Raw genomic sequence first — 69476 nt, 5'->3', positions numbered from 1 at the left:
AAGCACGCCACACACCACACCTCTGACCATCAGACCCAGACAGTGTCCTGTCCCATCCCCTCAGCTTCCCCTGCTTCATTTTCCTTCCTACACCATTTTACTACTAATACTGTATCATATATTCTTTAGTTTATCATCTTTCCTTCCTCCTAGATTGGAGGCTCCCCGAAGGCAGGGGTTTTGTGTATCTTGTGTTTGCCTCTTCCAGGGGCCAGAGGGGCTCATGCCCTGGGACCATCATTAACAAGGTTCTTGGATGGAGGGGCCTGGAGCGCCACAGCACGTGTGCGCAGCTGGTTTCCTTCTAGTTCAGCCTTACCCTCAGCAAACCCAGCGAACTCAGGGAGGGTTCTCTATTAGACCTCCCACCCTGGGGGCAGAGGGGGCCTGGGCTCTGATTTTTGTCACCAAGCAAGGTCACCCAAAAAAAAAGGCTGATGAGGTCGATTTTACCCTTAGGGCAAGAGCATCTTTCTTACTCTGCTGATCTGTTTGGTTCCTATTTTCTTTCATTTTCTCTGCTTTCTGCCTGGTAATTCGTATTCTTAACTTGTGTGTATGTGTGTGTGTGTGCATGTGCATGTGTGTGCATGCACATGTACACATGTATGTATTACATTGTATACACATATGTGAATGTAAGTATGTAGATTGTATTGCAACCCTTTAGTTGTTTTCATCAGGACAATTTATCTGAATAATATGGTTCACCATTATTGGAAGTCAGAGGTTAGATAGGGGTCTTTTAAATTCTGTTCCTCAGAACACAAGTCCTATAAAACCCAGGGTAAAGGGAGGTTCCCATGCTTAAATACATCAGGAAACAATGCATTGTTTGAAATGTGGCATTATAATGAGCCTCATGACCATTCGTGTGTGATCACATAAAGGGTCTGAAAATGCCTTACTGCAGAGAAAAGTCTTAACTTTATAAAATTTCATTTCTCTAAACTAATTTGATTACACAGGTGCACCCTGAGTGTGTGTGTATCACTTTTTTAACAGTGTGATGTGCATTCACAGAAAAGCTGCCTGAAGCACTAGGATGATCAAGTAGTTTCCCAAAGAAGATATTTGTTTCCAGCAGTTCCATCCTTCACATCATTAAGGGATGTGGCATCAGAAATCACTGCATCTTTAAAGCTCTGAGCTACCTCCTCAACAGAGGGAAGAAAAAGGAGCCACATATTTCCAATGCTTTTGGCCTTCAAATTATCACATAGTTTCACACACTTGGGTTATTTCTGTAGACTTGGCCCAAGTATATTTCATATACTTGGACGACCTTATGACACAGCTATGAAAATACTTGTTGGTGTTTATCACAGATGCAGGGGGGAAAGCCCACCAAGTATCTACTAAGTGCTGGGCATTGATGAGGTGTCTTCCCATTATTTAATTCAACTGTAAATAATCAAATTTCCTTACAAAAGGCGAGTGAAGAGTATCCTCCCTATTCCACAAATCTGAATACAATTCCTTTATACAATAACGAATGTCAGATAAAGCTTACACTGCAATTCCCCCAGGGTGGTGAAGTGGAAAGGGCTTGAGCTTTGGAGCCAAGCGCTTCTAGAGAACAGCTTTATCTTGATCGCCCACGAGTGCAATGAACCTCCACAAGGTAGTGAACTTCTTTGAGTCCTAATTTCTTCACTTGTGAGACAGAAAGAATATTACCAGCCTTGTCGTGTTATTTATCGTAAGGGTTAAATCATACCTGTGGATTATCTGAGCCCCCACCCCCCACCCCCGCCATCTCTTCCCTCTTAGATGCTTATTTTGTGTCTAGCATCTAATTCATGACGCCTCTTTTCTTGCCCTTTCCTCTCCCATCTCCCACGTGGCAGAGACTTTTTTAAGAAGCAAAGGCACTTACGGCCAAGTAAAAAGAGAAATGGAAGGGGGAGGGGCAAGATAGGGATAGGGAATTAAGAGATACAAACTACAGTGTATAAAATAAATAAACTACAAGGGTAGATTGTACAACACAGGGAAATATAGACATATTTTGCAATAACTTTAAATGAAGTATTAGCTATACAAATATTGAATCACTATGTTGAACATCTGAAGCTAATATAATGTTGTAAATCAACTATGCTTCAATTAAAAAGAGACAGGAAAGAAGAAAACTCTCCAGAGAAAGGGATAAAATCTGGATGAACTCACTATAACAACAACAAAATGGTAATTATGTGAAGTAAAGGATGCGTCAACTGTTGTGGTAAACATTTCACAATATATATGTGTTATCAAATCATCATATTGTACACCTTAAGCTTGCACAGTGTTTCATGTCAATTAGATCTTAGTAAAGCTGGAGGAGGGAGGAGGGAGGGGGGACCAAAGAAAGAACCAGACCGCTCCCGATTGGTAGGTGGTAATTTTAATAAGCAAGGGAACTTACATTCGAGGCTTGTCTTGGGCGGCCAAAAGACAAATAGATTTCCACACCGTCCCTCCATTTCCACATCCACTGGCCGGAATCTTAAAACTGTATATACAGTCCTTAAATGGGTTCAGTCACATATACTGCCCAGATGGTCTTAACAGCACGTTTCTCTCTCAAGGTGCATCTTTGAAAAGCTCCTACTATGGGAACCACGGGCAGAATGCACATTCCAAGGACAGGGGACCAGGTGAGGTGCCTGTGATTGCCCACGTCCAGCTCTCAGGTCAACTCACAAGCGTGTCCTCTCCATGGCCTCCTCCAACACTAACAGAAACTGAACCTAAGCTTACCTAAGGAGACTGTTTAACTTCTTTTTTTTTTAATTGAAGTATAATTAACATTTGATACTATATTAGTTTCAGTTATATAACATAATGGTTATATATTTGTAGATATTGCAAAATGCTCACTACAAGTCTAGATAACGTTTGTTACCATACATACTTGCAAAGTTTTTTTATTCTCAGAGGAATTATTTATTAACATTGAAAAATATTCACAATGGAAATGAAAAATTAGAATGAAAAGTTGCTTACATACCAGAATCATAAATTTGTGTATATGTAAAAATAACGACAGGAAAATAAGTAAAATCTAATTTTATCTTTATGGGTGGGTTATGAATGTGTTTTCTTTTATTTCTTTATCTTTTATAATTATTTTTTTTAATTCAGATGAGAGCCGTTAAGATCTACTCGCTTAGCAACTTGCAGATATGCAGTATAGTATTATTAACCACAGTCACCTTGCTGAATATTGCACCCCCAAGACTTATTTGTTTTCTCACTGGAGGTTTACACCTTTTGGCTCCCTTCAGCCCTTTTGCCCACCTCCAACCCCAGGCCGCTGGCAACCACCATGTTAAATGCAAAGAGTAGCAGACCTCTTACCCGTAATCGCCTCACATCTCCACGTCTTCTCCGTTGTTTTCATAATATTATTACGCTAATCATGTAGAAGCTTTTCACTCCCAAATACCCCTTATTTTGCACATCCCTGTATCTCAGTCTTACACGCTGTATCTGTCAATATAGATCTCTGTATCTCTGCGTCCACCTTTCCCATCTCCGCCTCTGTTCACCTGCATCCCTTGGACTCTACCTCCGGACGGTCACACCTTAGTTTCACAGAGAGTAGCCTAGCCTAGCATAGTCTCTGTTTGCCTCATATTAAAGTTGGTGGAGTGCTTGTCTGCTGGGCCTTCTAGATAAATTTCGTAAGACCATCTTTGAAGATAGGATGGTTTCCAAATCTCTCTGAATCCTCCTTATTACTTAGTACGATATTTTGCGCACAGAATGAGTTTCATAAGTGGTGTAGAATGAGACACACCTAACCCTCATTCTTCTTCCTTCTTTATCTTCAGAAGTCTCCACCTGTGGCCTCAGTTGAGTCCAAAAAGGAAAATAGGACAATAAGACTTCTGCAATCAATTCTCCTCCATGACAAGGAAATCATGCTAAGAGACTGACGCCTATTTTAAAAATACCAAAACATGTGAAATAATCACATTAGTCAGAATAGTAGTCATGGCAGATGTCGAAGAAGCCGCCATTTTTTGAGCTCCAGCCGCACGTGTGGTAGTATGCTCGGTGCTTTACAGGCAACACCTCATTTTATGCACACAGATGAGCAGAAGTATGATTGCTACTTTGTACACAGTGAAACTGTAGCTTAGAAAATGTAACTTACCTAAGACGGCACAGCTTGCCCATGGAGAAACAGGGACTCCAACTTAAGCTCTTTGGCTCTAAACCTGTCTTTCTAAACTCCTACTCTGAAATAGCTCCTGCTGTCTTGGAAAGCGCCCGCTCTTTCTCCAGTCCTCTGTTCCTCCAGTGTCAGCTCTGGCTTCTCTTGACTAGAGGTATGACTAGGCTCAGTGCCATCATCACTTTTATTATCATTGGCTTTTCAACAGCTCTTTCTTAAAAATCTCAGTGCAAATCAAGGTCTCCCCTCTTTGAACAGCTGTAGTTCTTTAATCTTCATCCGAAGTTAATCATGCCACAGGCTGCACCCCACGTGTACTACAGAGGCAGGAACTGCTTTCAGAGTGTTCTGAGTTTAGACAGACGTATAGAAAGACTGTGCAGTAAAAGGTATGAGGAACATGAACAATGTATTGAGATCATACGGCACACAACTCACAGTTAATTGCTTACAAAGTCATCCTCAAAGACTATCAGCTCCTGAAGGCAATCTGCATCGTCTTTGAGTCACTGATTCAGATCTTGTAAAATTCTGGGGCCAAGGTAGACAATGCATGATTATCGACTTCATGAATGAGTGAGTGCGTGGACGGGGCTCGGCTGGTGGCAGCAGGCCTGGGGAGAAGGCACCTGGCAGGGTCTGGCTTCCGGGATTCCTCTAGGTCCCGTGCAGGGAGGTCCTGGAGCCCCGGGGCTGAGAGTGCAAGGACAGTCCCCTCATCCCAGCTTGTGAAAGTGACTGCTCTGCATACATGGGCTGTGCCTCACCCCTGGGATGCACCGGGCCCAGGCTAAAAACGCCCCAGTGCTGGGCTCTTCAGTCCTCGCCCTGCCAGTGACAACTCCTGCCTCTCCACTGCCCAGCTGAGTGCTTGGGGAAGGAGGCTCTGGGGGCAGGACTGCTGAGGGGGAGGGCAGAGGGCAGGGAGAGAGGTAGGTGTCACTTCCCAGGGGTGGAGGATGTGATGGAGCCTGCAGTTAGCGGAAGTCTTTGTTCTCAGCATCATCGTTTTCTGGTTTATTCATTGGACGAATGTTTTAAATATGTCCTACTCCCATCTGACACCCTTGACATTAAGAATCAGAAAATGAGTGCATTACTTTGTGTTCTTTGGGGATGAGAAGGCTTCTGTCAGGCGGGTTTGGAGCCCACGTGGGGAGACGGTCATCATACCTCAAGGGAAGGAAAGTAGACTGAGGAGGGAGAATGTTGATTCAGATTTGTTTTCCTTCAGGTCCATTTCTGAATGCCGCTGTAGGACTTGGTTCATGAACCAGCTGTTTGTAGAGGACAGGTTCCTGGGAAACCCAGGGGAAAGAGAACAATGGCAAGGAATCTTTGCAGCTGTGCACTGACTTCTTCCTTGCTTTTCTCAGGCTGACTGAACTTCTCCTGGAGGTACTTCCAGCAGAACAAGTAGCAGTGCCAGTGCCTGCCAAGTGCCCCCTCAGCAGCCCACCCGCTGCCCCGCCCCGCCCCCTCCGGTCTCCCTCTGCTGCGGCCCCAGCTCTGGGGGGGGGCGGTGCTGCTGCTGCGTGAGCCACCAAAGGCCCCGGATTCTCCCAGCAGGGCTGGCACCAGAGCCCCAGCCACGGGGAGTGGGAGCCCTGGGGGAGCTCTGGGTGTTGCCACGACTCTGGGGGCTCCTGTTTGCCCACAGGAGCAGCAGTGGCAGTACACAAGTAACATAGACCTGCCCCTCTGAACCTTTCCTGCCCTCACACCCTTTCTTCCATTCTGGAGTCTGAGATGCTAAAATGTCGTCTCTGCCCAGGGCTCACCCTGTGCTCCCCACAAGCTCCCAGTCCCCCTAACCCTAGGCACACCTCCATGGAACCATCAGGCCCTAAGTCCCAGTACGGGAAAACGTGTTTTTTAGTTCCCGCATCCCGTTCCTTGCCCTCGATGTCTCACGCAAAGCATCACCTCCCTGCACCCTTGCCCTGCCCGTGCGGATCGATGTTTCTCCAGGTCATCGCTCAGTTCAGGTCCCAGACATCCTAAGGAGCATACACGCTTGTCCAGACAACCTCCCAAAGACAGAGGCCTGGAGCAAGTTCAGTAAGTTCCTCCTTTAATCTGGAGAAGGGACCTTCTTCCCTCCTGTCAGCCCCAGGCTTGGGGACTAGAAACGCCATGTGCATATAGGGGGCAGTGGTTCTTACGCTTACTGTGATTCATAGTAATTTAAAGGATGTTCATAATATGGACCACATGATATTTTTATAACATTCTTTGAAAACTAAGCAAGAAAAACACAACCAACAGAATGAAAACACCAAGATAAAAGGATTCAGAAGCTTTTAAGTGATGGCCATTCTGACTGGTGTGAGTACAATAGATACTAACACACTTCGATTTTAAAAGAGATTCAGACAGTGTGCAGAGAGAGCAGATATGAGAGCTGAGACTGGCGGGAAGCCCCAGTCTCTTACTCTTTTAATTATTTCCCGTGATCTGACTGATACGATCTCATCCTCCAGATAACTTTGGCTCATTGCAAACTGCTTCAGAAATGATGATTTTTCCATTAGGTGAGCATCACGGTGTAACAAAAACAGCTGTAATGTTAAGCAAACATAATAATATAATGACGATAGTAAATAGTATTACCACCTTTTTTGCGGACCTGCTCACGGCTTGACTCCACACACCTTCTACGCAGCCTTTCCAACAACGTACGAGGCAGGTACTGTTTACATTTCATATGTGATGAAACTAACCAAGGCTCAGAGAGAGTGACTCGCTCGGCCACGCTCTTGGCTGGAGGGAGAGGCCGGGATAAGCCCAAGCCTGTCTGCCTGCAAAGACCTTACCGTCTCCCTGGGTTGCTCAACCTCCTAACTGCGGGTTTTACTTCTTAAGATCAGATAAGATAAAGTGTTGGTTGTGTCTGATGGTGCCTAATACTAGTCTAAGTTCAATCATGCACTTCCTGGGTTAAGACCTACAGTCTCCACACCTCTGTCCCTGTTTCTGCTCAGTGGGCCCCACATCATACCTCTCAGAGCAGCCAGAGTCTGATCTCATCACATCCCTGCTTCAGAGAGTTGCCAGCCATCTGAGGAGTGGACCCAAGGGGCCCCTTCCTCCCGCTTCCCCGGCTGCTTTCAGTCCTATGAACATGCCACAATCCCTCCCGTCCCCCGTGCTGTCCCTTCACACAGGCTGTCCCTTCACTCTAGCATGTTCTTCACCCTCCTCTATTCCTATTTATCTGTTAGATCTCAGCCCATGTTCAGGAATTCAGGAAAGCCTTTTCTGGTCTCCCTGGCAGGGTTAGCTCTCCCCCATCCTGTGTGTTCCCAGCCCTCAGCCACTCTCCTGTCAAACACTACATCAGGAGTGTCATTGGCTATTTTTCTGTGTGACCCTTTGATTAATGCTCATCTTCTTCACTCAGCTAAAAGCTCTCTAAGAACCAAGGCTACATTTGATTGCTTTGTTATCTTACCACTGTATCCAGGATGTGGCTTAATGCTTCATACACAGTCACTACCCAGTAGCTGAATGAGTGCACGCAAGCGGCAAGAACCGATGAATCAGCATCATTAACGTTGTCATTGTTCCTTCAATCTGTATGAGCACTGAAATACCTTTCTTAATTGCTCCAGCCCCACGGGAAATACGTATACCAGAATACATGTAGAGTCTACCTGAAACTGAAATTTAACTGAATATCCTGTATTTTTAGTGGCTAAGTTGGACAGCTCTACTACAGGCACCTGACTTTTTGGGCTGTAAGACACCCATGTTCATGTCTGGCTCACAGTCTCATTCTCCCGCTGGCTTCTGTGTGAGGCTTACTCTCTGGAGCGAGAAGGTGAAGACTTTGGAAGGTGGTGCCTCGTGATCCTTCTTTCTCTTTTCTGCACTCCTACCCTGGGCTGACATCCATCAAAGCCCTCAGCACGCTGCATTACAGATGTCTGTTTACCTCTGCGCTTTCCTTGTTAGACTGTAAGCCCCTTGAGGACAGAGGCTGGGAGTAGCTGCTCAGAGTGTTTGTTGAGTGAATGGATGATGACTGTTCTCAGCCTAATTCTAGGAATCTGATAGGTGATCTGTAAATACTTGTTGAGTGAACTGGATTTAATAAGCTCCCCTTGATGAACTGAGATCTTACCCATTTAGCATAGAGTGTTTGACATAATGACTATTAGTAGGGAAGACATTAAAGAAGTAGTCATCACCAAGAAGAAAACACAGTTTCCTCAGATTAGAGGTCAGCTTCCAGGGAACGTGCCGGTCTGAGTAACTTGTGCTCCCAAGATGCTTCGGGAAGAGGCCTGACTCAGGCAGAGGCTGATCCCCAGAGATACTATAGGAGGTGTCACAGGTGCCAGGGAGGTTGCTCTCAAGGAGACTATGATTCTAAGCTTCATGAATGTGATCTAGGTTTCACCAAGACTTAGGGATGTACCTCTACTTATGTGTGTGCCCACATGTGTGTGTGTGTGTGTGTGTGTGTGTTCTCTCTCTATATATATACATATATATGCAAATATAAATGTATCATCTTTATTGAGATATAATTCATATACCATACAGTTCATCCATTTAGAGTGTACAATTCAGTGCTTTCAGTGTATTCACAGAACTATGTAATCATTATCACAATCCAATTTTAGAGTATTTTCATCACTCCAAAACAAAATCCTGCAGCGGTGAGCTGTCACATCCCATCCCCCTCAGTCCTCCTCTCTGTCTCTGCAGATTTGCCTGTTCTGGACATTTCATATAAATGGAATCAAACAGTATGTGGTTTTTTTGTGACTGGCTTCTTTCACTTAGCGTAATGTTTCCAAGGTTCATTTGTGTTGCAGCACATATCAGAACATCGTTCCTTCACACGGCCAACCAACTCTCCATTGCATCGGTACACCACGGGTGTTTATCCATTCATCAGCTGATGAACACGCCTGCATTGTGACCGCTATAAACAATGCTGCTATGAAACATTTATGTACACATTTTTGAGTAGATGTTTTTATATTTCTTGGTGGGATTTTCGTTCTACTAGGAGGGGGATTGTTGGATCACGTCATAACTTCATGTTTAACTTTTGAAGAACTGACAAACTGTATTTCACAGTGGCTGTATCACATATATTCCCCCCAGTAGTGTACTGAGTGTTCCACTTTCTACATATCCTCCTCAACACTTGTGATTGTGTATCTTTTTAAAATTATAACCACGTTAGTGTGTGCTTTTTAAAATTATAACCACGTTAGTGTGTGAAGTGGTATGTCATTATGATTTTGATTTGCATTTCCTTAATGACTAGTGAGGTAGAGCATCTTTTCATGTGCTTATTGGCCATTTGTATATTTTCTCTGGAGAAATATGTATTAAGATCCAGTGTCCATTTCTAAGTTGTGTTATCTTTGATATCTTTTTATTATTGAGTTGTAAGTGCTCTTTATATATTCTAGACACAAGTCCCTTTTCAGATATATAACTTACAAACATTTCTCCCATTCTGTGAGTCAGCTTTTCACTGTCTTAATTTTATCAATTGCAGCATAAACTTTTTTTTAGTTTTATGAGGCCCGGTTTTTCTATTTTTTAAACTTTGGCCCTTATGCATCTGGTGTTTTACCTAAGAATTCATTCCTAATCCAACACCATGAAGACTTACTTCTACATTATCGTCTAAGAGTTTTATAGTTTTAGCTTTTACATTTAGGTCTTGATTTATTATGAGTCAATTTTTGTATATGATATGAAAACTCATATACAGTAGTCTGTCAGTATCCAAGGAGGGTTGATTCCAAGGCCCTCTCTTACACTAAAATCCAGGATTCTCAAGCCCCCTATGGAGAATGTGCAGTATTTGTATATAATCTACACACAACCTTCTTTCCAGCCGGCTCGTGTCTGCTGACGTCTTGCCTGGTACCCCATCAGAGAACCAGCTCTTTTCATTGGCTTCTGGGACTTATCACTAGACTGATTTTTATAATGTCATTCAACAAACATTTACTAGGCACTTTCTAGGAATCTAGCTTCCTGCTAGGCACAGTCTTCTGTCACCAAGGTGCTCAACATCTGGTGATGAAACCAGACCCATCAGCAAAGAAGTACAGTATTTGTAGATCCTGTAAAAGAAGACTGGCTGCTGCTTCTAGAAATGGTTCATTTCACCTGGGGTGGTGGTGAGAACAGAGCCAAGTAAAATGATGGCGACACTGTTGTCTGAGCTAAATGTAGTGGAAATATCAGTAGATGTTTGGGATACAAGGGGAGTAGTGGTGGGGGAGAGAGTGTTCTGAGCAGAGGAAAGAATTCTGAGGAAAGACAGTGAAATGAAGCACCAGCCTTTATTGGGAGCAGTTCTGAGGATGCAGCTAAAGCCTTCTCAGTGACTAAAGACAGACTGGCATTTGCGTTCTCTAAATCAATGGATATCGGTAACCCAGCGATGCTATATGGGTAACATTCCATGAGGCTGTGGATCTGATTAAGCTGACTCCATTCACCAGGATGATGACTGTCTGAGAGTTTACTATGATTAAGAAAGTAGTTGGTTTAGATTTGCACTAGACTCAGAATGTTACTATGCGATGGTGAGAGTGTTGCAAGATAGTCAGAAAGCCTTTCAGAAGCCCCAAATTGTCTGTATGCTCAGAAGCACGACGTGCCTAGCCTGGTTTTTTATCATTGCCATTAACTGAGCAGCATTATCAAGTTTGCAGAGGTGAGCACGTTTGCAAAAAACGGAGTTAAAATAGATACATATCTCCACTGTGTGTCATACCCCCTTGTTGCTACGCCTGCTCCACCTACGTGCTTCCGGCTTCAGCCTCTCTCTCTGTCTCCCTCCTCTATCTGTTCACACCACCTTACGTACCCATTCAGTGCCCCATCACTACCCCCATGGTGCTTGCTTTCTCTTTCATCTTGTAGTGCCTCCGGTAAGGGGGGGGTGTAAACAGAACTGGGGAGCTCTTCTGCTCTGTTTAGTATTAACTTTTCTTTGTTCCCCCTGATGCTGTACTTATGCGTCCTTGTTCCTTCATCTGTTAAACAGCCACGTGGCAATAATCTGTCATACTGCCTTTTGCCTTCATCTTTACCCTGGTTGACACATAAGTACTATGTGGCTCAAATATGCATTTGACCTACTGAAGATGAGCTTAGGGAGGAAAATTCAATGCTACCCTGGTGCCAAGGTAAGACTCTGACTGCTTCAGTTCTTGAGGATAGCAGTCACCTGACAGTAAGAATTCCATGGGAAGATTGGACGATATCTTAGACAACAAAACATTATCTTCATTTCAGGGATGAGTTCCAGCACCTCGGCTATTAGAATGATGAGAGGGGAACAGAAATGGAAAGAAGGTTGTGAAATGGTACCAAGGAAAAAGTCTTCCTGACTCTGCTGAAAACATACATCTTCGTGCATGAAGGGCAAGTTTTATGTTCTCATTCTCAGGATCAAGGCGTCAGTAAGACTCCAGTACATTCTTTTAAGTTTCAGCAAGCCAGGGTCCCAAAGGATAGTGACTCCTGAAAGGGGTCTCAGTATGATAAAACATAGACTGCTTCTCTGTGCATCTGTAACTCATTAGCTCTGATTTCCCAAGGCCTCTGTCTCTCGGTAACTTAGCTGTGAATCCTGGTTCTGCCATTCCCAAGCTTATGACCTACAACAAATTACTACTTTTTTGAACTTACGTTTTCTCAGCTATAAAACAATGATAATAATGTGTACCCCACAGGGCTATTTTAAAGATTAAGACAGTCAATATGTGTCAAATTCTTAGCCAAGTGACAATTATATAGCAAATGCTCAGTAAATTATCTCCAGATTTATGTGTGCTTTTTCCAAGTCTCCTCTGTCTTTTTAATTAATGTATCCATATATACTGCTATCCCCGTGCCTACTGTCTCTTTCCCGTGTATTCCACTGTCAATTTGTACCATTTACATGTCTGTATTTTTTTTTAAATCTATAACTTCATCTCTATCTTTTGCCATGTATTTTACTCCATCTATTCTATTTTTGTATTTTTGTAGATACCTATATACTCAGCTCTCTTTTTATATCTTTATATCAATTTTGTAAATCACTACATTGTTGCACTTATTTGTAGATTCATGTTATCATTTTTGATAGATTTATATCATTATATTTCTAGCCATTTGTATTTCAGTTTACACGGCTATTTCTAAATAGCCTCATCTATCTATAGATATTGTTGAAATCACTAACACCTCACTGTCATCATCAACGTGCTTTCCAGGCTCTCTCCCCTGACCCTCCTCCCACTGCTCTTTGTAAAAAGCAAGCAGCAGGGAGTAACAAGGGCTGCGGTGCTCTTCGGCCTCTGGATTGAGCACCATCAGCTCCTTCCCCAGTGGTTTAAGATGTGTTGCCTGCCGTCCTTCCACTCACCTATCCATCCACTCAACAGGCTTCCACTAAGTCAGGAATATAGGGATACAAAGATGAATAAGATAGAGATTCTCAAGAAATGCGTGTTCTATCAGAAGGTGAGTGGGAGAGACACACTATTAGGATTCAGTAATTCACACTGTGAAGGGGCCAGTGGGTCTATGTTCTGTTTTGCTTTTTCACTAATTTCCTGACTACCTTTTAGGCCAAGACCAAGCCCAGGGCTATCTAAGTTCAGTGCATTTTGGCCAGATTGTGTGATCAGAGAAATAATTTCACTGTTGTAGTGAAAGAGGCTTCGTCTGGGACTAGAGCTACTTGGAGCCTTGTCCCTCCGAGGCAGCCGTTAGCTGTAGGTCCCAAACAGGTTCATCTCTCCCGAGTCCCTCCCTGTAGGATGGGGGCCAGATAAGTCCTGGGATCCTTGTTGCCCTGACCCCCTGAAAGTCTATAATTCCACTCAAGTTTGGAATAACGGTGTCTAGAGACCACTTTGGAACGAGTGATGGGATCCAGAACTCGGACTCTAAAATCAGGCTGGTCCAGGCAGAGACGTCCCCATGGGAGGGATTTCAGAATCCTGACTGGCATGTGCACTGTAGGTCACAAAGCATTTTCACATGGATTATCTGATTTTATCTTCGTGAGAATCTGGGGAAGTAAGTATTTTCTCTCCCATCTTCATATGAGGAAACTAAAGCCCAGGGAGGTAAATGGCTAATGAAGTGCTAAATCAGTTATCTCATTTAATTCACACAATAATCCGATGACTCTTCTATTTCTTCTTCTTCCTCCTCTTCTTTTTTCTCTACTTCTTTCTTCTTCCTCCCCTCTTACTCTTTGTCCTCTCTTTTTTTCTTCTTTCCATTTTATAGATAAAAAATCCGAGGTTTATGGAAGTTAAGGAGCTTTCACTCCATTAGCAAGCATGAGAGCTCAGATTCAATCCCAGAATCTGTCTAACTTTCAAGTTTCTACTCAGAATCTTGGTCAGAATCTTAAATGCTACAGGGGCTGAAGGTTTACATCAACAAGGGAAATGATCCAGGCAGAAGGAGTATTTTACTTTCCTTAAATTTCACTAAAGGAAAATAGGGGGACAAATAAACCAATAAAATGAAACTTACATTTGGCATTGCATTGTGGATAGAGGAAATAATGATGGAGAATTGTGGAAAAGAAAAATGTATGCCCTGTCTAAAAAGGGGGCAGCTGTTAATCATGTTGATGGAAGGTAGTGTCACCTATGCTAGAACTTTTGACTTCAGAAGAAAAGATTGATATCTAGAATCTTAAGTAAAATCTCTCTTTCTAAATTCCAAAGATTACTAACAAACCGATGTGAGCAAAACCTACGTAGGCCCAAGATAAAAAGATACTCCATTCTGACAGTGTCAGGTTCACAGGGTGCCAGGCTGTCATTTCTCGCCTGCACTGTGCTGTCTCCAAGGACCACTTCATAGCATCAGTGAGCACAGCTGTAAGTAAAGCCATCAGCTTGCTCAGCTCAGGCCTGGGATGCGGCAGACAGCCATCAGTCCAGGTGTGTTGGCTGCTTATGGTCAGCATTCACTCGGAGTGGATGTTAGATACTTTGAATATCATTCTTGCCTGGATGCTTTTGCATAAAGTAATTGCCTTAATCCTCACCACAAGTCAGGAAAATAGATTTGTCTCCATTTTGTAGATGAGTAAATGAGCATTCAGGCTGGTTATAAAGGTCACAGTTGTAAGCCGGAATATTAGGCTCAGCTCTAACCCAACATTCTCTTCACTTTGCAGAGTTGCCTCTATCTTTGAGGTGATTTTAATGCCTGTGACTTAATTTCAAGAGGGATTTTTTTCCCCTCTGGTATATCTTTCTGGTGAGACTCTGAGATTAGGAGAAAGGTAGGAGTCTGGAATCATCTTTCAAGAGAGAAGATACCTTTTCCAACCCTCATCATTCCCCACCAGGCCTTCTAGGGATGGAGAAAAAACTGACGGTGAAGGAGGAGGAAAAACATATCCTCCATATCTGAGTGGCTTCGGCACTAAGGCAAGACACTCCCACATTCTGTAGGTGACTGCAAGGACAGGCATACAGGGAGGGGACTGGCCGCTGGAATGCCAGTCCGGGCGATGAGTCAGGCAGATGCCAACCAGTTGTCTCATGGTCTAAGCCAGACCCAGACACCTTTATATAAAGACAGCCCTCTGTCCAAATGTCTCAGCCTGAATGACTGCTTGCCTGTGAGGAGGGTGAGTACAGGGGTTGGGTCTTGGGATTGGGGTCTGGATGATGGTCAAGGGGTGCACAGATTCACAAGTGCACAGTGAGGGGAGAAGCTAGGGCAGAGGAAGAATGGTACATTCCCCAGAGAACAGTCTGGTGGACTTTTAATGGGAGAAGAAAATCTGTGGAGTCTGGGTGAAGAGCTGGGGCCGTGAGGTCAGTGTATTTGCCTTGGATAACCCTGGGCTTTTCCTCAGGTGCCATCCTCCCTCATCAGGACCTCTCTCCCTGGAAAAGATGCACTGATAGTTTACATCTTGTGAGCAGACTTGCGTGTCTGAAGTTTACCTTCCTCAAGGGCATATACACTTAAATTCTTAGATATTCAGTACAAGTGGACAATGGAAGTTTTGCCCATCATTGCCAATATTCAGTATCTCGGGAGTTTATTGAAATGCATTCTGCTGGATGAGCTGACTGGCATATCAGCCCCGCTGCTGTGCTGGTCACTGGGCTGATGCACGTGAACAGGCAGCGACGGCGGGGGAGGGGGGCACAGGAGCGGGGGCTGCCCTGAGTTTCTCTCTAGCTGAATGTGGTGGTAGAGAGCGTGTCTGCAGCTTCCACATCGTGTTTGTAATGTTCCCGCAGTGTAGAGTTTCATGCGTGTCTGAATGTCAGGCTTGTGATTTAGGAAGCTCGCACTTTTTGGGTTACTGCACCCTGCCATGCAGAAAACATTTCTGAAGTTAGCAGGCTGTGCCGGTTCGGGTCATTAACATCAGCAACCTGTTTGGGCCAGTTGCCATGTTGGTCCTGAGCCTTTCCAGGGCTGGTGTATTTTGCATGTGTGTGTTTTGCATATGCCCAGGAGGGCTTATTTAAGCAAATTCACCTTAAAAAATTGAATAGAGAGAAACAAACATTTTATGCTGGGTTTGAGCTGTCCAGTAGCTGACTGGATCCTTTACTCTCCAGTGGACACTTTCTTTGAGGGCAAATGGTGCCTGAGTGTTGGTTCCCCACGTGCATTTTCACACGTGTGCACATATGCGTGTGCTGCCAATGCGTGTGCTTGAGGGTATCCAGGCTCCTGTGGGTGTGGAGTCCCCACTTTGGGCTACAGCCTCGGGAGCATGGTGTTGCTCTACTTCCTATAGCGCTCCCTCCCGCCTGGTCGGTCTGAGGACATGGTGGCATTTTCTTGTCATCAGCGCCCTCTTGTGCCGGACACTGGTATGCCCACCTACGATCCTGGCTGTGCCTTTGAAGCTTCCTCAGGTCAGGCGCTTTGGCAGATCCGAGGCAGGTCTTGCGGGCAATGGTAACTAACTTTGGGTCCAGCTAACTCAGTAAGGATTCTTGGGTTCAAAGTTGAGAGTGTGGGAAGAGAGGCCAGGGAAGAAGCAGGGTCCTGTCCCTTCCTCCCCCAAAACTCTCACCTGCCTCACCCTGGTCTTTCTACCCTCAGGTTCTGCCTACCTGCTTGCATCAGAACCATGTGTGACCAGCCACAGATTCAGTGTTGCCTGCCACACCCCCAGTGCTGTGTGAAGGGTTCTCTTATCTGCCCCTCCCAGCCCCTCTCTGCCAAGAGCCAGGTGGTGGTCCAAGCCCCTTGTGAGATGCAAATTGTGGAGTGCCCTGCACCATGCCCAGTTCAAGCTTCCCAGGTGAAGTGCCAGGCTCCACGCCCATCTAAGACCACCCAGGTGAAGTGCCAGGCTCCGTGCCAGCCTCAGATCTCCTGGACCCAAGACGCAGGCCGGTCTGAGGTATCCCACGTGCAATACGAAGCCCCATACCCTGTGCAGACCTGCTTTGTGGAATGTGCTCCAGCTTGCTACCCAGAAATTTGCTACGTGGAATGCCCAGTCCACACCTATGCACCCTGTCCAGCTCCTCAGCCGGTCAGGAATTATGTAGCAGGACCCCCAGTATGCCAGACGCAGGGGAGATTCTCCACCCAGGGCCAATATCAGGGCTCCTACAGGGGCTGCGCCCCCCAGCGTCAGTCCCAGGCTTCGTTTGGCACCTCTGCACCCCGATGCCAGACCCAGGGCTCTTATGGGGGCTTCACTGCGCAGCGTCGCTCTCAGAGCACCAGCAGATGCCTCCCTCCTCGCCAGCTGCAGCCTTCTAGCCGCAGCTGCTCCCCGCCGCGGCGCTCCGGGCCCTACTACAGCAGCTGCCTGCCACCAAGATGCTCCTCGGGCTCCTCCAATTACTGCACCCCGCCCCGCCGCTCTGAGCCCATCTACGGCAGCGGCTGTCCGCGGCGTCCCACATCAGGCTGCTCCCAGAGGCGTGGACCCAAGTGCCGAATAGAGATTTCCTCCCCATGCTGCCCCAAGCAGGTCCCCCCTCAGAAGTGTTCTGTTCAGATTCCTCCCATCAGACGCTGCCCCGGGAGTTGTGCCCCACGACCCTCCTGGGGTACCTCCTGCCCGGAGCTGAGGCCACGTGTAGAGCCACGTCCACGCTCAAGCTTCTGTCCTCCGCAGCGTGTGAACCAATGTCCAGAGCCATCACTGAAGCCATGTCCACGTCCTTCTCCATGCCCACGTCCCCTTCCGGCTCCACGCATGTACCCACGGCCAGAACGGTGTGCAAGTCCAGAGTTCCGGCCATGTCCTCCACCACGGCGACTTTCAGAACCCAGTCTGTGTCCAGAGCCATGTCCAGCCCCGCGTCCTCGCCCAGCAGAGTGTGAGCTTCCAGAGCCATGTCCACGTCCACAGCCCCGTGAGCGCCCAGAATCTTGTCTGCCTCCAGAACCAATTCCTCTTCCTCCACCCTGCCCAAGCCCAGAGCCATGTGTGGCGCCTCCACGTTGTCTCGGCCCATGCTTGGGCCCAAATCCAATGCCAAGCACAGGAGACCTAGGCTGTCGTGAGTCCAGTCCATGCCGCCTGGATACCGAGGCCCCCAGCTATGGCCCAGCTGGTTATAACCAGGGGCAGGAGAGTGATGCTAGCTGTAGACCTTGTGATGTGTTTCCAGAGCCGAGGGGTTTTGGTGGGTGCGGAGACCAAGGAGGCACCTGTGTTGGAGTGAAAAGTGGGGCCTGTGCTGGAGCAAAGAGTGCCTATTTTTAAAGAAAGTGTGGCTGAGACAGCCTTGCCTCCTGCCCTGAAAATGTTGCTCCTGCATTCCCAGCTGCCACAGTTTCCAACATGTTCTTGTTTGTGTGTCTCCAAAGATGTTCAGAGCCTCCCTGCTGCAGAGGTGATGTCCAAACTCCTTTGCGTGTCATCTCAGGGTCCACACCTGAGTCTCAGGCACCTCTCCAGCCTCACGTCTGACTCCTCCCTTGAACACATCCTCAGTTCTAGCTAGGCCTGTTTGGCCACCAGCGCACACGTCTTGGAAGTTCCCCAGGACACGCCTTCGGTGTCCCTGTCTCCAAGTCTCTTCTCAGTCTTTCTCCAAGACCTGGACCACTTCTCTGCTACTCCCAGCATCTGAAATCCAACCCATCTTTCAAGACCTCTTCCTTGGAGCCTTTTCTCCTTGTTCCTACCTACAGGAGCCCGTGCTGACTTCCTAGAACTCATCGCATCGTCCACACCGTCCATTTGGCAAGTGCCTTGTAGCATCTCTTGAACTGTTGTTTCACTTTTCGGGTGTGTCTGTCTTACTTGCCCAACTTGGTTGTAAACTCCCATTTGAGTTGAGTCAGAGTCGCCCCGAAGCCCCGTGCTTCACCTGGGGGCAGCCAGCTGCTCAGCAAGGCCTGTGGGCTGGCTCAGCACAGTCTGTCCTGATGGGCAACCCCAGACTGGGAGCAAGAGGAAGCCATGTAACAATAAAGATGGTGACACCCTCCTAGCCTAGGTCCTGCGTAATACCTGTGCTTTACTCCTTCTTGACTCTCTGGGATGAGTTTTTATTTTATATTTATCCATTATTTTTCTTCTTGGCTTTATTTTACCCATGGTCTGAGCTTTCCTGAGACTAGATTGGGTGGGCTGCCTTGAGGGTTTTCTGTCTCCCCTCAGTGTCCCTGGTTCTTGCTGGAAAAGGATGGATGAAAAGGCACGAGGAACAGCAGAACAGGGAGGAACTCTTGCTTCTCAAGTTAGGGGTAAACATCTCAGTCTGGTGTGGACAGATCACGCAGCTCCGGGGCCTCAGTCACAGCCGCGCAGCCTCTGTGGAGCCGGGGAGGACGGGGGCGGGAGGAGGCGGCCAGTGGAGGCTCTCTGGGGTACTTGGCACAGAATTTACTTTTTTTTTCTTTCAGAATAAATGATTTGTTTGTTTGCTTTACATAATAGAAAAAGAAACATCTGAGGCAGACTGCATTCCTTGATTGCTCCCAAATCCCAGTAGACATGGGCGGTCTTGGGTGCAGGGAGGTGGGGCTTGGAGGGGCAGGAAAGGGCGAGGTGCGGCTTCCTCCGACTCCCTGCAGATGAGATGCTGCTGCAAAGGACACAAGGCTGGAGAGTGAGTGCTCTTGGGGATGGGCCTTCCCCAGAGGGAGAGTGTGCCCTGAGGCCACCAGGGTCTGTATCAGATGAAAGAAACTGCTCTGAGGAGGACAGGGAGGGGGTGGGTGGGCTCTGGCCTGGGCGTGAGTGCCCGCCTCCTCACAGGCCACAACCCCAGGGGACCCCGCAGCTCCAGCTCCGTGGTTGGGAACCACAGATCCAGGTCTGAGGACGACAGTCCCTCACCCGGAGGATCTAGTCTTGCAGCGTCAATGGTGGTGACCTGAGAGACCACCTGGTAAGACCCTCGTGCGGCACAGAGGAAAACCAAGGCTCTTAGGGGAATTCCATTCATTCATTTTTTTGTTTTGGTTTTGTTTGTTTGTTTGTCTGATTAAAGGAGGTAATTAGGTTTCTCTTTCTCTGTCTCTGTCTCTCTCTGTATTTTTAATGGAGCGTCTGGGGATGGAGCCCAGAAGCTCATGCATGCTAAGCACATGCTCTACTATTCAGCTGTACCCTCCCCCTACCCCATGTATTCATTTTTTTACTGACAAATTATTCATTGCTCACCTGCAGGAAGGCACTGGTAAAGGGGGCAGACATAATGCTTGTTTGCTCTCAGAGCACGTCCAGCCTAGCACGCCGATTCTCAGTGTGGTACCCGGATCAGCAGCATCAGCGCCACCTGGGACATGGTTAGAAGTACAGATGCGTGGAGCCGGTCGGCGCTGTCTGGAGTCAGGAAACCCTACTCCTGGGCCCTCTGTGTGCCTGGAGCCAGTGACACCTTAACCCCCATGCTCCACTGAAGGACCACTCAGCATACTTGCATTTCTGCAGAATTAAAAAATAAAAGAACCTCTTGATGTGTGTTTACCCTAACAAAACTCCTCGCCCCAGGAGATAGCTTGGCTCACAATACCCTGGGGGACAGGCTTTACATCCTGCCCTTATCAAAGTCTTAAAACCTATTGTTCAAAGAAGTCCCGACAGATCTTACAACCAATCCCGTACCCATGCACAAACTGATCACACAGCCCCTGCTCCTTGGGGGTCACAGCCCCCTCCCCCCAGTAAGAGACCCTGCAGGTCGGCCCCCCCACCCTCTCCCCGCCCATCTCAGGCAGGCACTTCTTGACCTTGTGGCCCACTGTTGCCTACAGCGGTGTACCTATTAAACTTTCCTAAACAGTTTTTGGTCTCTGGTAATTCTTTTACCAGCCCACGTCACCAGCCCCCACGGGGTTGTGCCCACGGCAAGGTGTGTCACCAGACCTGCAGAAGCAGAGACCTGGGAGTGAGGCTCAGAGCTGTTTTAACAACCCTCCAGGCATCTCTGGTGCCCAGTCATGTTTGGTCTTTATCAGTTTAGCGAACTGCTCGTGTAGGGATGTTATGGAAATGACAGGCCAGCCAAGAAACAAGCACCTCTCGGAGGGTTGGAGTACTCAGATTTATTACCCCGGCGGGCTCAGAGGGGCTTCTGCTCCGAAGCTCTGAGCACCTCCGAGATGTGCGCATGGAGTTTTATAGGGTTAATTACAAGCCTGGGGCTATTAGCCAAAAAGGCTCGAACAGCAAAACCAAGGAATCAGTACACTGGAGCTTCTCTATTAGGAACAGATCACGTTACTGACACTTGTTGAGCTTGGATTTACGAGTTAGCTTGTTAGCCCAGTAAACTGACACTAAACTTCAGATTTACGAGTTAGCCCAGCAGAACATCGATCAGTAAACTGTCACTTGTTACACTTAGATTTACTAGTTATCTTGTTAGCCCAGCCTGGCTTTTCCTTCACAGGTAGACTATGAACATGTACATGAATGGGGGGTGTGTGTGTGTGTATATGTATCTGTTTCCTCTAATTTCCGCAACAGCTCATCACACAGGCGTTATCATCCTGCCATTTTGCAGAGGTGGAACCCTCAGCACACAGGGTTTATGTGGCTTGCTGGGGCCGTACAGTCAGACTTGATTGCAAGCCCAGACTCTTTCCTGTTACCCATGACAGTGTTCTCTTGGTCACAGCCTCTTCCAGACGTCTTTCATGTATCAACCCAGTCATTTTTCCAGCACAGTTTTGGAGTTATTTTATTTACTGTGTACGTTATTTTCACCAATTCCACATTGCATCATCTCTTAAAATCTAGAGTACCCTAGGACTGTACCTGCTCAGGACACATGCTCCAGGGCCTGACAAGGCCTGAATGGCTCCTACGGGGCATCTGTAGGTTTCCAGCACCCAGGCCCGTGGTGGGTTGGGGGGATAGAAGGATGGGGGGAGGCCTGGAAGCCCTAGATGGAGATTCTCACTGGCTCTTCCCCTTGTTCTCATAAACACACAAACACATGTACGCCCTTGTCTGGAGGTGAGCAGAGAGCAGTCCATCTAATACAGGAAAAAATGCCGGGCGAGAGGATGGCCATGTCCCAGGTCTCGGTGGAGCCCCTGGGACTCACCCCACCAAGTGAGGGTCCTTGGCTTCATGCAGGAAAGGATTCAAGAGCGAGCCACAGTTAAGTAAAAGTAGATTTATTCAGAGAGTTGCTGAGTGCAGGCCGTCTCAGAAGGCAAGAGGAAGGCCACGAGGTGCCGGGCTGTTAGTTTCTGTGGGCTTGGTACCTTCATATGCCAACGCGTTGGGGGGGGGGGGTTACTCCAACTACTTTGGGGAAGGGGCTGGGGCTCCCAGGAACTGGGCCATCACCCACTTTTTGACCTTTCACAGTCAGTCCTGACACTGTCCTGGCACCTGCCCGAGGGCGATTTGGCAGCTATTGTGTTACAATGAGCGCATAATGAAGCTCAGGGTCTACTGGGAGTCAGCTCTAACACCAGCTTGGTGCTAATGGCTGTGTCATTCTTTTAATGGTTGTGCCCTGCCCTCTTCCCTTCTGTTTCATAAGGATCATGCGTCCCTCCTTGGAATCCTGCTTATATCTCTCTGCAATTCTCCATTATTTTCCTCTTTCTAAACCTCTCTCCCTGGGATCAGCATCCTCACAGTAGAAGGAGAAAAATGCATTATATGTTCTCATAGGTTCTCATCAGACCAGACAAGTTATCCATAATTCCTCCTTGTCACAGGCACAAGGCCAAGGTGGGATAACCTGGGAGCCCACTTAATGACATAGAATCCCAGGATCCACCCCCGACCTACTTAATTTGAATTTTCAGAAATAAAATCTGGGACGTCCATTTGAAAATTATTCTGATCAGCTAGAGGTGGAAACCATCGCCACCGTGAGCACCGAAGTGTCAGCTTACTCTACACCCTGGATGTGGTCAGGTGGCAAAACGGTGCTGACCGTTAACTGTTTTTGGTGGAAGGTTTTATGCAATTACCCTCTATTTGGAGTCAAATTTCTACTCCTCAGTCTAGAAGCACCTCAAGACGAAGCATCTCTTCCTTCCTCTCAGTTAAATCCCCAACACCACTGCTACTAAAAATACCCAGAAGGGGGCTCTTTTAAGTGTCTGGGTGGAGGGAGTGCTGTCTGGTGTATGTAACAGATATTTTTACTGGGAGAGGGTAGGATGAGCTTTGGTGCATCCTTCCTTTACCTAGGCATTACCCAGACATTAAGAGGGAGAAATTACACACCCTACAGTTTGTCCAACATATCAGAATGTCCTGGATGAATAAGCAAATAGAACTGTCGTGCATAAGGGAGCAGCTTAGCTATTACGATGGAAGATGGGTGGATAGCAGAATCACAGGCAATGCACATGGAGGTACTTCACTGACAAATAGGAGAGTAGCCAGGTGGTGAGCAAGATTTGGTCCTTGGCCATAGCATACTTCTGACTTCTTGAGTGGCTGGACATCCCAGAGGATCCACTCGCCCGTGGCCTGAAACTGTTTAGGAAGAGAGGATGATACATGATGAAGCATGTGTGTCCCCACCACCAGGGACCATCTATCTCACTCATTCCTCCAAAGGAGGAAGCTTCCTGACCTGGGAGACTAAACTAGAAATACCTAGAAGTCTACGAATAACCCAAGCCATTCCAAACGCACCGGTCAAGTTCCTAACCACATCTTGTCATGGGAGCCCAGGGCTAGGTGAACACCGTTCCTCTGTTTCCAGGTGTTACATCTGTCAGGAAAGAAAAAAAAAAAACCTCATTGACTTGTATCAACACACCCATTCATTTGACATTCATGGAGACTCAGCTCTCCGCCAGGAGCTGTGCTTGGAACCAGGAAGACTGTGGTGAGCAGGGCAGACGCTGCCTGCCTCACCTGGAGTTTGAGAGGCAGGAGAGTTTGTAAGAGCTTCAACATGGGAGGCACAGGGTAGCAAGGAAGCCCACAGTGGGGGCACTTGAGCAGATCGAGTGGCTGCAGGAGGCAGCAACCATCAGAGACGTGAACGATGAGTGGGAAGAGGAGAGCGTCCCAGGCAGAGACAGCAGCAGGCGCACCGTCAGCACAGCCGACACAGGGACTGACAGCCCGGGTGGGGTGGGTGGTATTTCTTCCTTAACTAACCATCCTTCCTGGTTCCTATCTTTGTATGGCCCCCAGACTCCATCCTTACCCTGGCTCTAGTGAACTTCGTATCAATATCTGAGAAGAAACCGACTGAAATTCCAGGTGATGGGAGAAAATTGAAGAGCAGGCATCGATTCAACATGGGTTAGAATCATGGACTTAATCTGACAAGATGAAATGTAATTAAGATAAATGTGAAGTTCTGACTTTAAAGACTAATTGCACCTAAGATAGAAGATGAGTGGGTGTTTGTACATCTGCACATATGGAGAAAGATTGATTGATTAAAATCTTAATATAAACCATGAGTGAGACTGTGGCAAATGGCGATGAGCTCTTGTTCTTAATAGTCAGGCATGATAGGGCTGCTCTGCTTGGCCCAGACAGTGTGAGCTTGGGTGGCTTGTTCAGCTCAGATCAAGTGCTAATGAGACTAGAAGATGATGACCTACTATGTGCCAGCCATCAGCTGAGGCAGGAAACCTGCATCCTTCCTCATATTCACCAGTTTAAAAGATGCTATCATTTGCTTCCATTTATAGACAGTCTCTCTCTCTCTCTCTCTCACACACACACACACGCACACACACATACACACACACAATCTAGTGATGTTAACTAATTTGTCTGGTCACACATCTAAGACCTAATAATGCAAGAACCCAAGCCCAGGCTTGTCTTGCTCCAAAACTTGGTCTACCTCTTTGTGAAAGACCGGGTAATGTTTTATTTTAAAAAGATTATCCTATTGCCAGCTTCCACTATTTGAAAGGCTTTCTTTCAGAAAAATAAAATATAACTCAAGAGCTTAAATCTAATGAATAAAAATCATAAGGAAAAGATTCTGGCCAGAAATAAAGAAAATAATTTAATAGTTGTGGGGCTTGAGGATGAATAAGAGACCCCATGGAGAGCCAAAGGGGGGGGTCCAGTCACAAGACGTCTGCCTGCGCCTTCATGTCATGAAGACATGAACCAGAAAACACACACACAAAATTCCTCCCCCAACATGTAAAGTCATAGCTTGGGGACTAGCTTCAGTGGGGTCCACCGACATGTGGGAGATCCCTGCTCCAAGGCCCCTGAGGCGCCGGGCTGCTGCCCTTAAAGATAACAAAGCCTTAGCTGAGATAATGATCATCTATACGGTGTCCAGAAGCCTGGCCTCCAGAACCAGTCACAGTCTCCCACCCAAATCCCTAGCCCTACCCTTTCCCGACCCGCTCCCTTCCCTGTGACCGCAACATCAGCCAGTCAGAGAACTGTGCACGAGCTGATCACATTCCTTGTGGCCCCTTTGGGCCTGATGTCACGTAAGCACAAGGAGTTGAAGTTTACCCTCCCTTATAAAAGCCCTCAGCACCGCCCCTCAGCGCACAGACACCTCTCCTCTGTCTGCCCGCTGTTGCCTGGAGCAGCTAATCTAATACACTTTTCCTTCACTTTTCTTTGCTCTGGTAAATTCTTTTACTGCCCATGGCCCATGATACCGGCCTGCCTTGTCTCACAACTATAGTCAAAACTGTTTGGAAATGAAATGAAATCCACACGGTCAATAAATATTTATTCAAACATTCACTGAGTTTCCACTATGTGCCGGGCACTATTCCGGATGCTTGAGACATATCAGGGAACAAAACAGGCAGAGACTCCTGTTCTCGAGGAGTTGATATTCTAGCAAAGAAAAACACAAAATAAACAAGGGGCTTCTTAAAAAAAATTATGTAGCTTATTAAAATATCCAAATTGTTTTGGAAATAAGAACAAATATAGCACTGAAGATGATCTGGGCACGCATCCCAGATAGTACAAGAAGGGGAGGGGGACTGAGCTCAGGGTGTCAGTAAAAGGGGCCCGGAGGGGAGTGGAACTGTGCGCCAGCCTGCAGAAATAGAAGGGGCGTGGGAGTGCGTCCTGACGAGGAAGCGTGACCCCAGCTCCACCTCTTACTAGCCGAGAGGTCTTAGCTTAGGCAATTTCCCTGACACTTCCTTCATCTAAAATGCGACTAAAAAAAAATTATACACCTGTCTGGGTCACACTGAGAATTAAATGCGACATGTTATTAAAGTACTTCACTTGTTCCAAACACTACAAATATATTTGTTTTCGGCAGTGAGATGCTCATCCCCAAGGAGAGAATTAGAGACAGGAGGTAATGACCGGCCCTGGGGAACTGCCCACTTGATAAGGGAGGTGGACCACAAGGGCAGGTCAAGCCCAAACCCAAGCAGAGGCCGGATGAGCAGAAGGGAAGCAGAAATAGGAATGAAGGTGGTCAGCTGGGGCAAGTGAGGGGAGCTTAGAGGAGAAGGAATTGAAGGAGTAAAGGGACTTGGAATGGCAGACAGAAGAAGGATGGGGTGACTGGTGCTAGAAAATGGCTCAGGCAAAATGCTGAATCTAGAAGGAGTAAACGTTTGGGGGACAGGAAGCTCAGATACCAGGGCGAGTGCTGGGTTCAAGGACACTGAGATGAGCAGCTACCACAAATGCTCATCAGTGTATTGATGCCACCAGCCAGCTGACCATTGGCATGGTTCCCTGGATTAGCCAGAGGGGGAGGAAGCACCAGGGAGGGGAATCAACCAACCAGGAATCCTTCCAAGTTCACACGGAGGTGGGCCCTTAGTCACTGGAAGGCCTTCTGACTGGATCTAGCCTGGATGAAGAGGCTGGATTGAGCAAGCGTTTTATTAATCATTTATTTCCACAGCATCTCATCGGCATTCTTCAGAGGTTTGTTTTGTTCAGTCAGAAATCCAGGAGCTGTTTCCAATGAGTAGAGTCTTAATCCTCCTGCAGCAAAGCAGGTTTGTCACCCTCAGCAATAGTGACACTTGGGGTTGGATAACGCTTTGTCACGGGAGCACCGTCTTGTGCGTTGCAGGGTGTTAAGCGTCACCCCTGACCTCTAACTTTTAGATGCTGGTGTCAGACAGAACCCCCTCCTCCCGAGCGGTGAGACTGAACATGTCTCTAGATTGTCAGATCTGGGGGAGAGGTGGGGATGTGTAAAATCCACCCACCCTCCCACAGTGAGAGCCGCTGAGTTACAGAAATCCAGCCTCTGCCTGCAGGGCACTCCCAACCCAACAGAGAATCCCATCCTCACCTTGCCTCCATCCCAGAGGACTCCCAGCCATGAACAATGAAAAGGCTCTGGGACGCAAGCCAGGAGCGCAGGCAAACCCAGGCGAGGAATTCCAGCTTTAAGGATCTACTGAGGCGTCTTGTTTTCCTCCTGAGGGAACTAACAGCTGTTCGTGGAAGGGCGGATTATCTTGGCTATTATGGCTATTGTGAGTAGATCATTTGTGACTGTCATAATTATAATTATCTGGAAAACTTGCCCAATAGCGCAGAATATTCCCTTTTAACTCTCCTGCTCTGTCTGCCAAAGAATGCCATGGCAATCTGAAAAGTGATCAGCGAGAATTCTCCTGGCCTTGAAAAATCATTAACACGGCATTTTAATACAAAGAGAAGAAATTTGTATTGATAATACAAATTGTATTGATAATATGCATTGATTGCTAAATAGGGTTTGTAGGTAAAAGAAGAAAAGTGTATAAGAGCCCTTGAAGGGCCTTCAGTAAACATACCCCCATTTCTGTCCCCCTGGGTCCATTTTCCCAGCATCGCCCAGTGCTGCGTACTATCTTGCCTACTTCCCCTTTGTCATCTTAATTAAGATCCTGTAAAGAAGACATTTCTACCCTTATCTCCATTTGAGAGATCAGAGTGCTGAGGTCCAAAGAAGTTGAATATTTTGCTGAGGTCTCCAAGGTCTCTTCTCTCAACCACTGTGCTATGCACGGACACACACGTACAGAAAGTCCACAACTTTGACATGCAGATTTTTGTACCAAGCAATCTAGATCCAAGGGTCCAGAAGGAGAATTAATGTCTAGGGTGGAAGGAAAGGAGTCACGTAATCAGGGTCCTTAAGTGTGAACAGGAGGCTGTGAAAGTAAGGCAGGCAACAGAGGGGTCCACGAATGCTGCGTCCATTTCCACCCACCGTGGTCCCCGTTGTAAGCGGGCACTCTCCTAGCTCTGCCCTGAGCCCCGTGGAGGGAGGCAGGGAGGAGCTGCCAGTCACCACCTGCCACAGGAACCACGTGGGCGTCAGGAGGCGGTCCTCTCATGCCCAGGCCCTGTCTCATACCTGAGGGCAGAGCCTAAGGCCAGGATAAAAGGGCCCTGGGGCCAGAGCACCTCCAACCACTCCTCTCCTGAGGTGCTGACAGCCTGTGCTTTGTGTGCACCTGGTGAGTGTCATCTGGGAATGGGATAGGACCTTCCACAGAGGGCTGCTCAGAGCAGACGGCAGGCGGGGCAGGGCCGTCAGGGCTGGAGTTGTGGTTGGCAAGAGCCCAGGAAATCTGAAGGAGGGAAGGACAAGATGGGTGAGAGAGACCAGGCAACTGGGAAGATTTGTGTGGCTGGTGCTGGAATTTTAGAGAAACCAAATCATTCTCACCTGCTGGGTGTGTTTCTCTGGTTTGGGGGAATAAAAAAATTGGCCTCCAAATTATGCGGAAACAGGCTGTATGGTAGGAACATCATTTTGGAAATGCAGCTGTACTCAGTTGTAGAAGTTATGTGCTGAGGACATTGGTAGTCAAAGAGAGAATCAGAGACTCCAACAAGAAGATCCACAGTGGGGCTGCGAAGCCCTGTGATGTGCCTGGGGAGCAGACCCAGGAGGAGGGTGTACAGGACAGAGCGTGGGGTTGGGAGTCAGGGAACCTGGAACAGAACTGGGATGTGCCTGCCAACAGCTTTGGGCCAGTGGATTTCCCTCTGCGGATTTTAGTTTCTTCATTTATAAATTGAGCTGATTGGGACAAAATGACTCCAAGGCCTTTTGCAGTTACAATTTTCTATATTTCTGCAAAACCAAGATATATCAGAAATCCGTTAAGGAGAGAACAGTCTTGTTTTTTTTCCTTAATGAGGCTTTCCGCTCTAAAATGGCACCTACGCTGGACGTTTTCAAGAGTCTTGGTGAATAACTGGGACATTGTGCTGCACACCAGAAACTGACACATTGTAACTGACATACTTCAATTTAAAATTTTTTTTTTTTTAAAAAGAGTCTTGGTGACATGGAGGATTGAATGCTGACTTGGAGCCAATTTGTTTCGTGGTCTTTTATCTGATACTTAGGAAATATTAGTGAGCACCGAAGAGATAGTTTTCCTGTGTCTGTTTAAAACAAAGGGGCGAGAAAGATGCTGAGGGGACAGGGAGGGGGTCCTCCGTGTGCTGGGTCTGACTTGCTGTGTGACTCTCCCTCAGCACCTGAACGCCACCCACCAGGATGTCCTGCCAGCAGAACCAGCAGCAGTGCCAGCCCCCACCCAAGTGCCCCCCCAAGTGCCCCGCCCCTAAGTGCCCCCCCAAGTGCCCTCCAGTCTCTTCCTGCTGCAGCGTCAGCTCCGGGGGCGGCTGCGGCTCCGTGGGTGGGGGCTGCTGCAGCTCCGTGGGTGGAGGCTGCTGCCTGAGCCCCCACAGGCGCCGCAGGTCCCACCGCAGACGCCAGAGCTCTGGCTGCTGCAGCCAGCCCTCGGGGGGCTCCGGGTGCTGCGGAGGGGGCAGCAGTCAGTCCTCTGGAGGCTGCTGCTGATGAGGTGGACCCGAAACTCCTCTTCCCCTGATCTCCCTGAATGGCTGAGAGGTCCTGGCAAAAACTGGAGCTCTGGCCTAGTGGACTCCTCTACCCTGCTGTCCAGAAGCCCCAGACCTTTCTCTAAAACCAAGTTACTGTCTTCCCCCACGCCCGCCCCATGTCTGCTGTTGTCCTAGAAATCTCAAAGCTTAGACCCCGTGTCCCTCAGTCACATTGCGTTCTGCTGCCTTAATTGAAATAAAAAATACAGTCTGCTCGCTGACTTGGTGTAGATTGATCTCATTTCCAGAGTTTGTCATCATTGTTCCATCCTCCTCCCTCCTCTGTTGGTGGCTGCAGAGGCCTCAGTGCACAGAGGACAGGGTCAACGGTCCGCAGGGAAAAGTTTGTATTTCTGTAGGTTTGCATTTTCCTCTAATTCTTTGTTTTCCCTTTTAAGCAAGATCTTGACGCAGCATGAATTGTGAGCACTTCTTCATCAATTTCTGGTTCCCTTCGGATGTCTAACTCTGCCCCTCAGACACGGCCAGGAGACAGACATCACCCTCTTTCTTCCCACCATCCTTCCTCATCCATGTGCTCCCCACTCCCCACCCTTCTCCTAATCAGTCTTCACCTGACTCCTCCTTCAGCTTAAATACACAACAGGCATACATACATAAATACATATATAGGGAATAAAGCCTTCTGTTTTAAATGTAAAAATCACTTTTGCTGCTGAATAATTTACACACAATAAAATTCACTAATTTTAATATACAATTCAATGAGTTTTGTCAAATATATGCACTCATGTAACTACAAATGCAACCAACAATTTGATCTATAGATTCAATGCATCCCAATCAAAATCCCAGAAATTATTTCATGGGTGTCAAGAAGCTGATTCTAAAGTTTTTTTATGAAGAGGTAAAGACCCAGAGGAGCCAGCACAATGCTGAAGGAGAATTAGGTCACAGGACTGACGGAGCCTGACTTCAGCTACATAATCAACACAGTTCATGTCATCGAAAGAATAAATAATAGATCAATGGAGCAGAATAGACCCCCATATCTATAGTCAACTGATAATTGACTACAATTTTTTAAAAAGTAATACAGTGAATCAAAGATAGTCTTTTCAATAAACAGTGCTGCGAAAACTGGACATTCACATGCAAAAAAAAATGAATCTAAACACAGAACTTACATTCTTCACAAAAATAAAGTCAAAATGGATCACAGGTACAGATGTAAAATAAAAATGATTAAATTCCTAGAAGATAACAGGGGAAAACCTAGATGACCTTGGATGTGGGAATGACTTTTCAGATACAACACCAAAGGCATGATCTATGAAAAAAAGAATTGGTAAGTTAGACTTCATTAAATTAAAAACTTCTGCTCTGCAAAGGCAATGTTAAGACTGATAAGCCATAAGCTGGGGGAAAACATTTTCAAAAGACACTGATTGATAACAGGCTATTATCCAAAGTACTCAAAGAACTCTTAGAACTCAACAATAAGTAAATAAACAACCCAATTAAAAAATGGACAAAATACCTTAGCAGACACCTCACCAATGAAGATATATACATATATATATCACATGCCATCAGGGAAATGCAAATTAAAACAACAATGAGATACCACTATACACTTATCATAATGGCTAAAATCTGGAACTCTGACAACACCAAAAGCTGATGAGGATGTGGAACAACAGAAACTCTCATTCTTTGCTGGTGGGAATGCAAAATAACACAGCCACTTCGGAAGATAATTTGGCAGTTTCTAAGAAAACTAAATGTACTCTTAACATGTGATTCACAATCAAACTTCTTGATATTTACCCCCAAAATTTGAAAACATATCGACACAAAAACCTACACACAGATGTTTGGAGCGGCTTTATTCATAATTGTCAAATCTTGGAAACAACCAAGATGTCCTTCAGGAGATGAATAAGTCAATGAAACGTGATAGATCCAGACAATGGAATAGCATTCAACACTAGTTAGCACTGATCTATTACACTGTGAAAAAACACGGCGGAAACTTAGATGCATATTATTAAGTGATAGGAACCAATCTGAACAGGCTACGTACTCTATGATTCCAACCATATGACGTTCTAGAAAAAGCCAATCTGTGGTGATAGTAAAAAAGTCACTGGTTGCCAGGGGTCGTTGGGGGTTGGGTGGAGGGGGGATGGATAGGCAGAGCACAGAAAATTTTTAGGGTAGAGAAAATACACTATATGTTACCATAATGATGGATACATGTCATAACACATTTGTCCAAACCTGTAGGATGGACAACACCAAGAATAGACAGTAATGTAACCTGCGGACTTTGTATAATAATGCTGTAGATGTGGGTGTTCATCGGGTGTAACAAATGCACCACTTTGATAGGGGTGTTGGCAATGGGGGAGGCTCTGCATGTGTAGGGGGACAGGGGGTTATGGGAAATCTCAGTACCTTCCTCTCAATTTTGCTAGGAACCTAAAACTGCCCTAAAAAATAAAGTTCAATAAAAAAATAATTAACTTGGGAAAATAGATTACATATCAGAGTTATATGACTAATATTCCTAGTAAACATAGGTTTCATATTAATTAAGAATAAAGAAGTAAACATTCCTATACAAGATCTGGAAAAGTTATGAATGATCATTCAAGAAAAAAGGGAGAAAGAAAGAAAGATTTCTAGTTTCCACTAAAATTATATTAAAAAAACAATTCTACCTCACTAATAAAGAAGAAAAATAACTTTTTTTCAGGAGGGCACTTTTAGATTCATACTACATTGTCAGAGATTAAAATGGTTCTTAAAACTATCGTTGGTGGATTGTGTGCGAATGGTCACTCACAACAGCTTGTTAATGGGAGTGAAAATCAGCATAATAATTCATATGATTTATCTATTCATTCAACAGATATTTATTGGGGTAGATAAATTAAAGTTTAAAATGAATGTCATTTTACATAAAAATTGTTTTATCATTTAGCCAAATAGATTAAAATATACAAATAAAAAAACAGATGCAAAGAATGTTCACTGCAACCATATAGAAGTAATGGGAGAATTCAGCACATTTACAGAATATGGGAGAAATACTTAAAAAGACAATACTGGCAACACTCATATACCTTTAAAAGATGCTACTTAAAATAGAACCTGAATTTGCTTCTAGACTTTGAGAGTATTGCTTCATTCTTTATAATCTATTAAAGGGTTTGTGGAAATGGAGAGAACAAAACAAAGATCGCTAGTTTCCTTGGTGCTGGTTCTGAAGCACAGAGGAAAAACAATTCGTTTATATTCTTTCTGGTTAAATCTCAGCATTGTTTCTTTCCATTCCATGAGATGGTTAAATGTGATAATGTAACACGCTGAGAAATGCATTCTCAGGTGCGCAGACTTTTGACCCCCATTCAGCTGCGTGATGTGGGCCTCGGGGCTGAAACCCTTCCTTACCAGGATACAGCGAGCCCACACGGCCTCTGAGGAGCTTACCCCCTTACGTGGACTAGCTTTCCTCGGTTCAGGCTCAGTGTGTGGTCTTTTGTCTCTGCTTAAAGCACGTTCCTCCTGCAGCACCTGCCAAGCCCACTGTTGCATCCGTCCTCCAATGGGAAGGATGGGCCGTCACCCCGCCACAGGAGAGGGGTGTGTGAGGCCAACTGTCCTTCCTCGGCCACTGGGGGAGCTCCGCCGGCCGAGGGGGTCAGCGCCCACGCTTGAGGCTGACCTCACTGTGTCCCTTCTCTAGGTCAGTTAAGTGTGGTTCCACCCAGGGCTTGACTGTTTTGTGTTTTCCTTGGCAACTTCCCTTGCTCACCGAGATGCCGTGGGCAGAGGTGTTTAGAGTTCTTCCCTACGATTGGTAATCTGTGTATGGCACTCCGTTCAACAAAAAGATGGAGGCAGCAGACACTTTGACAAATAGGAAACCTCAAAAAGCCAGTGCTTCGCTGGTCAAAATGTTTATATTGAACTACAAGCAAAGCCGTGAGATCTCATAGCCAAGGTTTGAAATCCTGCCTTCATAGCACTACTAGGCCCCTGACTCATCACCTCAGGTAAACTGACCATTTGGGTGTCACCCCACATAGAGTCAGAGGCCTGGACCAGACGGCATCTCTACCCCATCATCCCAGAAGCCGGGAGCAGGAAACCGCGTCCTGAACCTTCCCCATTCCTAAGCCCTTTGGAACACCCTGAGCGGGAGAACAAATGCCACACCCGGGTGGAACAGGGGCAGATCCCTCAGGACTGCGTGGCCAGCACGCCTCTGTGCCTGTCTTGGAGCGTGGTCTCCTGTGAGGAGGATCGCAGTCATATGGAATGGCTATTTGTAATTAAGTCTGCTAATGCTAGTAATAGGATGCTTAAATCATTAACTACTTACCCTGTGCATAGCTCTGTATGTAGGTTCAGAAATGTAAGACCCATGCCGGGATGTAAAGGAATTCATCATACTCACCTGAATGATAAGTCACAAGGAGGGAAGAAGAGCGGGCGGGCCCTGAGCTGCACTGTTGCGCCAGGGCGTGTGGTGCAAGGAGGGGTGCGGCCAGAGCCCAGAAACAGCCAGCACCAGATGGTTCTGAAGGTGGGTGGTGGGCGCTCAAACTAGAGGTTGCACACAGATCTGTATCTCACGGCAGATTTCAGACTTCCATAAATAGCGTGCAGCCCTGGACAAGACTTTGCTAACGATTTGGTACTCTCTATGGGACTGGGATTTCTTGGACCTTATAGTGAGACCCTCCTTCCTGCCACCTATGCAGGTGCTGTGACAGGTGGTGACTGGCAGCTCCTCCCTGCATCCTGCCCCTGGGCTCAGGACATGCCAACCCTCTCTTTACAGCTGCCTGCCCCTTACACCTTTTCCTTGGAGTTTGGTCTCTCCATCCCTCTCGTCCTATTTCTCTGATGGTCTGCTTCAAACTAAGACTCACAGAGCCTCCAAGTGTCTCTGCTTGTGTCTCAGACAGCTTGGTCCTCGTGTGTGTGTGTGTGTGTGTGTGCGCGCGCACGTGCGCACAAGCATGTCTACACCATCACAGTTAAAAGCTGGGTTAGGAGTAAGACACACCTGGGACAGAATCCTGGTCCTGTAGCAGATTAGCCATGGGACCTTGTGAAAATCACCTAACTTTCTCATTATGAGTTTCCTCAACTTTAAAGAGTTGATAAAAAAATTTCTCCCAATGGTGTTGCAAGGGTCCACAGAAACCATGGGAGGAAAATGCCTGAAAAAGGTCCCATGACCCAGTGGACCCTCACCAATGAACTATCTAGCCATGGATAATTAAAAGTGAGTAGATTTTTTTTAGATCACAACTGTTTTCTAGGATAAGTACATCTAGCTTTTAAAATGACTACTTTTTTTTCAGCTGAAGTCTTTTGTGCATTTTCATAAAACAATATCCCTGCAGAGGAATTAGAGAGCAAATTAGTATTGCCCTGCACAGCAGAATGAGCATTTGCTTTCCAAGGATCTTACACACAGGAAAAGAGTGAGCCCGGGGGTGGGAGAGCAGCAAGAAGGGACAGAGAGTTCAAGCCTGGGGCATCTGTGGGGGAGGGGCCTATGCAAATGAGCCATGGGGACCCGACAGAACAGGAGGGCTGGGGTACAGGAGGGTTCCTTCAAGGGCTTTTTTTTCTTTTTGTATTTGAACATTTTTAGGAGATTAAGATAAAGGCTAATATTAATTTTCATATATACCCTCCTATGTCTAGAGGGCAACAGTATTTTTTTAAATAAATTAATTAATTAGGTGAAGGGAAATTAGACCTAGAATTAACTATGAGAAGAAAGTCCTCCCTCCAAAAATGTCAAAAATAACTCGCTAGAGCCTGAGATGAGGTGGACACAACTCAGTAGTATCTACGTCAGGGTTACAATGGGCAAGGAGAGCCCGTATCTGGTGAGATGTCTGTGTGCACATGACTGCAGGGATTTTAGACTGTTTGATGATATACGCACACATACATTACATCCTATAGACATAGAGAGATACAGACATAGAATCCACCCTGTTTATTATTCTCAGCATCCAATATCACAAGGTGCACGACCTCCCTGATGTTTCACTGCCTCCCATCTTTGATGGTTTCTCCTTGACTCCAGTCTTCGCTGGGATCTAAACATGTTCTCTCTCCTCATCTCACACTCCAAGAAGAATTACCCCTGTCCTTTAAGGAAGCCTCATCCAAGGCTCCAAAGTGCATTCAGGATCAAGGCCGGCACTTTGACTGACGGCCAAGGCTCTCTGCAATGTGACTGAGGACAACCACTCCAAAGCTGTTGTTTCCTGAGAAGAACTGGCACGCTGGCTGACTGTAAACACGCCTCTCCCCACTCCATTCCGGTGCGTTATTCCCCCGTATTTTCAATTCTGAGACAATGAGTTCAAGTCCCACTTACTCTATATCTTTTATGTGACATATCTTACAAATGAGATTTCAGTAGACCACTTGACAACGCAGTTTGTGCCTTACATTTCTGATTCCCCTTCAATAACTAGGACAAGGTTATACCCGTGTGGGTGGTTAATAGATTTTTAAAAATCTTTCCACTAGAATTAGCACTGACCTTGCAGTTTACAACAACATGTCAACCTCTTAGGAGACCCCACTCTGAGACGGGCACGGTGAGCTGTGATGGCCACTCCACCAGGCAGAGATCTGCCCTTGGGTGTGACACCTGGGTATGACATGGGCTCAGTTTGGGGGCAGTGGCCAGGATATCCATGCCATGGCTCACACAGGAGTCCAGGTCCTGATTCCTAGAATGATGGGGTGAAGAGGTCATCGGGTGCACACCTCTGCCTGAGGCAGGACAGCACCTGAACTATCAATCTGCTTGGACACAGGTGATGAGTTAGAAGTGTGATTACACCCACTTGACTGACACTCTGGCCTGGTTATCAATGGCTGTGGCCTCATTCAGTAAACATTTTGATTACCAAAGGTTTTCTGAGGTCACCCATTCTTCCAAGGGTTCTCTCTCTTACATCATCATTCTCTCATCTTCTCAAGGAAATAGAAGGGGCACTGCTGAGATCTAATGGGAAGTAATTCAAAGGATATTAACTTTTCTCTGTGCCTCTCCAGTCTCCTCCCTTCTAGCTACAAACTAGCACATTAACAAATGTTAGCTTTTTTCTTCTTCTTGAATATCTTTCTTTTAAATTATAAATGATGAAACAATACTCTAAAGGAAATAAAAAATAAATGTGATTGTCACTTAATTATTAAGGGGGAAGGTGTTTTAAGAATGGCACAAATCCCATAATATGTAAAAAAAAGATTGATAAATTATATAAAAATTTAATTCCATATGACAAAAACTACCCCATATAAGGCAAAAAGACAAATAATCAACTAGAAAACAAAAACAAAAACAACACATGTGCCAGGTAAGGAAGTAATGTCCCTAATACAAAAATATATCTTAAAAATACAAACGTAAAAAGATTAAAAAAAATCTAATGGACAAAGGAAAGAGTCAGCCCACTCTCTCTCACCCAAAGGCACACGTACTGAAAGGCAAACAAAAATTGAAAAGATGTTTGTCCGAGCATGGAGGGAATGAAAAGTGCCCACTGAACTGAGAAGGTATCTTGAGACTGACAAACAAAGCAGGTAACTCCATAAAATACAAATATGAAGTTTACTGTGAGTACTTTACAAGTGGGTGGGGCCGGGTGGATGGCTGTCCAGAAGCATTCACAGCTGCAGTCCGCACCACCGAGGGGCCACTGGGACAGTTTTATAGCTAACCTAGGGTATGGGGACAAGGAGCGCGTTCCTAAGTCAAGATCGTATCTGATTTATGATAAGTAACTTGTCTCTTGGGTGCTGGAGATACATCAGTGAAGGTCTTTATCGTTGTTTGGATCCTAGCAGAGCGTAGAGGCCACCTAACCCAATGATCATTAGACAGTATCCATTAACTGCAAAGCCCTTGACAGCACAAAGAGAGTTACTACACAGTACAGTCCTGGTAGGGTCAATGGATGGACGGGAAGAACTGAGTGGGCCCAAGATGGCTTCAGTCATGTGAAGAGCCATAATGTTCAACGTTACTAATATTTTATACTGCAGAAAAAGGAGAGAGAGAGAGAGAGAGAAAGAAAGAAAGAAAGAAAGAAAGAAAGAAAGAAAGAAAGAAAGAAAGAAAGAAAGAAAGAAAGAAAGAAAGAAAGAAAGAAAGAAAGGAAGGAAGGAAGGAAGGAAGGAAGGAAGGAAGGAAGAAAGATCTCATATTTGAGGATGTTGTTTATCAGATTAATTTATTTACTTCAAAATTACAATTATTGTAATGGCTAATAAAAGTCAGGATGTGGGAGAATTTGTGGTAGTAAATACTCATATTTTGGGGTGACAATATAAACTGGCATAATGTTCTGGATGGCTATTTAGTACTTACTGGTGTATAATCGATTCAAATTTGAATGAACATAGCCTTTTACACTATGATTTTTCTTGGAACTTAGTCTAGGGAAAGCAAGCTGTGATACACCAGAGAAGCGTTCACAAGAATGTGCATTGCAGGAAATCACATACAAGGGCTCAGCACGTGGCAGGACCTAAGATCAGCATATAAAATAGAAATCATAATCAATGATGTCAGCGGCACCATAGTGATAACTTGTCATATAAAACTCAACTGAAGCCAAAAAGATTTGGGGTAAATACTTGATACAATATAAGTATTTAAATACTATCAAAGTATCTCTTATAAATTATTAATTAAAAAGAAAAATAGTAACTACGCAACAAAGAAACCTGGCAGACATCACCTAAGCCAAGCAGTCCAAATTGTATCACCAGGAATGGGACAATCACACACCCTGTAGAACAGGACACAGCGTCACCGCCGTGGGATCCCTGCAAGAATGCATAACCAGACCTGGTCAAGAAGAAACTTCAGGTAAATGTGAACTGAGGGCCACTGTACAGCAACCAGGGGCTCTTAAAAAATAGCAAGTCATGAAAGACAAATGGAACCTGAAGGACTGTCATGCATGGGGGAGACCGGTGAATCCCGGCAACTAAATACCACGTTGGATCCTGGATTGGCTTCTGAACCAATAAAAATTGACTTTGCTGTAAAGGATGTCAGTGGCACAAGGGGTAAATCTGAACAAGGTCTGTAGATACTGAGGCATTAGGGGAACCAGCCGTTGAGGGCAGAGTATGAGAAAGATGATGTAGGAATAAAAAAATCAGTCAAGTCGAGAAGGAATGCAGATTCCTCTTTTTTATTGTTTCACACCAGGCTGGGGTATTTAAACAGACGAGCTGCAGAGGGACATGGAGTCTGTGTTTGGGGTTTCCAGGGCAGCCAACATATGGGGAAGGAGGTCAATAAATGGGTTTGGAGGAGAGGTTTTGGGCTCCCAGGCACCAGGGCACAGGAATCCCCTGGACCAGATCCCAGGGCCTCACCCAGACCTCCCAGCAGCAAGGGCAGGCCCAGCAGGAGGCGCGGCAGGAGGAGGAAGTGTTTGGCCATTTGCCGTCCCCATGTCAGCTCTTCTTGGCCCAGGGTCCGCATCATCAGCAGCAGCCCCCGGAGGACTGGCCACTGCTCCCTCCGCAGCAGCTGGGGCCCCCGGAGGACTGACCACTGCCCCCTCCGCAGCACCCTGAGCCCCCCGAGGGCTGGCTGCAGCAGCCAGAGCTCTGGCGTCTGCGGTGGGACCTGCGGCGCCTGTGGGGGCTCAGGCAGCAGCCCCCACCCCCGGAGCTGCAGCAGCCCCCACCCCCGGAGCTGCAGCAGCCCCCACCCCCGGAGCTGCAGCAGCCCCCACCCACGGAGCCGCAGCCGCCCCCGGAGCTGACGCTGCAGCAGGAAGAGACTGGAGGGCACTTGGGGGGGCACTTAGGGGCGGGGCACTTGGGGGGGCACTTGGGTGGGGGCTGGCACTGCTGCTGGTTCTGCTGGCAGGACATCCTGGTGGGTGGCGTTCAGGTGCTGAGGGAGAGTCACACAGCAAGTCAGACCCAGCACACAGGGCTCCCCCCCCCCGCCCCTTCCTGTCCCCTCAGCATCTTTCTCGCCCCTTTAGTTTGAGAAACTGTTTAGTGTGGTCCTAGATATTTAAACACTGAACGTTTTGTTACTTCTAATTAGTTAAGCAGATGCTCTCATATCCTCTCTTCAAAATTAGAAAGCTGAGACCAAAAAATGTTAAGAAATCATTCTCCAAACCAAGCATCAGGTATATAGCAGATATTCTACTGCAATTATACCCTAAGAAGCGTGGCAACAGTCTAGGAAGCAGCTTAGAAATGAAATCATTTCTTAAGGGGAAAGCGTCCTTTTCTCTTGGAGAACTTCCTAGATATTCTTGTCCTGTAGGGACACTAGAGAACCAGCTAAGGAAAAATATCATTTAATGGAAGCTGGGACTTGCACTCAGGCCCCGGACCAGACACTCACCTCAGACTAATACGTCAGCCCTGAGACCTGGGCTGTCGCTGCTCAGCTCTGCAGCCCCACTAACCTGAGTGCTCAGAACCAGTCAGTCAGCTCCTACTTCCTCCCTCCTGGCTGAGTACCTCTGTTTCCACCTCAGCTCTTCCGGGAGGGACAGTTGTATTTCCAAAGATGAACTTCCCTTGTCTAACACAGTCACGGGTTAGTATGATAGTCAAGGTCGCAAGTCCTTCAGATCACTGACCAAACAAGACAGCAGCTGGGTTTCTCTAGAGCACTGAGTCCCAGTCCCACAACTCCTCTCCCCATTGCTCCTCCCTCAGTCGTCCTGAGACTCGTTCTGTTGCTCATAAGGACCAGCCTCATCCTCTTACCCTGCCCTGTCCCCTCACAACGCCGCAGAGGTCCTTCCCTGCCTGCCCTCCTGCTCTGGTCTGAGCACCCCTCTGTGGAAGACCCCCTTCTGGTCCCAGTGGACACTCACCAGGTGAACACTCAGCACAGGGTCTGTCTGCACCTCAGGAGGGGAGTGGATGGAGGTGCTATGACCCGAGACCCTTTTATCCTGGCCTTGGCCTCTGCCGCAAGCCTGTGAGACAGGGCCTGGGCATGAGAGGACCGCCTCCTGCCGCCCACGTGATCCTGTGACGGGTGGTGACTGGTATCTTCTTCCTGCCTCCCTCCAGGGAGCCCAGGGCAGCTGCCCCAGCAAGGAATACGCGGCTCAGAAATGGAGGCGGGTGGGAAAATCCCTACCTTCGTTCCCCACCGTGTTCTCCCCAGAGGTTGCCTGCCACTAGAGGTCTCACCTTCATTTTTTTTTTTTTTTGAGGTGTAGTCAGTTACAATGTGTCAATTTCTGGTGTACAGCACAATGTCCCAGTCATGCACATATATACATATATTCATTTTCATATTCTTTTCCATTAAAGATTATTACAACATATTGAGTATAGTTCCTTGTGCTATACAGAAGAAATCTGTTTTTTTCACCTTCACTGCTTGGACCCACCCTTCCAACCGCCCCCCCCCGACCCCGCCTCCACCCTGGCCGTGCCCAACACTACCATTCTTTCCTCCCAAATGTTATTTTAATGATTATACTCAACCTGATTTAAACCAAGTTCTTAGCATATCCCTCTGTGTTGTATTCCGTACAGCAACGTTGCCACAGTATGTATTATAGTTGTGTGATTTCGACTTTGTAGAAATGGCATCATACTTGAGGTGCACACCTGTAACTCTCTTCTTTAACAGTATTTTTGTGAGTTATTCAAGTTGGTCTTTGTAGCTGCAGTTTATTTTCACAATGGTATGGTATCTGTCTTATGAGTACAGCGTGAGTTTTCCTGGACGAGCGCTTCGGTTGTGTGCACTATTTGCTGTATGAATAGATGCTGTATGCATCTAGGAAATCTTTTGTGTGTGTGTCTGCTGTCACACATGTTGGGGAGACTCTCTAAGTTAAGCACCTGTAAGCAGAACTGTTGAATTTCAGATCATGCTCATCTCTGTAATTCGCTCTTGTCAATTTTTATTTCCAATTAGATAGGGTAGAATCACTCTTCCTACACATTGTTACTGAACTTAAATGACGGTCATGTGCATGTGGTGCGTGTGAATTGTACTATTGCAGCTTTAATATGCATTTTTTTGCTTAGTAATGAGCATCTTTTTATGTCTGTTGGTCATTTGGATTTCGTCTTCTATGAATTGTCTGTTCTTATTTAAACACCGTTGTCCTGTTTATCTCTTTTTGTTAGAATCTGTAAATGTTCTTTACACATCCTGGTTACTAATGCAGTATTATTAAATGAGCTGTGAGTATCTTTCCCCATTAAATTATTTTCTTGTTTGCTTTTTAATGGTGTAATTTAAAGAAAAAGTGTTTTGTTTTTAATACAGCTGCATTTCTACAACATTATGTTGTTTGCACTCTTCATGATTTTAAGACTTCTCCAACATTCATAAGCACAGAAATCTGTTTTCTGTTTTCTTTTAAAAAGTTGTAAAATTTTGTTTTCTTTTAACAGTTAAGTTCTTTATTCAGCCCTGAAAGGAATTTTTGTACATTTTGTCTTATTTGAACATTTTTCTCAAGTAGATCATCAGTTGTCTTTATCATAATCAAATATTTCACTTTCCCCACTAATCTGAAATGCTTCCTCAGTCAAAACTGAGTTTGCACATATGTACAGATTTGCAGTTGGACTGATGATTCTTTTCATTGTCAGTTTGTCCCTGAGAGAATGTCCTGCTGCTGCCTTCATTACAGTAGGTGCATAATCAGTTGTGATGTGCAATCACACAGGTTCCAAACTTTTGTTCTCCTCCCTAATACTGTCTGGGCAATTCCTAGATCTTTGCTCTTTCATATAAACTTTAGGATCAGCTTGCTATGTCCCACAAATGAAAAAGAAATTTTAATTGTGATGAAAATTTCATCAAATGTGAGCATTAATTTGTAATAGATTATCAAATTTTATAACACTTTTTCTTTCCATTCACCCATAAATACGGTATATCTCTATTTTGGTATTCTATAATGTCTTTCAATGAGGTCTTCTATTTTATCAAAAATATTTTACACAAAAATTATATTTTAGACATATTTTTTAGATTTTAAATAGCAATTTCTAAAATTATATTTTTGAATTATTTATTACTGGTCAATAAAAATCTAATTTATTCTGTGTTCTGATCTTTACAACTTGCAACTTTTCTAACTCTTCCAATTATTTTCATTTCCTGTAGTAATTACTCTTATGCATATGATTTTTTAATCAGATCTTTTCCCTTTCAGTTACATTCTTAGGAGTTCAATTGTTGTATAAAAGAGTATACTCTTTTTAAAGTTTAATTGGTATACACAACAATATTTTATGTTGAGTAATGAATCACCAAGTTTTCATCCAGACAGTTAGGCCAAATTATATTTCCAACAACATAAGACCCATTTCTGATCTCTTCAGCAATACTTAGTTTTGTTATCCATTTTAAATCTTTTCCAGTTCAATATAAAAGAATAAATCTGATAGCTCTCATTCTTATTTTATATGTAGTTTTTTGGTTACCTGTATGCACAAACCTGAAACACTAAACTTCAAAATGTATTGCTCATGTCTGTTTTTTTCCAGACTATTTGTTCATGTGCTTTGTCCATTACTTTGTAGACAGGTTTATTTATTTTCTATAAAATTATGATAACTTACTATTGATTGTTAATTTTAATCTATCACTGACTTGCGATTTTTATTTTTCCTCAGCTATATATTTCATTTCAAAAAATGATGCATTCTACCATACAGATTTTTTAATGAGGTGAAATTTATTAATATTTTTTGCCATGCTTAAAATATTTTACCTAACTACTTATAAAAAATAATCAAGCCCATATTCTAGTAATTTTGGGATTGATTCGTTGTTGCTACTGTAAGTAGAGGTTTGCAGTGGAAGGAAACAAATTAAGAATCACACTCATGTGTATAACGCTGGCTCTGGCATGCAGAGTAAAATTCACTGGCTCGGATTTAATTCTCACCAGGTATCAGCATTCTTCTCTCCTATCTCCTGAGATTATGAGAGCCTGACAACATAAGAAACAGGCTCTCTCAGCAGATCAGTTCTTTGCTAGTTGTTTATATTGAAATGGTCCCCAAGCCATTGAGATCTAACCCCAGTCCTCAAGGTGTTACATCCTGCTGCTAAAGCCAAGTCAGATGAACTGACGTGAGGACACACTGCCCTTTGGGGTGGCAGAGGCAGGGACAGAATAGCTTCCATGTCCCATCATCCTTGGAATGGGTGAGCTGAATTCCTGAACCAGAAACTACCTCTGTGAGCCAGGTGATCAATATCTTGACTACACTCTCATTCAATATAGTCTTCGAAACTGCATGAGCCATACCCAGCTATTTCAGTGGCAGATTTCTGCAGGATGATGAGGCTGGTCCACTGTAACATGACTCTACCTCAGAGTGAGAATTCTGGTGGTGATGATGGCTTAAGTCACAGTCAAAGTAACAGGCTTTAAAATTTGCTACTCACTGAATGCACAGCCCTGTATTAGGAGCTGATGAGGGATATAGCAATATAAAGCCCACATTGCGGATTCACGGAAAGATTCAAAACAGATATCACAGCAAGTTATGTTTGAACAGCACCGTTTTGGAAGTACACAAATAATGAAATAAACGTGGGAGTTTGACAAGTAGGAACAAATTATAGTAGAAAAGAACAGAACATTTTAGCTTCAGAAGAACATCTCTAAAGGGAGGTAGCAAAGCCTAAACTGGGGATGAAGCAAAGGGTCTGTTGCACAGGCCTCGGTCAGCAGAGATGGGGGCTCACTGTGGACCCAGGGGGAACCCCAGGATGAGACTTCCTTATTAGTGGTCTTAGTCGTCTGACACAATGATTTCTGGAGGTGAGGGATGGAACCCAATGAGGCATGACATTCAGGGAGGAATTGAAACCCAGTGAGGGATAGGACAAAGGGAAATAAGGCATATAAGAGGCAGAATAATTTAGAGAAGGCTGGACACCAGCAATGCCAGATGCTGTGAGAAACATGGTGAGATATACGTGTGTGTGCGCGCGTGCGCGCACATACATATAGTCACGCATTTAGTCCCTCTCATAGTCTCTGTACTATTTCTAAGTAGAAGTATATACAAGTATGCACACCCCACACACGACTCTGCCACAGACTGGTAGGGGTCACACTGCACAAGGTGACCTGGATGTTATCAAATCAACGTCTATTCAGGGTCTAGGGAATTCCAGAGTTCTTCCACGCCTGAGGAAAGCAGACCTCCTTCATATAATCATCTCTAGCTCCAATTCTCCTCCGTCTGAAAATTTAGTCTAGTTGTTTAATAACCTGGCAATACCATCACGGGGCTCTCCTTAGCTGACTTACCAGCAACCCAGGTGCAAACTCTCACCCTTTCCCTTCGTCTCCTACAAATGGGAAAATGCCAATGTTTCTTTCAAGAAAAGCCTGTGTTAGTGTAGACAGCTGAATTGAGGGCTAAAGAGGCTAGACGTTGAGACATAAAACCGAAAGAGACACAAAATCCTAGGACGTATTGGACGTTCCTGTTCTTAGACACCCTCCGGCCTCCCCGCACGAAGGATGTCTCTTCCTTGGCTGTTTTACACCAGGCAGCGACCAGCGTCACACAGTCTCATTGTCTCTTCACTGCCCTTCCTCTTTCTTGGCTCTGGACTTCCCCTCATCTCCCCCTAGATGTCCCCTCGAACATCTGAATTCTCAGATCAAGTCCTCTGTCTCTCCGTCCTCTATAAAACTTCATTCCTGGTTCACAATTTCTTGTTAAAACCTAGCAATAACCTCAACAAAACAAAGGGATCTTGTATTTTCTAACCAGACCCCACTCACCTTAGAAATCGGTTGTAACTTTTTTTGAATGAATGTGTTGGCATTTGTTTAGAGACTACCGCGTGTTATGAACTCTACCAGGAATTTCTTCTGCATTAGTTTGCGGACTCTCACGCGCCCCTGGAGAGTTAGTTTTAGATTTGTATTATCTCTGCTGTAGACGGGCAAACCTGAGGACAAGGAGGATGCACTGCTTCTCACAAGGGCAAGCCACTAATGGGTGACAGAAGCAGGATTCCCTCCTAGTCTGTCTGACTCTTTAAACCAGGTTCTTAATTGCTATTGTATACACATTCACCCCCCCCCCCGCCACACACACACCCACCCCCAGCCACACACACACCCACCCCCCACACACACACTCACATATAAGGTAATAGAGTTGGAGGATTCTGAGGAATTTGGTTTAAACAAGATTGCCTAGAACGACTGAATTAAGATTTGGGGGGTGGCAAGAAAAGAGAGGTTAGGAATTCCTCTCCAAAGCTAAGCACAGCAGGTATCTTCCAGGGAAATCGAGGGGAGGAGTGATTCTAGGTAGGGGGGTCTTTCTTCCCTGTCATCATTTCTAAGAAACTCTATTCCCAGCTGGGAGCAGCTGCCCTGAGCCCCACGGAGGGAGGTAGGGAGGAGCTGCCAGTCACCACCTGTCACAGGACCCACGTGGGCGGCAGGAGGCGGCCTCTCATGCCCAGGCCCTGTCTCACGCCTGAGGGCACAGCCCAAGGCCAGGATAAAAGGGCCTCGGGACCAGAGCACCTCCATCCACTCCTCTCCTGAGGTGCTGACGGACCTGCGCTGCGTGTGCACCTGGTGAGTGTCGTCTGGGAACGGGAGCGGACCTTCCACAGAGGGCTGCTCAGAGCAGAGAGGGAAGGCAGGCGGGGCAGGGCCTTGGAAGGCTACAGGCCATGTAGCTAGGGGGAGAGAGACCTCAGGAAGACTGAGGAAACACGTGCAGAGGGGACCACGAGGGAGAAGGGGATGGCTGTGCCTCTGTTCTGAACCAAACTGAGCTCCAGTTGGCTGGGCTCTCAGGTCAGAGGGCACTGAAGTGCTAACCATCAAGCTCTATTAGCACAATTTTCATAAGGGGACATCACCTTAGAGATAAAAATCGTGATCCTCCTTACAAAGATGAGCAGGAAATGGTACTTCTCAGCCAGTAGACAAAGAGCTGACTGGAAGACGATCTGGGGCCCTTTTAAACCCACATATCTATGGCTCTGAATCAGAACTGGGAATGTGCTGAAGAAGTCAGACACAACAGGGTGAAGATCACTGTGCCAGCGTATTAGTGTGGGGCCTTGGTGTGTTGAAAATGGAGAGCCTCAGACTGAGCGAGGGGACCTGAGCTGAAATCCCCCACATCCTCAGGCACAAAATATTATTCTTTAATTTCTTCAATGAGGAAGTGATCCAGTGAGACCAGCCTCCCAGACCATTCATGTTCTGCACGTCCACATCTTTACAGAACAAAATGATCTAGAAAGTTACTCCAAGAGACGGTCATTAATTTCCTTTCTTCAAGAGAACACGTACACTCTGAACTGGTTTCCATACTGGAGTCTCAAGGTTCTGGGTGACACGATGGGAGAAATCACTTCCTTCACTGGATACTTAGTTATGGCAGGTTTTTTCTTACTGATTTTTGCCTCAGTTGCCTCTTTTGCAAAAGATATAATAATCCCTGCCTATATGAAATAGAAATTGTGAAACTCAAGGGAGATGGTGTGAGAGCATTTGCCCAACTAATTAGAAGTAACAAAACATTCAGTGTTTAAATATTTAGGACCACACTAAACAGTTTCTCAAACTAAAGGGGCGAGAAAGATCCTGAGGGGACAGGAAGGGGCGGGGGTGGGGGGGAGCCCTGTGTGCTGGGTCTGACTTGCTGTGTGACTCTCCCTCAGCTCCTGAACGCCACCCACCAGGATGTCCTGCCAGCAGAACCAGCAGCAGTGCCAGCCCCCACCCAAGTGCCCCCCCAAGTGCCCCGCCCCTAAGTGCCCCCCCAAGTGCCCTCCAGTCTCTTCCTGCTGCAGCGTCAGCTCCGGGGGCGGCTGCGGCTCCGTGGGTGGGGGCTGCTGCAGCTCCGGGGGTGGGGGCTGCTGCCTGAGCCCCCACAGGCGCCGCAGGTCCCACCGCAGACGCCAGAGCTCTGGCTGCTGCAGCCAGCCCTCGGGGGGCTCCGGGTGCTGCGGAGGGGGCACCGGTCAGTCCTCTGGAGGCTGCTGCTGATGAGGTGGACCCTGGGCCAAGAAGAGCTGACGTGGGGACGGCAAATGGCCAGACACTTCCTCCTCCTCCAGCTCTTCCTGGGCATGCCTGAGTGGCTGAGAAGTCCCAGGGAAGATTCTGAGCTCTGGGCTGCAGTGTCCCTCTGCCCAGGGATTCAGAAGCCTGAATCTGTCTGCTGACCTCTGACACCACCTAGGCTGTCTGCCCTGGGATCGCCAAACCACAGACTCAGACTCACTCCCCACCTAATCTCCTTGTCATCTGCAACCTCAAATGAGACAATAAAATAAGAAATCAGCTCACCATCTTGTTCTAGACTCTTTCTTGCCGGCTTGTGCCCCAATATTCTTTTCACTGCTCTCCATTCTCTTATTTCCTGACAACTTGGAAATAAAATAGGTTAGTCACATGGTTAGGAAAGGGAAGAGAGGTGAGAAAAATATTCCTGCCTGGAACTCTGATACCACCTCTCAGACGAATATCCTGCAGCTCTGCTGGAGCACAATGTCCTGGTGTCTCTCATGAATACGGTGCCTTGAATACAGGGTCTTTTTTGGGGTCCAACAGTCCCTGTGGTAAGGTGTTGCAGAAAAGTGTGTTACAGTTCAGTGTTACAGCTCAGTTGTGACAGCAGCCTGGATCCAGGCCAGAGACAAAGCAGCACTCAGAGAGTTGGAGAACTCAGGTTTATTATGCCAGTGGGCCCAGAGGAGTTAGCATTCCAACCTCTGGATCCCATCTGTAGGTTTACGCAGGCTTTTACAGGCTACCAGTCCAGGCTTTGCAACATTTTGTAACTTCATATGCAAATAAGGTACAACAAAGGTGACTAATTAGGAACAAGCTCTGTAGAAATGGACCAATCAGGGGTGAGAGAAATAACCAATCAGGAGTGAGCTCCATGCAAATAAATCACTACAAATGGAGCAATCAGGAGTTAGCTCAGGGAACCAATAGAATTTTAGGGGTAGGTTCCACTTTCCTAGAAGTAAGCTGTTTCAGAGGCAAAAAGTGAGATAAAGCCGCTGGGCCAGGGAACCAGATGGTGCTGGCAGGAGAGTAGTGGCCCTGCCTGGGGGTCCTGCAGGTCATTTTTTATGGGGCTTCCCACTTCAAAGGCAGGGAGGCAGGTATATATTCCATACCCTCTTTGGCCTCCTCCTTCCCTTTGTGATACTGCCCATCTCATCCCCAAATTTCCTTTCTCCTTTAGCCAAAAAAATTGTTTAGAAAATTATACATAAACTTTCTACAAATAAACCATGAATCTTAACTAATTCTAACTAGAAACAGCCATATAGCATGAAGCAAAGATCATAAAAATTAACAATACCTATAAAAGGAATTAGGGACTTAAAAAAAATCAATCATTTCTCTCTTTTCTCTCCCTGAGTCCCGAGTCTAATTTTTCAGGGTAAATGTTTCATCTCTCTTTTGTAAAGAAGTCTTGAATTTTCATCAATCTTTTTCTTTTTCTTTTTTGAGGGGGGAGGTAATTAGGTTTATTTCTTTCTTTCTAGAAGAAGTACTGGGGATTGAGCCCAGGACCTTGTGCATGTTAGGCATGCGCTCTACCACTTGAGCTATATCCTCCCCTCATCAATCTTTTTCAATTACAAATTTACAAATTAGCATTATATTTAATCGATGGTAATTTTACTTTGAGTTTATTATGCCTTGATAGTCTTATTATGAACTGGATAAATAGTCAATACTTTGAATTTGTATTTTAATTCACAAAAAGATGGAGCAGACAGCAGGAACACAGCACGAGAATAATGCGGTTCACATCTCACAACTGCTGTAATTAATATGACCTCTAGATGTCCCTGTGTCTTTAGTAAATCACTTAAGATTTAAGTCCAGTGAGGGACTGACCATCCAATATGCTGATCTTAAGCATATGCCTGCTCCTTGGCTATTCCAGGACACTAGAAAAGGGATCTCTCCCCTTTGGTTTTAGTAACAAGAGAAAAATCAAACACTACATTTATTGGTGGATCCCCTCCAATAAAGTCAGCTAGCATACTAATGAGTATGGAGTTGACCGTTGGCCTAAGTGACACACCATGTTATCCAAATAGGAATTCTCAGACAGAAGGATCCTGTACCCCTGAGAAGTGTAATGTTCCAGCTGAGACCAGGTGCACTCTAGGGTCAAGGGTTCTCTCTCCATCCTTAGACTAGGTGCCTCCTAAGCACAAGTGTTGTGTATCTATTTCAAGCTAGATTCCCATGAAAGCAGAGGTTGTGTTCCCCTATAAGGTCATTAAAAAGACACCCCATCTTTTCAATCCTGGACTGGTTACCATCATGCTTAACTGGGAAGGATCAGGTAGGGAACAAGTTATGATCCAAGTGCCACAGAGTCTCCTTGTTACTGAGATTTAGTAGATTTTCTTGAATAAAGGTTTCTGCATTTGGTGTATGCCCCAGGACAATTTAGAAACTTTAAATGTTTTTAAAAATAATTTCCAACTTTTGTAACTGCTTTGCTGGGGAGAGAGTCCAGGAGCTCTTCATGCTGTCATTCTGGAAGTCCTCCTTTAAGGTCTTTGGTTTAATTTGGTTTAGGTTTTCTTTGAGGCTTAAGAACACTGCATCTCAAGATTTTGTGTATTTATAGACTTCTTTCATAGTTTATTCTTTAAAAGTTATTATATGAGGAATGTGGACAATCTAAACTCTGAATACAATTTTAATTCTTTTTCTCTAAATCTCAGGAGCTTCTCATCTTCTTTCTTTGGACAATGAGGGAAGGAGAAGAAAAAGGACTGACCTTTTTGGTGAAGGAAACCTACACTAAATCCATCCTTTGTTGAAAATTTCTTCTATTAAAATTAAAACCAAGCATTTAGACCCAATGGTCTGGGTTAACAAGCCAGTCCTCGTGATGTAACAGCCTTGTGTACAAGTGAGCATAATTGGTGGTTTGGCTACAGCCCTACCTGGAGGAAAAATCAAGGACCAGAACGCCTCTTCCTAGGAAAAAGAAAGGGAATAGGTTCTGAAATGAGCAGTACCTGTGGGAGTCATGGTCTAGATGTCTTGAACATGCCCTCCAAACTAAATTCTTTAATATAATCTAAGCAAAAATGTCATCGTATTCAGGAAATGTAGTTGAGATGTCCACAGTGTGATGTAAACAGCCCCACCTCACTACAAGTGTCTGATCTTGTCGTGGGCTGAGTTCATATTCACCTGAAAGTAATCATCTCAGGACATAACATTTGGAAAGCATTCTGCAAACTGTTTTTCACAAATGTTGGTGATAGGGATTTTTTGAAACCTAATAACAAGTGTGTGCACCCTGAAAGGAAATAAAAGATGTATGGGATATAGCCCCATGCTTGAAACGCTTACATGCTCACGTAAGAAACCATTGTTCATGATAATAAATTACATGTATGACAAGCAATAAATACTCTGAAGATTTTCTTGGTCAGGCATTGTCGGGGAATCTGTTATAGAGGAATGGGATTTAGATCGGTCCTTGGAAGATAGATTTTCCAAAGGCAAAGAGAAGAGGGAGAGGGTATTCTCAAAAGAGGAACCAGAACAAAACAGAAAACAAAAGACAGAAATAATGACAGGAAAGAAGGAAGGAAAGGAGGAAGGCCGACATCTGTTGCTTAAAAAAATAGAGTCACAAATAGGAACTAGGAATGGGAAGGGAATGGGTAATTCTTAGGGATGAGCTCCTGTCCCCAGAACAGGATGGGATGTTAATAGCAGTGGGAGCCACATTATTCAAAATACTAGACATGGAAGCAACCTAAATGTCTGTCAACAGATGATTGGACAAAGAAGTTGTGGTATATTTATACAATGCAATACTACTCAGTGATTAAAAAAGAATAAAATAATGCCATTCACAGCAACGTGGATGGACCTGGAGATCATCATTCTAAATGAAGTAAGCCAGAAAGAGAAAGAAAAATGCCATATGATAGCACTAATATGTGGAATCTAAAAAGAAAGAAAGAAAGAAAGAAAGAAAGAGAAGAAAGAAGGAAAGAGGACACCAATGAACTCATCTACAAAACAGAAACAGACCTGCAGACATAATAAACAATCTTATGTTTAGGAGAAAGAGGGTGGGAAAGGATAAAATTTGAGAGTTTGAGATTTGCAAATGTTAACCACTATGTACAAAAATAGACTAAAAAAATTTCTTCTGTATAGCACAGGGAACTCTATTCAGTATCTTGTAATAACCTTTAGTGAAAAAGAATATGAGAATGAATGTATGTGTATAGATGCATGACTGGGACATTATGTTGTACACCAGAAACTGACACATCATAAGTGACTATATTTCAATATAAGACAAAACAGACAAAACAAAACAAATAACCAAAAAAAAAAAATCCAACAAAATACTATCACTCTAATGTGGTACATTTAAGCTCACTAGTTTCATTCTCAACCCATGACCAGAATTCACTTGCCTCTGTGTTTGTCCATCTTTCTTACTGTCTTGTGTTATCTACAAATGTGTCTACAGTGTCTCTAGTGTGAAAAATTTGAAGGCACAGATGGGGTTTGTATTCTTCTTTATTCAGAACATGGTAGATGCTTAATAAATGTCAAATCATAGAGTCTTACTCACAGACACGACCTGAACCAGGAGGGAGATGGGGTGGAGCTAGAAGGAGAGCATTAGCTTCCCGGGGCCCCTGCTTGGGACTGGTTGTGCGTGTAAGCCTCGTTGGAGGACAGGCTAGCTCGGGGGCCCCCAGCAGGCTCACTTTAGGGAATGGGCAAAGCTAGGTGCCGACGCCTTCCACTGAGAGCGCCAGTCCCCAGTGCCATCCTACATGTGATGACATTTCATTGTACTGAAAATGATGGGACCTAGAGACTCCTGTGGGCAATTATAATGAGGAGTGGTCTTGGGGAGATGGAGAGAAGCAGAGAAGCTGAATTCATCCAAGGCAGAGCTCCAGAAAGAAGCTTCAGCCTTAGGTAGGGGCAGTAGGGGTTGGGTAGCTGTGAGTTGACCTCCAGGAAATGCCTTCATGACGTGTGAAGTCTCAGGAGCATGGGTTTATATGGTGCAGGTCTGGATGGGGATAAGGAACGGGTGGTACATGGAGACCAGAGTTCCTTTGCCCTCCTACTAATGCTTAGTGTGTGTGAAGCCTTTTGGAGAAGCAGTTCCAGTCATTCCTGATGCCTGAGGGGAAGGAGAAGAGGAAGAGAAGGAGGAAGAAGAAGAGAGCAGGGAGCAGGAAGTGAGGGGAGAAGAGTCTGGTCTCTGAGCCCCACAAATCAGGTGCTCTCTGTCCAAGGTCCTGTCCTACTGGGGAGAGATGGGCTTCACACCAGTCTCTCTGTTCCACTAACGCGGACTTTTCCCTTCCTTCATCCAAACTACACATCAGTGCTGCCTCCTCCTGGGAGCCTTCCCAGATGAAGCAAGTAAGTCCTGATAATCCTGTCCTGCTGGGGCTGGGGCTCCAGGAGCTGCTCCCATTCTGGCTTTGTCCTGTTTTCTGCCCTAGTTAGGTACTCATCCCTCACCCTGCATCCCAATCCTACTCACCTTTGTCCTACCTAGGATCTGACGCCTTTGGGGATTGTGCTTGTCATCCCAATATCCCTTGTAATTGCTCATCTTTTTAATTTGCTCAACAATTTCCTGAGTCCCCAGTGTGTGTCAGGTATTGGGAACACAGAGGCAGGCAAGACGCTGTTCCCAACATCAGGGAGTTTCATCGGCATGATTTTACTTAGCTGTGCCGCCAGCAGCAATTCTGAGATGGAAACATTCGGAAGGGAAGGGCTGTATTTAGATCAGAGGGTCTCCACTCCAAGCCCAGACCACGTGCGTGGATATAACTTTTCATGAAAAATGAAGGAAAACTTTTCACTCTGCCGAAACCTTTTCCCTGAGGTCCCTTGATAATAACATAAACAGCTCCCCTTTTGCATCTAAGGGACAGCCGGGTTTATGAATGTTTTATTCTCCGCACTTGTCTCAGCCTGTTCTGTAAGGTGAGGTCCAGACTGAGAATTCTCTGCGCTCTTTGTGAAAGGGCGTTAGGTGAGGATGTGAACGCAGGAAGTTGTGATCTGATCCACAAAACAAAAATGAGTGGGATTTTGTTTTCCTCCTGTTTTCTGTTCTCCCCAAACAAAACATCTATTCCAGTGGTCCATAGATTGTTTCATTCAACAAATATGAGCATCTTCTTTATGGCAGGGATGGTATCAGGCTTCAGGAATGCAGAAGTGATAAGTTCCCTGTCATCAAGGAACTGTTTAATAGAAGAGATAGGACAAGAATTTAGGTGACTTTGACCATGGGCAGCTTTAAAGGCTGTGAGAGGCGTCTGTGAAGTTCAGAGGATGGAGGAGTCAGATGTGGCTGGGAGACCTGGCAAGTCTCGATGGAGGTGATGGCACTGAGCAGGATGACGAGAGTCGTGGTGACAGGTGGGGGTGGACAAGAAGGAGCCTCCTCAGACTTGGATGATGATCTTGGACTTGATCCCCACCTCCAGTCCTAGATAGAGCTCAGAAGCTGCCATAGCCCCATTCAGCTCCCCAGGGATGTCCTCTAGATCTGATCAGTGGACTCACCTTCCCTCAGGCCAATCTGAAAGCCCCAGCTTTTTGGTCACTCACTCACCTGGGGCTCCCTCTGACCCACCCCCTGTTGCGTGCTGCTGAGGAATCTAGCCCTGGGGATTGTGAAACATCTGGGCAAATGATCTGCTCCATGGCTGCCCTCCAATAGCACTTAGTCCAGAGACTTCTGCTGGAGGCTGTATAAAAGGTCCCTTCCTTCCCAGCCCCACAGGGCCTCCAGACTCCGCCTGGGATAACCTGTCCACACATCTGCCTCCAGGGTGAGGCTGCTTCTGAGGGGGGAGATGCTTGCCTGTCCCTCACTCAGATGCTGCTAAGGCAGACCCATCCTGCCTCTTGTTTCTTCCCGGGAGGTTGACACACCAGGTAGGAGAACTTTGGGGCAGAGAGAAGGGAAGGGAAATGCAAAAGACCCCAAGGGATCTAACGTGGGAGAAACCCACTGAAGCGAGAGGGCCAGAGCAGCAGAGAAGATACACGCAGGCTTAGGAACCTCAGGGCAAAATAAAACTGAGTGAAGAAAGAGACTCAACCCTCTCTTACACTTGACCACGGAGGACACTGGCCTGGGAAAAGTGGACTGTCAGCTCAGCTAGGTTGCAGTTTATTTTTCTTATTTATGAAAAAGAGTAAGTTGTTAGCTTAGTTGTTGGTGAGGGGGTCCCCTGGGAGTTCCCATCATGATTTACTCCCCCTTTTCAAACCCATTTCCCCCTCCTGGAGTGGATTCTAGCATATGGAGAAGAGAAACAGACACGCCAAGCCCCTGGGCCCCCGATCGAACCCAGTGTTCTTTTTCCTTCCAGCTTCCACGGGCCAGCCCGGCGATGTCGCAGCAGAAGCAGCAATGTCAGGAGCCTCTGCGTGCTCTCAGATGTCCCCGTCCCCGAGGCCCAACCCCCTCCCGGGGTTCCTGCCCTGCGCCTTGGCCTCCCTGCTCAGGGGGCTGTGGTTCTGGTCCCCAGAGGCCCCGGGACCCGAGCCCGGCTGGCTCTCAGAGGACTTGCCGCAGACAGCCCCGCTGCCTCAGCGGTGGCACCGTCCACCACATCAAAGAGGAGGAGTGTTAAGGTGACCAGCGCAGAGGAGGGGACAGGAGGACAGCTGCTCTCGCCCTGCCCCGCCCGGGTGGTCTGGCACCCCTTCCCCTGAAGCCCAGGCCCCTCCCCCTCATCCGGGCTGGGAAGCACCTCCTGGCCCCCAGCATTCATGGGCTGAGAACCCGGCTAAGCTGCCCTTCTGCTTCTGCCTCCCACCCACCCCTTCAGCTCAGCCAAAACACTACCTTTCAGCCTTGCTGCTCCGAGCAGACATGCAGAGATCTCTGCCTGTGGATGCTGCCCTTCCTTCCTTCCTCCTAAGACAGCTGGTGGTGTTTAAAAGAGACAGATGGTGGGAGGCTTATGTCTGTCTGAGTTCTCAGCATCCTCACAGCCCCCGATCTGCATCACCCCGTGATCCTAGCACCGACGGCTTCAGCGTAATAAACAGCTTCTGAAAACCTGCTGTGTACTGGGCTCTGTGTTCACAGATGTAAGTGGGAGATTTGTCTCTGCTGTAGAAAAGCTCACAATCTCGTGGTGGAAGCCGTATCCACTTGAGACTGAAATAGGTGGACTGATAATTACCATTTTGCGCTGATTGCCACACTTAATTTTCTCCTACCATGTGTCTAAAAGGACTTAAAGGAGAAAAAAGTACGAAAGATCAAGGACCGCAAGGGAAGACTCATCCCGATGGTGTAGATCAGAGGGGGTTTCCTGGGTTTTGCAAGGAGAAATTCAAAACAGAGGGGGCGCACCACTTGGGGGAGAGAAAATTAGGCTCCCTGAGGTAGGTAGCATTTAAACAGGGCCTCTGAAGATCTGCTGACTTTGGTGCTGGGGGTGGAATGAGGAGGAAGCGCCTTCCCGGTGGGAGGCACAGCATAAACAAAGCAAAGCAGGCGCTCGCCAGTGATGTGAGTTACAGTTTGGCGGACTGCCGGGTGTAAGGCGATCGTGTGCGACGTTCATAACTCCAGTTCCTTATGATAACTCGACCAGCTGAACTGTTGAACTTAAGTCATAAAACTCCAGCTGGCAAAAGACGGTACCTCTGGGCATAGTCTAGGCCCCAGCTCAGGGTCTGTCAGCCTGGGACTGCGGTGACCTGAGGCAAAGTAGGGAGGTCCGGAGGGGCTTGAAGCTCAGCTGTGTTGCATATCAAACTAAGTTCCATGTACAGATGTAGCTGGTTCTTATTTTCTGGGGGTCACTGAAAATATTTTTTTAACCCAGTACCCAACCCAGTGGATTATATTGCCCAGGCTCAGAGCAGAATATCAGGCTGTCCAACATTTCCGGTACAAAGGATGCTCATTTCCAGAGTTCTGCAATCCTGATGGCTAAGACATGATTTTGCCTCTGTTATGAAATATATATATATAAAGGTATACATATGTAGTCTAATTATATATAATTATAATTTTAAATGTGCAATTTTTCTCATTAAGCAAATGATGCGTACTTGCATGTTCATGTGGATAACTATATGCAAGTTGATTGAGACCAGCCAAAAATCTTATCACCTAAAAATAACCTACTGCTAATAGGTTCATGGATATATTTCCAAACTTCATAAAAATCACAAGTGAGACCATTTCAGAATATCTTATAACCTGCTTTTTAACTTAACAGTATAATTGCCAACACTCTTCCCTGCTTATATATAGTGATCAACACTATTGCATTGTATCGTGTGAAGGCCGTGACTTTGTGTAACTAGCTCCCTGGTACCCAGCATTAATGTTGCTTCCACTTTTTTGCTCCCTAAACATCAGTAAAATAAACATTCTCTTTGGTGATTATTCTTAGTAATTTTTCTAAGATAAACTTTTAGAATTTAAATTCTAGAATTTGCCAAAAGACTATGAAGGGGTTTTTTTTTTCCAGGCTCTCCAGGGAAATTGCATTTTGGGAGCCATTAAAACGACTCCATTTCAGAAAGTTCTTTTTGGGAAAGGGATGTCCTTTGTTCAAGAGTGTAAGTACTGTGTTTTAAAAAAAGAAAATTACCCTCGCACAGGGAAAATCCTTTTTGCGAAAAGAAACACTTTCTGAGAAACTCAACAAGTATCGACCTATTTTACTGTCAAGAAATTTCCACTTTAAAACAGAAAGATTAGCTGCTTTCTCCTTTGGAGGGAAATAGGATGCTTTATATTGTGTTAAGCAGTGTCTCAGGAATCTTAACAAACCAGTGCTCGACCTTCCATATTTAGCTGATAGATTTTCTGATTTTAGATGTTCATTTATGTTTGTGTGAGAGATTTTTGGAAACGAAATCTCACTTTTCCCTAAAAAAAAAAAAAGCAAAATATCAAAGCTTGGTTGATTGTGTAAAGCTTAATGTCTAATATGGTTTTTTCTATTTTTTTATCCTGCTGTTTCTTGAAAACAGATATTCACTAAACAAAAAGTTTTTTCTTAAAGTTTTGACAGAAATAAACTTTCTTTGACAAGAGTATTACTTAATATTTTGACTTTTTCAGATTTTCCTAGTACTTGGATTCCCTGTGCTAACTGTAGAACTTATATCGCATTAACACACAGTTCAGTCTGTACCAAACGGACTTTGAAATTACAACATTGAAAATAAAGTAATAACTTGATCACTGTTTTTCTTCACAAAGATCCGCGTTTGGCATCTTCACATTTTCTAAATGACTGTGCATCAGAATTGTCAATACTATGAATGTCTTTTTCGTATGGCTTTAGCACTTTTAACATTGTACATACACTGCATCTTTGTTTTCTAGTAACAAATAATGAAAAATGAAGACTTCACATTTTGTGCAAAATATCCTATATGCAGTCTCTTACAAGTTTATAGGGCCAGCAAAAATAGGTAAAAGGTACAATCATTTTTCTTTAGAATATATCTAACTGGCTCTTTACAAATGTTAAATATTTCCATATTTTAAATATTTTCTACTTAGAAAAATTTGCTGTTGACAGAGCATTTGATGTTTAGTATGCTCTTTTGTCTAATCTTTTTTAATGTTAAATACAGTATTGTATGGACTAAGTAAACAACATGGAATAAAAAAAAAAGAAAGAATCAAAAAAAAAAGTTGCTAGGTGTTTAAAAGAGCTCCCCAAGGACTGCAGAAGACCCCCGAGTGAAGCTTTCAACAGCACTCTGCCCGCTCTGACCCAGTCCCGGTTCCAGCCTTCCAGCAAGTGGGAGCTGGAGTTGACCCCAGTGATCTAACGCCAGGCCAGCCTCCGCCCCAGAGTGCCCAGCTCTTCCGGGGTCTCCAGCCAGGACAGGTGTGTCTGCCTGGCCCTGTGGTCCACCTGGAGTGAGGCTGGCCCAGCCGCCCCCTCGTGCGCTTTCAGCAGCTCTTAGTTTGTACAGTGTCTGACAGACGGTATTTTATTGTGACATATTATACACACTTCATAATACAGCAAAGACAGTAATAAACAGTCCTTATTTTATTTATTTCTTCTATAAAACTGTCATAAAGAAAATATTAAAATCAAATCATCCTAAGGTGAAAGAAGCTATGTGGTGCTAATTTCCTCTCCTGTTCAGTGGGAAGCCAAGAAATGCTGCCTAAACTCGGCAGGTGAAGAAACAGAATTTTAGTTACATTCTATAAGGTTGCAGAGGTCGCCAACAGTAGTATGAAAAATATAACCGCATCTAAGTAAGGAGGCGGGAAGGGGGGATGTATGTAGGAGGTGGTGGTGGTGGAGATGAGAAGAGCGTTGTGAAGTCAGCCCTTCCCAGTCACTGACACGTTCTCCTGATATTCTTTGGAATTTATAAATCTTTAGAGAAACGCAAGCACAGATCCTCATCACTGGCGGACATCGGACTAGCCCAGTAATTACAGTAGTAACAACAATAGCGATTCACGAAGAGCGACGGCAACCGTCTGTATTTACCCAGAGCTCGCTGTGTACAAGGGCTCTTCCGACCCCCGTGTACGTATTATCCACGTAATCGCCACAGCAGCTCTGCAAAGTAGGTGTAATTTTACCACTATTTTACAGAAGAGTAAGTGAGGCACAGAGAAGACAAGTGACAAGCCTAATGTTGTACAGCTAATGAAAGACAGGACCTGTGCCTGAAGCTGGGCGATCTGGGCGCAGACACTGGACGTTTAACCACACGCGGCCTTCCCAAGAGGACAGTGCTGGGTTGAGCACCATCTCCTCTCTCTGCCCTGCGTCCCCTCTCCTCCTCTGCCCGCCCCAAGCCTGAACACTGGGGAAAATTAATAGACTTTAGATTTAATGCTGATTCTGCCACTATTTTAACTCTGTGAATTGACTCTGATCCTGCAACTCTCTTCTGTGAAATGAAGCCATCTAACCCAGCCACGTGGCATGTTCTGTGTGTAATGAATTCCCCCATCCAGCACGTAAATGAGTACCGACCGCACGTCAGGGGCTGCTTGTTGAGGCATTAGTACTTCTTTCTCATCTGATCTCATGCAATTTATTAGAGAAACATATAAACATGTTTGTTCTAACAAAAACAACAGTCTGAAAAGAAATGGTCTACTTTGTGAGGTAGTGAGTTCTCCAACTGAAAGCATTTTGTTTGAAGCCAGGAAGCTCACCATTGGGCACATGGGAGAGAAAGGGCAAGCACTCGGTAGAAAACTGATTAGATGCTTGCTAAGACCCTCCAGGGCTGGGTGGTTTTGTGAGTTGCCTGTACGCCTTACATCCTTCAATTGTCTATGAAGATCCCTGGAGGAGCTCGGAGTAGGAGGCTGAGGCAAAGGCGTTGCCAGAATGTTCCATGGGCTGACTATCGTTCTGTGTACTACCAGAACACTCTGGGACGATACTTCCCAAACTAGCAGAATTATCCAGGAAATATTTAAACAATGCAAATGCTCCGGAACCCCTCCTTGGGGATTATAAATCAACAGGTCTTAGTCGAGGACCAGGAATTGGCATTTTTGAAGTGCTTCCCAGAGGGCTCCGATGTACAGGTTTAAAGTCTCTCTTTCAGCCAAGGCTGAAAGAACATTTTCCTCGCTTCATGTAATTCCTTGCTGGGTTGACCCTATTGCTCTGAGACTGTGTGACTTTCATTTGCTCTTAAACTCTCCGATATCAGGTTTTCCATAGGCAGTAGTATTGGAGTCACGTTGCTGTTACGAGGAGAAGGTAAAACATGTGAAATGCAGTACAGATGTGGGGGGATGTGAGGGACTCCCCTTGTGTGGCTCCTATCTCTAAAGGGTGAACGGCTTAGAATCACAGGTTCACGGAACAACAAAGCAGAAACTCCTGACCTGCAGATGAGAGAGCAGGTCCCAGGCTGAGCAGCTTGCCTGAGGCTCCTTGATGGCCGCTCCCTAGCCTCACATATGGGATAGAACTGGCCTTCCTGAAGACAACGCTCCTGGTCCAACTGGAAGCTGAGTTTTGGGGGAGGGGTGCTGTCACCATCCCAGTCTTTCTCTTAAGACGTGTTAATTGCAAGTTGAAGCCTGCGATCAGCTGGGTTATGGCTTTTGGGCACAGTGGTGAGAATGGTGGTGAGGTCGTTAGCGTGGGGCTGTGATGAGCCAGACATACTATCAGCACAGCAGTCTCAAAGAATGAGAACCGAGGATGGAGCCAAAGACCTTGGTGAACATCAGAAGAGAGGGGGAAGCTAGCCAGGGGTGAGAAAGCTCTGTCTCATAGGCTGCAGAGTCTCATTTCTTGGAAGATTTAGACGTATCTTCCTGAGATCTTTGCCTGGAGGAAAAGGGTAGGTAAGGAGATCTCTCTGCATCCGTTCTGATCTTAAGACTAGAAAGCGTCATTTGTTGGTGACTCTTGTAAATGTAAGCCTCAAGAGGAAGTTTTAGTGACTGCCCCACTCACTAGGCCGACAGAGGGGCCAGGGTGGGACCCAGGACCAAAGCGGGATGCTGAGTTCTGTCACCGAGGAGAAGGGTCACCACAGCCACCAAAGACGGTAAGTCAGGAAGTCACTCAGGTCCTGATATGATCGGGCAGCCCCCCAGCACAGGGCTGCCATCGCCACCTCAGACATCACAACAAAAGCAACGGCAACGCTCATGTCACAAGTGAGGGCGCTGAGGCCCGGAAGGGCCAAGTGACCCACAGCTGATCAGTGCTGGGCCCGGGCCAGAGCCCCGGCCATGGCCTGCTGCTTCATCCCGGGGAGGCTTCCTACGGCTGGAGACTGTAGAGGAAGGAGGGATCCTAAGACTGGTACCAGGCGACACTGGTGTGTGACCCCCAGTCTCACAGGAATAGGACTCAGCAACTGGGGACACCTGCAGTGTAGTAAAGAACGGTAAACTTGCCCCGTCCCTACAGCTTACAGAGCCCCTCTGACGCTGGTGTTGGTGTCTTTTAAGCACCGTCCTGTACACGGTGGGCCTATGTCTCTAGTCCACACTAGACAAACAGGGGGGGTGACCGGCTTTTGAGGCCACCTCACAGAATGGACGAGAATGTGCTATGCTGACTAGGTCTTGTTCCTTTCTTCTATGCTCTGATAGGACTGGGCGCAGATCCAGGAGGCCAGGTCGCTGAATATGGGTCATGAACGTTCCTCCCAAGAAGCACACGAGCAGTGCGGGTCCTTCAACAACCCAGGTACGAATCCCGCTGCCCTCGGGAGGACGGCAGGTCCTTCCCAGGGCTCTTTGCCAGAGCCAGAGCCAGACCCACACGTCTGCCTGCCCACTGGGATTCTGACCCACAGGATGACTGTTCAGAGACACGACCACTCAGGCAGAAGGAAGATCCTTATTGTCCTTCCTTTCATCGCTTAGGAATTAGCTTGATAAGAATCTCATGCATGCCACTGCTGGCCTGAGTGGCACCTCACCCTTCTATTAAGGGCACACCCAAGATAGGCAGGAATTCTAGCATGCTTGACTCCTCAGGCAGGCAGAGTGGTGAGGAGGTACTTGGGAAGATGAGGAGAGAGTCCAGGAACGCAAGAGGAATGCACAAGCTGTTCCCAGACAGGTCTCGGCCGAGGGGAGACCCTCCAGACACCTTCTGACCAGTCCGGCTGTCTAGAAGCTCATGCATAAGGAGCTCCCCCAAGTCCAGCTCTTGTCCTCACGACAGACTTGGAGCCTAGCCGCTCACCACAGAAGCCAGCTTGGGGAACCAAGTCAAGGCACTAGACCGCCTAACCCAAGTAGCACTCCTAACATGTAGATCTCATGTCCTTCCTTTACTTAAATGGTCAAAGATGCTCCAGTTGCCTCTGGTCAAACTTCTGTAGACAGCATGATCTAGTTTTCAGATAAAGTCGATTGTGTACCTCCTATACGTAAAGGCAGGTAAAGGTGTGATGACTCCAGCTGCAGCGGGGGTGAGTGGGAGGTCCAGGCTGCTGTTTGCTCAGGCTTCCCCTCCCAGGTAGCCCAAATAGTCAAGAATTAAGAATAAATGATCTTTTAAAACTTGACTCAAAGTTTTTAGGAACCCCCTTATCAGTAGGATGCTGAGGGGAAGGAAGGAAATGAAAACGTATTTTCGATCTACTACTTGTCAAACATTGTTTGCGTTATCTCAGTACGATAGCTCTATGAGGTCTGTATTGTTAATCTCATTTTACAGATTAAAAAAAACTGAGGCTTAAAAACATTAAATAACACACCCACAGTTCAAATGCCAGTGCCCTGGTTCTGAGCCCATCCTCTTCCAGCTTCCGTGCATGCAAAGACATGAAACTGACACAGTAGACAAGGGCTGGGAGGGCCCCAGGACAGCAGCTCATGCTGCCTGCAGGCGCGTCTCGCCGAAGAGGTGGTGTTGGAACATCCCTGGCAACAGCGTTCCTAGGGATCTAGTTTGGAAGCCATTAATCTCTGGGCTAAAGTGTGCGGCCCTGCAAGTAAAGCTCTCAGGGTCCCGGGCCCTCCCTTCCTCTCTGTCCAGCTGGTGCTCTTCTCCAATGTCGTGGCCACTCTCCTTCCAGAAAAGGTCGAGCCCCTTCACATCTCTGTGCCTACGTGTGCGCACTTCCTCCCTCTATCCGGAGTGTCAGGTTCCCTCCCACCCCCGACTGACTCCCACTCTGTTTCTGAGCCTCAGTCTGACTCGAGCTGTCGAATGGGATTACCGAAAACTCAAAGGGATAATGTGTTGGAATAATGGAAAACACATGCCTGGTAGACGGGAGACTGAGAATACATCTTTATTCCCCTCCCTTGCCTCCATGTCGTCCCACCTGGATCATTCTTTGAGGGCAAAGAATTACCTTAATCTTCTTTGAATGCACACAGCCCTGCACATCACAGGTACTCAGTGAAAAAAATTAATGTCATTAAAATGATCATTTCAACGTTACTACCAGAAAGGCATTTCCATTGGGCTAAATAATTTTTCATTATTGACAGCAAGTCATTGAGGATATTGGACCAATACAATAGAACCTTTGAAAATTATTTGTAATACTTTAGTAGGGGCATGCACAGATGGGGCACAATGTTGCCCATCCCACAGATCTGGGCTTCAATTGCTCACACTCTTAGCCAGCAGAGGCACGATTAGGCAAGAATTGCGAATGTACACAGCACTCTGCTTTGACACAGCAAGACGAGTTAAGTAATTTCCTCTAACAAGTGGGATGAACTAAACAGACTATATGAAGGTGCTTCCTCATCGAGTGACTTACCTTCAGATGTTTCACATCCTCACACACACAGCAGCCATCAGCTCTCCCCGTTTTATCAAGCTCACCACCGTTCCCATCCCCAGATGAAATAAACTCAGGGAAAAGAACAAACCAGGGAAGGCAGCACGTGGGTGTGAGCTCCTTGGAGGTCTGACGCTCGTGAATACACACGCACACTTGAAGGCGTACTAGGATTACCTGGCCCGGACCCCTCTGAAACCAAGGGGGAGCCAGGACCAGAGCCCTGACTTCCACCGCCAAGTTCTAGTGGCTGGCCAGTATCAATACCTCCATCCAGGGAGCATCCTCCCACCCCTGCGCCGCTGGTCTGCCACCGACATGGCCTCCCAGGGGGCCCTCTCTCCAGGAGTGAAAGGAGGGAGACCATTGCCACAAGCACAATAAATACTCATAAATTCATTGAACAAAAAAAAATTTTTTTAGCACATACAGGATGTCAGGCACTGTGTAGTGCTGAGGATAAAGTGAACTGGCGAGCACTGAGATTTCATCCTATCCAGGATGACAGATATTGAAAAATAAATACAAGCACAGTGTCATAAGAATTACAGGAAACTGTAGGGGCGATTCGGTTCTTACATGGTTCTCCGGTATAAGAAACAGAGGAGAAAGGACAGGCATTAGGAAAGACAAGGAGCTGATCCTTCTTCCACACAGGAAGCCACGAAGGACGGTTGCAGACACAAGAAGGCTTGAAGACTTGCTGCTGGGAAGCAAAGTCCTGAACACCTGGCAGCTACTGTCTGCCCCGTGGAGCAGGCTGTCTCATTTATCTAGAGGCAGCGGTGGACGTTCAGAGGGTTTGAGACAGGACAGAAGGCATGACGTGTGTGCACGGTGAGTGCAGAGATGTATACAAGCAGTGCTTTGGGCTCAGCCAGACAGATGATTCTCATCCTATGATGATGTCTGTTTTTTTTTTTTTTTTTGTATAGCACCTAGGCATAGCAGGGAGGATTCAGCCACTGTTGAGGTTTTGACAGTCAAGCTTTGACAAGACAAAGGGGCAGGGAATCTCACTATAATGGCAAAAGAGTGGGTGAAATAATAAGCTAAGGGAAGCAAACTAGGAAAGCGAGTAGGGTGGGAGCAGATTCCGGTGGATATAATGAAGCAAGTTGGAAAGAAGGAAACGTGATCAAAGAAAGAGGTGGCTGGCTTCCTGGTCTCAGAGAGTTAGGAGACCTGGCTTCTAACTCAGACTCTGCAGGACTTGGAGCATCTCCTTTGTTCCCGCTGGCTTTCAATTTTGTCACCCATGCATGCAGGGTAAGTAGTGCCCTAACGTCCCCTCCAGATGGGCCTTTCTATGAGGCTACATCGTTGGTCAAGGTCTTAGGCACTTGGGGATCTGAACAGACACACTGATCCTTCAGCAGTGGCCCAAGGATGCTTAGATTATTGGTCCCAAATCTGGCGATAGAGTGTCCAGAAACCCCTATCTGTGTTCTGGGTTGACCCAATATTTGTGGCTTTAGCTTTTCATCCCAAGCATGCTTGGATTCCCCCAGAAACCCTAAGTTCAAGTCCCAGGCGGTGCCATTATAAACTCCCCTGTAAACCATGACCTTCTTATCTTTATGGAAATGCTTCTGAGGTTTATGAAGGGGAGGGACGCTCTGGAAAGGTACTCATGAGCATCCAGTAGTGACCCAGTGTGACAAAGTGACAGAATTATGGAGCCACTGGAATGTGGGAAGTTGTCCTCATGACCACCTGATTGGGAGCTGCTTTCATGTTATTCTGGCTCATCCCCTCGAGCTGGGTGCAGGGTATGTATAAAAGGCCTCGGATCATACAGTCTCCTCACTCCATCAGACACACTATTGCTTGCCCAAGGTTTGAAGAACAAGGTGAGTGTCCTTACTGACCTGATGGCAGTTTGGGGCTGGCCGGGACTGCCACACATCAGCTGAATGGGACAAGCCACTCCAGGTGGGAGAGAATGGGAGCTAACTGGTAACTGCAGGAAGATCAGGAAATCAGGCTCAAAAGTAGTGATCCTAGGGGAGGCAAGTGGTAACCAAAGGTTGGGGCAGGGGTAGGGGAGGATAGTTTGTAGGACAAGAGACAGCCACACAGGACTGAAGAGTAGGACTAAAGACAGAGCCCCTAATGTAAGAAAGAAAAAAAGGAAGATGATGAAGACAGATGGTGTGACCATGGGCTGAGGCTAATCATGTGGTTTCTAGAATGCATAAATCAGAGAGCATTATTTTAAAATTTTTAGGATTTGGGGAACTACCTACGGCCCTACGTTACCACCTTTGAAATCAGGAGTCTTGGGAGAACCAGGACAGTGGGAGAAGGTGTTACCAGAGTCTAACTTAGCCACTGGCTGATTTCTCTGTGCCAGGCCAGCGGGGCTGCTCTGCCCTAGAGATGTGGGCCCTGGACCCACAGCATTACTCACAGAACTTAGGACTGTAAAAAAATACTGCATCAGATGAGGTTTATATTCACTGAACTTTTGAAATATCTGCATTTCTTCACAGAGCAACTGAGCATTCTCCAAGATGTTCTGCCAGCAAAACCAGCAGAAATGCCAGCTCCCCGCCAAGTGTCGCCCCAAATACCCACCCAAGTGCCCCCCTCAGGCCCCGGGTCCCCACCCTGCTCCTGCCCCCTCCTGCTGTGTCCCCAGGTGCTGTGTTTCTGGCTTCAGAAGCAGCTGCTCTCTGGTGTCCCACCGATTTCCGAGAGTCTGCCTCGACCTGGCCCAGCCTTCCATCTGCTGTGAGAGGGAGCCCTCCGCATGTTCCTGCAGTTGCCATGGCCATGGGGGCTACAGATGACCTGCATCCTTTGAGGAGCCCAAGATGCACAGTCAGGGACCAGCCCAGAATGGATGTCACATCTCACTCTCAGCCTCGTTCTTCCCTCTGCTTCTGAGTTAAGCTGCTTAGATGTGTAGGTGATGGATGCCGCTTTTTCCTGAAAATCTCAGACCTCTTGGCCTTAGCTCTGGTCCTAGACCAAGAAGCCCTGAATGCTGGAGAAAACTCTGCTTCCCAAAGCCTCATCAGTGTGCAAAAATAAAGCTTATCTTTCCTGGCACCCAGAACTTCTTGGTATTGAGTAATTCTCCCATGCTTTGCACTGAGCAGCTCCCAGCAACCTGGATTCCTTAAGCAGACTCCCACGAAGAGCCACCCAATGGCGAATTCCTTCTAAGATAGACCCTGGGTCTGAGCAATTTGAGAGGACTATGACAAAAAAGAAAGATCCCAAAGGGAATATAGGGGGATGTTCCCAAAACATCAGTGACCCTGTCCCACTGCAGCTGACACCATCACTGTAAAGGACACCTGCTTCCCCAGAACTCAGCCTCCAGGTCCTTCTTACCTGGGGGAATCACATACTCGAGAAGGAAATGGCACAGGAGCATTTGCAGTTTTCAAATCTCAGTTCAAAAAGCCACGAAAAATACTGTCCTTCAGCAAATCCCCTGACTGAGTCCCTCATTCCTCTTCACACGGGAACTGGGATCAGGTGGGTACCTACACCCTGGCCCAGCGAGCACCATGCCCTCGAGGCACATTTTGGCCTTGGTGCTGCTGTCCACCCTGTGCGGTTCTTTTTCCTCATCCATTTAATGGGACAAATGGCATGGGTTTGGGGACAAGTCCTCAAAGCACTTTATTCATCCCAACAGTGGGCTGTAGGCGATGGCCACGCCCTTGCCCGTCCTCCAAGATGACACTTCTTTGTTGTTGCCGAGGAAATGAATCACAAAAATGTAGCTGACAAATGAATTACAAAAATGTGGCTGACGAAATGAATTACAAAAATGTGACCAACGAAATGTGGCCGACGAAATGAATCCCTGAGCGGCTGTGGTGCAAAAAGTCTCCCGAGGCTCGGGTCTCTTTATTCTTATACCCCTCACACAAAGGAGCAAACCGAACCCGTACCAAGCATCGCGAGACAGCATTTTTTGAATTGACGCAAGCGCACTACATCTAAGACATTCCTCCTAGTCACTTCCTTATCCTAAGTGTCTTTATTGTTTCCAGACCCTCCTGTTCGCTTCCTTATCCTAAGTATCTTTATTGCTCTCAGACCCTCCTGTTCCCAGGCCTGTTCCTTTTGAGGAACAGATAAACATCCTTGTTTGCAAGCGATGTTCCTCCTGGGAAGAGGAAGGGTCACTTGGCAGGAACTTCTGTTTGCAGATAAGTCCGGCCACTTCTGTGAGATGTCCCGCGTGCAGGCACACCCACAGTTTCCCTACTAAATCTCCTTCATTTGTGGTTTTTTCCATGAAGTCTAGTCAGTTCACAATATTGCATCAGTCTCTGGTGCCCAGCATCATGTTTCAGTCATACATGTACTTAACTTATATTCGTTTTCACTATAGGTGACTCTAAGATATTGAATATAGTTCCCTCTGCTTTACAGTAGAAACTTGTTGTTTCTATCGGGCCAGTAAGAGAGAAAGGGGTGGAATTCATATAGAAATTGCACAGAGTCCACAGCTCAGCTGAAACAAGCCCCAGCCATGAAAACATCTCGGCTCACGCAGTGCAGTGTGTCTCATACATGAATGTCATTCATTCGGTGCGTTGTAGGAGCAGAGAGATTGGGGAAGCTGGTCCAGACCACTCTTTTGGACCAAAATGCTTTATTGCAAGTCGTGATTGGCCAGGGGCATCCAGGCCACGGAGCGCTTTGGGGGCTAGAAGGGAGGTGGACCTGACCGCCCTCTTGGACATCCCATCACTAAGTCCAAGGAAGAGGACTTCCAGTCCAGTGGTCTCAACCTCTGACCAAAGGGACAGAAGGAGTCCAGAGGGGTATTTCAGGGATTCTGGCAATGTCTGTGAGAGAAAGACTATCCTGTGCGTGTTTAAAATGCTGTGATAAGATTCAGCCTGCCTCCTCAAAAGGGTTAAATAAGAGGTGATAAATGATAATGCCTTGGCGAGCATCAGGGTTGTTCAATCAGGGCTGTTAACCCCCCAGCAGACATCAGATTAGAAATTACGTAACATCACAGTGTGTGTTTTTAAGGTCTTAGTCATATCCCTCGATTTCAGGAGAAATATTCTTTTTGCCATGTTCTAACCTTATTCTCTAAAATGATATCTTCCATCTCAAACTCATTTCTTACCAGCGGAGGAAGAGTAAGCAACCAGACTGGCGAAATGGCAAGAGACTTGCCATCACTCGTCTGCACTCAGGCCTGTGCGGGCTTTGGTTTCAGGGTAGAGAGGGCTGAGCAAAGGTCATCTCCATGTGGAGGCTGCAAGGCGGCAGAGGGATCTTGTCCTGGGCCCACGGCTGGGACAGGCGCCATGAGAAGTCCTCACGCTCACCTGGACCTGCCTGGGTCTCCGCTGCGTGGAAATTGCAGGAAGCCCCTTCCTCCTGCTGTGTCTCTCCAGTGCCCCCTATGGAGAAACCTTAACATCGCGCTCGCTTTAAAGGAGATATGCTGAAAAGAATGCCATTGTTTATCATAGAACATATATTAATGGGTGCATTTGGAGCTGAGAAGCAATAAACTGATAACAGACACACTGTGCTCTCTCACTCACTCTCTCATACACAAACACACGCACACTCGAACACACTCACAGTGCCACGGAGACTTTTGTTTCCTTGACAAACAGACCACATCACTGTCCTGGAAGGACTACACACTGGAGACAATGATTGGATTCATATATCAGTAGATTAACTACAGAGGAAATACTGTTTGTTTCAAGATTGTAAGGATATCTATACCCGCCAG

At 46.2% G+C, this 69476-nt stretch overlaps 2 protein-coding genes and 5 long non-coding RNA genes across 14 annotated transcripts; 6 read left to right on the top strand and 1 right to left on the bottom strand.

The window, feature by feature from the left end:
- The first annotated feature begins 14684 nt into the window (after positions 1-14684).
- Positions 14685-20348, top strand: KPRP (keratinocyte proline rich protein). Of its 4 annotated transcripts, XR_012062846.1 has the most exons (4): positions 14685-14810; positions 16256-18365; positions 19386-19518; positions 19800-20348. XR_012062846.1 is itself a non-coding variant. In XM_006214772.4 (2 exons), exon 2 carries the CDS (start codon positions 16284-16286, stop codon positions 17880-17882), a length of 1599 nt encoding a protein of 532 aa, XP_006214834.1. In that variant the 5' UTR covers positions 14685-14810; positions 16256-16283; the 3' UTR covers positions 17883-19353. The 4 variants fall into 4 exon arrangements, 1 of the variants encoding a protein (XP_006214834.1); XR_012062847.1 differs by lacking the exon at positions 19386-19518; XR_012062845.1 differs by lacking the exon at positions 19800-20348 and having other exon boundaries at positions 19386-19793.
- A 7596-nt stretch (positions 20349-27944) lies between these two features.
- On the top strand, positions 27945-29623 carry LOC140687972 (uncharacterized). The gene is made up of 2 exons (XR_012062608.1): positions 27945-27997; positions 29031-29623. It is a non-coding gene; the product is annotated as an uncharacterized lncRNA (long non-coding RNA).
- Positions 29624-38607: 8984 nt separating this feature from the next.
- LOC140687971 (uncharacterized) lies at positions 38608-40421 on the bottom strand. Of its 3 annotated transcripts, none has more exons than XR_012062605.1 (2): positions 40292-40421; positions 38608-39342 (listed from the first exon to the last, which is right to left on the bottom strand). It is a non-coding gene; the product is annotated as an uncharacterized lncRNA (long non-coding RNA). The 3 variants fall into 3 exon arrangements; XR_012062606.1 differs by lacking the exon at positions 40292-40421 and adding an exon at positions 39811-40284; XR_012062607.1 differs by lacking the exon at positions 40292-40421 and adding an exon at positions 39875-40284.
- A 5548-nt stretch (positions 40422-45969) lies between these two features.
- LOC140687970 (uncharacterized) lies at positions 45970-47754 on the top strand. Its single transcript, XR_012062604.1, has 2 exons — positions 45970-46024; positions 47125-47754. It is a non-coding gene; the product is annotated as an uncharacterized lncRNA (long non-coding RNA).
- Positions 47755-53808: 6054 nt separating this feature from the next.
- Positions 53809-55559, top strand: LOC116284912 (uncharacterized). Of its 2 annotated transcripts, none has more exons than XR_012062603.1 (3): positions 53809-53853; positions 54253-54415; positions 54856-55559. It is a non-coding gene; the product is annotated as an uncharacterized lncRNA (long non-coding RNA). The 2 variants fall into 2 exon arrangements; XR_004194562.2 differs by lacking the exon at positions 53809-53853 and adding an exon at positions 53879-53893.
- A 5359-nt stretch (positions 55560-60918) lies between these two features.
- Positions 60919-64599, top strand: LOC140687969 (uncharacterized). Its single transcript, XR_012062602.1, has 3 exons — positions 60919-61027; positions 61581-61677; positions 64397-64599. It is a non-coding gene; the product is annotated as an uncharacterized lncRNA (long non-coding RNA).
- Positions 64600-65458: 859 nt separating this feature from the next.
- On the top strand, positions 65459-66796 carry LCE7A (late cornified envelope 7A). 2 transcript variants are annotated; one of them, XM_072945907.1, is made up of 2 exons: positions 65459-65592; positions 66235-66796. In XM_072945907.1, the coding sequence occupies exon 2, from the start codon at positions 66256-66258 to the stop codon at positions 66532-66534; it is 279 nt and encodes a 92-aa protein (XP_072802008.1). In that variant the 5' UTR covers positions 65459-65592; positions 66235-66255; the 3' UTR covers positions 66535-66796. The 2 variants fall into 2 exon arrangements, with proteins under 2 accessions (XP_072802008.1, XP_072802009.1); XM_072945908.1 differs by having other exon boundaries at positions 65574-65674.
- Positions 66797-69476: the final 2680 nt, after the last annotated feature.

Source organism: Vicugna pacos, chromosome 21 (genome assembly GCF_048564905.1).
Source record: "Vicugna pacos chromosome 21, VicPac4, whole genome shotgun sequence".
NCBI lineage: Eukaryota > Metazoa > Chordata > Mammalia > Artiodactyla > Camelidae > Vicugna > Vicugna pacos.
This window is presented reverse-complemented; position numbering and strand designations above follow the sequence as displayed.

Coding starts and splice junctions, on each gene's coding strand:
- LCE7A (XM_072945907.1), top strand. CDS start 66,256: ATGTTCTGCCAGCAAAACCAGCAGAAATGCCAGCTCCCCGCCAAGTGT.
- KPRP (XM_006214772.4), top strand. CDS start 16,284: ATGTGTGACCAGCCACAGATTCAGTGTTGCCTGCCACACCCCCAGTGC.